This window comes from Bidens hawaiensis, unplaced genomic scaffold (genome assembly GCF_021521415.1).
Source record: "Bidens hawaiensis isolate Kalapana, Puna unplaced genomic scaffold, B.hawaiensis_p1.1 tig00030669_1, whole genome shotgun sequence".
In the NCBI taxonomy this organism is placed as follows: domain Eukaryota; kingdom Viridiplantae; phylum Streptophyta; class Magnoliopsida; order Asterales; family Asteraceae; genus Bidens; species Bidens hawaiensis.
Window position 1 is genome coordinate 13,936 of NW_027495122.1, and position 72,089 is coordinate 86,024.

General features: G+C 39.3%; 1 protein-coding gene across 1 annotated transcript; it reads left to right on the plus strand.

Annotated features, from left to right (window-relative positions):
• Positions 1-9,739: 9,739 nt before the first annotated feature.
• Positions 9,740-14,033, plus strand: LOC143580824 (protein IQ-DOMAIN 32-like). Its single transcript, XM_077063758.1, has 6 exons — positions 9,740-9,977; positions 11,129-11,641; positions 11,710-11,853; positions 11,965-12,045; positions 12,146-13,808; positions 13,884-14,033. The coding sequence occupies exons 1-6, from the start codon at positions 9,882-9,884 to the stop codon at positions 13,901-13,903; spliced, it is 2,517 nt and encodes an 838-aa protein (XP_076919873.1). The 5' UTR covers positions 9,740-9,881; the 3' UTR covers positions 13,904-14,033.
• Positions 14,034-72,089: the final 58,056 nt, after the last annotated feature.

Below are 72,089 nucleotides of genomic sequence, written 5' to 3' on the forward strand. Positions count from 1 at the left end.
GGATATAGACTATACTCTCTTTGATCATCGGTCAATAGCAGAAAATTCGCCTCAACTCATGAGCCCTTGTAAGCAGCTTACATAATTTTCACTTTGAAATAATAAAAAACCGATAATGAACAATAAAGTAACTTCATCATTCGCTTCAACTAAATGATTTTTAGGTGTATTTATATAAATTTCAACGTTTTTATTGTTTAATTTCAACTTAGGTTGGCGGAGGCAAACACGAGTACACGGAGGCGGATTCCGATGCGGTTCGAGAAGAATGGTCGGCGTATACGACACCGTTTATATTTCTTTAGTGATATGTATGATATTAAATATTAACCGATAATTTTGTTAACTTGGAGATTATATGTATTATGTAATGTTTTAATTCTGGATGTTTAATTTAGAAATGGAATGTAAAGTTTTACTGCTATATATTGAGTAATTAATGTAAAAATTATTAATTAATTATTCAAAACAATATATATATATATATATAAGTTATACGAAGACATGCATAAATGCATGTCGTTAATTGGTGTCGTAAATACTAGTATTGAAAACGCGTCATAAATGCATGTAAAAAAGGTGTGTCACAAGTGGGTGTCATTAAAGTGTGTCATTAAATATGACTCGTTGAAAGCATGTCATGTTCAATTTATGACGGGGGCTTCCTTGACACACATTTGCGTGTCATAAGGGCCCTTTAATGACACGCAATGCGTGTCATTCAAGGCTTTTTTTCGAGTAGTGAACAAACATTTACAAACCGCCACATCAGCTCCACATCATATTTCAAACTTTTCAAAAAAACCTTAACTTTCTTTCAAAACAACAAACATCCACAAACCTTATTAAAAGTATTAAAACTATATATGTATATGAGTATGTGAAAGAAATGACTTTTGGGACCCACCCTTAAAGGTTTGAACTAAGTTTGGCTATACAAACTTTAACTTACAAACTTTACTCTACAATGGGTGAAGTCCTTAAGCATTAAGTTTGCCTCATGGCATATCATTCAAACTTTGAAAAATGCATCTTGTTGTAGATGTTCTTAATAAAGTAACATATAAGTTTCCTTATAACTCTTGATATAGCTATATATAGTTGTCCGTATGACAACAAAGGTTCTTCAAGTACATACAAACTCTAGATAAATGATAATGTATATCCATGATACTAATAAAAAATATATTCATACATATAAAATATCATAGCTTTTAATCAATTAATATGATGTCATTTGAGAACATCTCCTCATGTTTATAAAAAAAACATGATTATCCCAAAAACCATATACCTGAACTTTGATAATATAATTATCCTAAGAATCTTTACAATTTGAAATTGATTGATCATGATAAATTTGTTGTCATTAATATTATGTGTATGACAAATTTTTGATTGACTTTATATTTTACAAATAAAAATTGTATAATCAAGCAACATACAAACCGAAAATTTAAATATAACAAAATGATTTGTTATTTCATTTGAATGTAATTGCCAGGAAAATGAAAAATACATACTAACATCAAAACCATGTTCAAATAATAGTGATTATTCTGAGTTAAAAGAATATTAGAAGATTTAAAGTCGCATAAAATGAATGTAGTGATTCTTATTTGTAATCGCTGAAAGTAGGGCTGCCACTTTTACCATGAAACCCAACACAAGAAAACCCGTACCTGAACCCAAACTAACATGACCCGAGAAACTCGAACCCAAGAAAATACTAACTCGAACCTGAACCGAAATCATTCGGGTTGGTTCTTGGGTCCGAATTCTAGGTTTCGGGTCAACCCGAACACTTTTAGTTTTTTTTTCATATGTATTTTTAGGTATTAAAGGCTAAGCCTTAGCCGCTGACGTTATCAGAATTTAGGCTAAGTCGATTGTTCTCATTCCATATATTATAAATCAAATGTTTGTTGTTTATTATTTTGAATATAAACAATAATGAACACTTTAATTAACACTTTAAAATTCACTAATAGTCTCTTGTCAATTCATATGAAGAATACTTATTATATGTAGTAATGGATTTAGTTGGAATAAACCTATAATTTTAATGTAATATATTAAAATGACTTAAAAGATAAGGACTATATATGAAAATTGATTGAAAAAAAGGTGATGAGGGCTGTGGTATTGACAAGTGACAAATGTGGTAGGCTTTTATTAGAATAGATAGATATTTTAGTTTTCTTTAGAGTATTAGTAAAAACACAAAATAACCCTTCTGGTTTTTTTATATTTTCTGAATTTTAATAAATATTATACTTTATATAGCTATTTAGCTAAAAACCCTAAAATTTATACGTTTATTTAACTATTATTATTATTACTACTACTACTTATTACTTTATAAATTTATTTTACTAAAACTCTATAATTATAAACTTATATAACTATTTTTAGTAAATACTAAATTAATTCAAACGGACTTATATTATTGGTCCAATTTTGAAAGTACAAGTATTTATATGTTCAAGATTTCAATGCATGTTTTATATTTGGATGTCACACTTCAAACTATATTTTTGTTTTAATTTAATTGTAGAACTAACTATAATATAAGAATATTGGTCCCCTGCTATTTACCTAGGCAAACAATTACGGATCCAAAGCAACACGTATGTTCTTATACTCGTTTTGAGTTTAAAACGAAATGTTTACTTTTTCTGGTTTTGACAATCATTTGGAACCACCATCAAAGCTTCCATTTGAAGTCTCGACAGTTAAACTGCAATTTAACAGATAGCCAGATATTGTCTCACCTCATCATGTTAAAAAGCCTCTTTCATTGATCATGATATTCTGCTCTCAATGCTTTACCTTTTCTCATAATTAATTTTCAATCCAAACTCACATATTATTTTGGTATGACTAATTTCGAATAATTTATTATATATATATATACAACATCATTATACATCATGCATTCATTCGCGAATGACTTGTTAGTGCGAGAAATTTCTAGATCTTAATCACTAGATTATTTCATCAATCGTCAAAATAAACAATGGCATGTTTGTAGCTAAATAGAATATTTAATGTATGAATTAGTTAACTAAAGTTGGTACTTGGTAGTAGAACTTATTTTTTTTTTCCTATTTTTGGTATTTTTATATTAATTAATTATATGGTTCAGCATGACATATAGTTTTATCCATTTTCAATTATTGTATATTACGTAATTTACTTATTCATTTACAATTATTGTATTTTACATAAGATTCGTTCTAAATATATGGCATCTTGCATTTGATCCAACTACAACATGGTGTTTACACAAGTTTTCGTTCCTTTCATCAACCATCAAGAAGCATGGCGTCTCATGTCACCAAAAATGAATAGTTGAAGTTTTTGTTTTTTTTTGTAATGACTAAATGCTACACACTACAAGGATTGAACCGTTGTTCTTATATTTTACACCATAATCACCTTACCATCTCACAAAGGTAGGAATGACAATTATATATATAATCTAAAACAAATCTATGAGTATATTTACACTTTAAGACAGCTTCGCACAAATTGTCACATAAAATTCTTCGTCCTATAAGCTAAAGTATCAAAGAAATTATTTCTTCGTGGTATAAACCAAAAACGGGCTCTGTCATGAAAGAAAATATTTTTTGTTTAGAATTCTACAAAAGTGCATACAGAGTTACAGACACACGTTAAAGTTAGGGTGAATATTAGTAGAAAAGATAAACCCCCCGTATGCTAATTATTTTCTCTTCTTGTCAAAACTTAAAATTTAAACAAAATTAAACACTCAATTACTGGGGACGGACCCATCAACTAGATTTTTCATATTTTTAGTATTATTTGTATGTGTAAATTCTGGATTTCCCATTTTATAAAATCATTAGCCCCTATACACGAAAGTCACAACTTAGTGTATTACATGTAAAAAACCAAATAATATCTTCTTTGTTTTTATCTTGATTTGTTTTCATTTCAAATAAAATGATCCAATTACAATAAAGAGGCAGGTAAGCGGGCAACAAGCTGTGCCGCCATCCATTTTTAAATGGCAAAACCGATCCTACTGAAAACAAAATTATCGTTTTTCGGTGTTGATGAGTTACTATGAACGGCATCGATGAATAATATCTATCCATGTAAAACTGATAGTTTGATTCATTTTACACAAACATGAGCCCATAAAAGATGGTTGTAGGTTTTTTCTAATAAAATATACACATGTTACTTGATGACAAAACAGTTGTCAAATAAGATTACTTTTTCGTTATTCACATGCTTCTTACTGAACTTCATGTCGCCTGAAACGTTCAAATACGATCCATGTGTTATGCTTTAGTGCCAAATTAACCCTTTGTATATTATAAAAATTCACATAATCAACCCTCCAAGTTATCAACTAGCCAATGTTGTAAAAGTACTAAAAATTCACATAACCAACCCTCCAAGGTATGGTACAAGGTTAAATACACCTAGAGTAATCGCTACAATGTATGATATGGATAACCTACCGGTATGGTATCGATCTCATCCCTAATGTATGACACCAGGACAACTTTCTTTAAGTCCGCCCAGTTACTAAAAATCGATCAAAGGTGGTGAACCATAGACATATCAGATCTAGTAGTTTTCTATAATATTACTAAACTTATGATATCTCACACAAACACACACACACACACACACACACACATATATATATACATTGTGAGGTTAAAATAAGAAGTAGAGTGTATCTAAAAGTGTAAGAAGTAATCTGGTGCGTTAGATATGTTGATCTGATTGTGAATATGAAAAGTGTGTTTATTGTGATGTGTGTTTTATATTAGTTGCGATGTGTTTATTGTGCAGTGTGTTTTTTAGATCTAATGGTGAAAATACACTTTATACACTTCTTAGAAAAATTTACTTCTTATTTTAACCTTGCTATATATATATATATATATATTAGTTTTACATAATATTTAAAAAAATGATTATCATTTTATTAATAAATGATAGCAATCTTAGAATAATTTAGTATTTAAAATGCATTTTAGTATTTATATTAGTATTCACATACTTTGTTATAAATATTAGTAAACTTATGATATTTATCCACGAATTAGTTTTCTTTATATCTCCTATGTCTGAGTACCCGGAATTAGTTTTCTAGTATGTATACGATCAAGTTGTACGAAGTTACATTAATCCGTAATTTTTTCTTCTTTTTACTAATAACAAAATTTTTAGCACCTGACATTTCATTTTACTTTATACCTGTAAGGATTTAAAGTCACTATATTCTAGGGCTGTAAACGAGCCGAGCCATAGTGTGCTCGAGCTCGAGCTCGAACTTAATCAAGCTGGCTCGAGCTCGGCTCGTTTTCTTTATCGAGCTGAAAAATCGAGCTCGAGCTCGGCTCGTTTAAAGCTCGAGCCGAGCTCGAGCTCATCGAACCAGTCTCCTTTAATTTTTTTGAATTTTTTTATTTTTTTATGTTTTAATTTCCTATTTTACAAATTTTGATTTATAAAAGATAAAAAATATAATTTTAACATACATATTATAAAAAATTAATAATTAGAACTTTATATGTTTTATTTTCGTTATTCTTTTATAAGGTTTAGGTATCAAGTGACATAATATATGTATAAGTATGATATTATTATATATAGATATTAAAATTTAAGGTTTAATCTAAACGAGCCGAGCTAACAAGTCGAGCCAAAACCGAGCCACGAGCCGACCCTGGCTCGAGCTCGGCTCGTTTAGAATTCGAGCCGAGTCGAGCCGAGCTCATTTAGAATCAAGCTTTTTCGAGCCGAGCTTTTTTCGAGCTATTTTCGAGCGAGCCACGAGTTTTTTTAACACCCCTACTATATTCACTAACATATTGATAGGGCAAGCACCAGATCACTAGACCAAGAGCTCATGTGTAATAATCACAAACTCTTTTCTTTAATTTACTTGTGCAGCTTAAACAATGAGATCAAAGCTCATACTAAAATGAAACGACAGAAATTTCGTAGAATAGCACATGACAATTGTGAAACTAATAAAAGAAAAAAATGTTAAGTTAATCTGTTAAATAAGGATTTATTGTGTTGAATGAAATGACTTTGTATACTTATGCAATTACAAGTAATAGCGTTTAAAATGAGTTAGTTGAAGCATGTTAGGCTAAACGTACTGGGCGAATAAATGGGACAATTTCGGGCGATATGGAGCGCAAACACCGCCCCCCTGACGATTTGTGGGGCGAAGGGGGGGGGGGGGGGGGGTTGTCGCCTGATTGTGTTTGGGATTTGTTATTATAATATGGTGTGAGTGTGATATATATATGTGTGTGTATATATAGGGTTACAACACCATTACATCCCAAAAACAAAAATCTACACTTGCTGACTGGACGTCACATGACGTAAATCGCCCCATTTTGTAATCTCTCTGCTACACATAGCCTTAGAGTAGATTTAAGTATTACTATTATCTAAGAAGTGGGAAGCACAATGAAAGAAAATAGTGAAGATGGGATTGAAAAGAAAGAAGATGGTGAAATATAGCTTTGGGTGTAATTTACGCCCATGCCGGGTAAATTAGGGTACCGGTACCGAATCGAGCATTTCCGGTACTATATCAGTACCGAATTGACAAGAAATCGAGATTGGAAAATTCTATATCAGTACCGGTATGGTACCGAGCTCATCCATATTACAAGGTAGCAAATTACGTGTTTTTAAATATATTTTTGATTGACCTTCGATACATCTAAAAATTCCTAAATCTTTATCATTATCATTATGATTTACTTTTCTCGCTTCTCTTTTTACACCTAACAAATAAGTTTGTTTTCCACTTCTCTTCATTAAACAAATAAATAAGTTTATTTTCCGCTTCTCATTTACTTTAATATCAATTTCTATCATTAACTATTTAATATTCAATTTGATATTTTCTTACTCAATTCACGTGATACACATATTTCTAGCCTAATTAAGTATTTAAGTAATGAAATCCTAGTATGCATTCTTGTGTTTACAAATTAAAAGTAAATAGAATAAAAACATAATAAAGCATAAGAACTTGGGATGTAAACGAGCACAGCCAAGTTTCAGTTTAGCTAAGCAAATTTAGGCTCATGTATTGTTTATTTATTATTACTTATCTTGATATTTTTTTAACTATAAACTTTATGTAAAGCACTCTGTATATTATTTAACTGTTTTTATATTGACACTGTATATAATACTACTTATCATGAATATATACATATATTATATTAAATACAAGTGTATAAACAGTAGACCCGTTTAAAAGAGCTCTAATATTAGCTCGAGCTTTTCTAAGGTTGTATCAATTCAAATTTAACAATTCGGATTTGATTAGGTCACTAATGTGCTCACTTCCAACCCAACACAAATGGCTAAGTCTTGAGTACGACTTATCTATTAGTTAAACATTGGAGTCTGGTCATAGATTCCTTGAATCCAGAGTTTCATTATGCAAGGCAAAATCTCTTTTTATAAGAGGTTGTATTGCATTCTTAAAATCGGTTTTAAATAGCCTTTTAATTTATTATATTCCCTTATAAAAGGTTTTGGATCAAGTAATTGAAAAATAGGATATAATAAGAACTTTTTATGGGATGCTACGAATAAATATCTAAAATTCACCATAAATCTAAATCTTGCTACTCAACCCCACCAAAGTCAATAGCTTGTGTACATGGCAAGTTGAGTTGTCTTTGACCCATTTAAACATGAGATGAAAGAGAGATACGGTTTTGGCATGATTGTTGAATCAGGTCGAACCCATTATGTAAGTATTTCCCTAATTTGTTTGCATTTGAAACTAGTTATCGTTGCAAGAAACCGTGTTGCAAGTTCCAACACTAGGTCCCAATGGTGCTAGAAAAATATAGAATTACCCTTGCAACAAGCAAGCAAGTCCAAGGAAACGAGGAAAAGAAGAAATTTGTATGAGACATGTTGGTGTATTTATCGTGCTCGGAATGATAAGGGGGTTAACAACAACAATATTTCCTTTCAAACATTGTTAAGAATGTATTAATTAAATAGATACAGTATGGATTGAAGCAATTGTGTGTTTTATTCAATCTGGTTAGTTTTGATTCTCATTGTGAGTCATTTCCATGTATTGTTTCCATTATGGATGTTATATTTAGCTTCCTAGCTTCTTGCTAGTGTCTTTTTGCTTTTTTATAAAATCCCGATCGTTATAAAAAAACGTATTAATTAAACCAAACCTATATCTTTTATCAAATAATAACATGAATCGAACAATAACTTATCTTTCGCTTTCGACCTATCCATGAACCTATCTAGAGTTGTAAGGTAGTTTTTTCAACTAATTATTTGTTGTCATGAGGCATAAAGTTATAATATGAATATTTGTTGTCGCGAGACATTAAGCTAAGTTGATTGCACTACCAAAACACATCGTTTGTGCTTTTTATCCATCTTTTGTGTAATTATATCGACATTTGACCAAAAACGAAAAAGACTGCTTTTTAAAAATGATTATTTAATTAATAATTGAACATTAAGTAATAATACGATTTAATAAATTTTGTAAAATAGAAAAGATATTACCTCATACTTTATAATAACAGAATCATGTAATATATTTTGAATATGACATTATGATGTCTATATGTTTTCTTTAAGTGCATTAGCAATGAAACTTGTTACGAAGGAAGCAACGTAATTTTGCATGACTCATTTGTCTTCATTTACTACTTTGTCGTCAGTAAAATAAAAAACATATTTCAGATGGTTATTGTTCTAAGTATATAATCCACAATACGAATTGGTGTGTTTGTTTGTTTGCCATTTCTATGGATTAAAGTAAGGTGTTTACGATTCAATTTTATAAGTTGCATCAGTAATTATAACTTTTAGAAAAAAAAAACCAAACTGGTCGGTTTGGTTGGGCCGGCCATACCGACCGACACAGTGCGGTTTTGACGGTTTGTTGGCGTGGGTTGTTTTTGTTTTTTTTAATCACACGATTATATTTTTAAAAATTCGGTAGATTGATAGGTTAAAAAGGGAGTGACCTTTTACATTTTGCGTACTAAAAACTTTTGTCAAAAAAAGTGAAGACAAAAAAGATAATTCTACAAAATCAGTTTTATTTGAAACACATAAATGCTATAGTTGAATATACGTATAAAAATACTTATAGTATGATAATTATAATCCCTATAGTGAAAAAAAAATTATTTCATTCATATTAACATTTTGTGTACAGTTCCAAATCGTAAAACCGAACTGTTTCTCTCTTAACCTTACTATTACTAGGTTGACCGATTAGCTCGTTTTTAATAAATCTGACTGTTTCATCGTTTTTAACAACCCTATTTTTTAAATGAAATAGGATCTCACGTGTAAACCTATCTTATTTGAGGTTATGTCCAAAGTTCACTCTTTAACCATCGTAAGACCATAACTCCCGTGATATGCGAGAAACTGATGACATCCGTAAACTCTCATACCCTGTTAGTGTTATAAATATTAATCAACAAATGCATGGTATCAGATCAATGCTACATTTACTAATTACTCCACTTAAGCTAATTAGATCACCTTTGATCTTGATTACTAAAACAAGTAAAAAGGGTACAAGTCTTAAAGCACAAGTTACAAGTTAATATTTCTATAAAACTGGTACCCTAGATTGGAGGAGCATGTTCAGGGTGTTGTGTTGTTCCATAAATACCCTTCCACCTGCACCCGCTTCAATTTCCAACATTAACGACGAAAAACACACCCAAATGTCACTGACTCACTGAGTCACTCACAAAACAAACAAACAACACGATCTTTATCTCTCTCTCTCTCTCTCTATGTTTGCTTCCGTTAATTGACAACGGTTATAATTATTAATCATGGGAAGATCCACTCCTTCTTGCTTCAAGATCATTGCTTGTGGCGGTGGTAGCAATGAATCTGTTGATCCTGATGAGATTGATGCGTCGTCTGAGGTATAAATGCGGTTCATTTGTGATGGGTTTTGTGGGTTTTATGTGAAATTGATTAGTTTCGTTTGTGGGTTTTGTGTGAGATCTAATTTCTGATGTGGGTTTTGTTTCTAATTTGAAATTGAGTGGAATTGGTGGTGTATTTGAGGCATAAATGTGGTTAATTTGTGATGGGTTTTGTGGGTTTGATGTGAAATTAATTAGTTTCGTTTGTGGGTTTTGTGTGAGATCTAATTTTTGATGTGGGTTTTTTTTTTTTGTGATTTGAAATTGAGTGAAATTGGTAGTGTATTTGATGGAAATTGATTATTTTGAGGTGTAAATGTGGTTAATTTGAGTTGGGTTTTGTGTGATTTGATGAAAAATCAATGCTTTTGTTTGTGGGTTTGTATAAGATCTAATTTCTGATGTGGGTTTGGTTTGTAATTTGAAATTGAGTGAAAATGGTTGTGTATTTGATGAAAAATGATTCTTTTGAGGTGTAAATGTGGTTAATTTGTGATGGGTTTTGTGAGTTTGATGTGAGATTGATTAGTTTTGTTTGTGGGTTTGGTATAAGATCTAATATCTGATGTGGGTTTTGTTTATAATTTGAAATTGGTGGTGTATTTGATTGAAATTGATTCGTCTGAGGTGTAAATGTGGTTAATTTGTGATGGGTTTTGTGTGATTTGATGAAATAATAATGGGTTTTTGAATTATTGAGTTCAGTGAATTTGACTGGTCCGGAGTGATTGTTTGTGTATGAGATCTAGTAACCGAGTTGGGTTTTGTTTGTAATTTGAAATCAAGTGAAATTGGTAGTGTATTTGATGGGAATTAGGTTAATTAGATTGTATTTGATTGGAATTTGAGTTTTAGATCTTTATGAAAGTGTTAATGAAATGGATCTAATTAGGAAATTTAAATGGAGTTAATTGGGTTGAAGTTAACTTAAATTAAGGAAATTTGATGTTTTTAATCTGAAAATTTTAATTTGATGATTCGGATAATCCCGGGAACACGAATCTATCGTTGAGGATTTGAGATCGCGAGTCATGTTTGTTGCTAAATCGGATCTTATATTCTGATTAGATTTTTATTTATTTATTTGGAAAGTGTTAATGAAATGGATCTAATTAGTTTGTGAACTAATTTGATTTAACATATGCCAGAATAAGGGTCCAGATAAGCGAGGATGGAGTTTCAGGAAACGATCAGCGAGGCATCGAGTGTTGAGTAACACAGTGGTTGCTGATAAACTAACTTCTTCGGAGGATAAACCGATCTCTGAACCAATTACTATCAGTTCTGATAAACTAACTTCTTCAGAGACTAAACCGATCTCTGAACCGATTACTATCAGTTCTGATAAACTAACTTCTTCAGAGAATAAACCGATCTCTGAACCGATTACTATCAGTTCTGATAATCTAACTACTTCAGAGAGTAAACCGATATCTATCAGTTCTGAACCACAAGTTTATAACAACATATCTGAAAAAACTTGTGACAATATATGGACAGAAGAAGAGATACCAGATTCAGTTACCAAAAATGCTGCGGTTTCGACCGTGGCTATCGAATCTGCTTGTGAAGAAGATGATGTTAAATCTGAACCTGTTCCCGATGGATCTGATTCCGAATCAGCTGTTCTTGTGATCCAAGCTGCTGTTAGAAGATTCTTGGTATGCATTTATTATTTTGTTCGTTTGTTTATGTATTTATTTTATTATTTAAGTGTTTTTAATTGCAGGCTGAGAAAGAGTTGGTCAAACATAAGAATGTGGTCAAACTGCAAGCTGCGGTTAGAGGCCATTTGGTCAGAAATCATGCTGTTGGAACCTTACGTTGTGTTCAAGCCATCGTTAAAATGCAAGCTCTTGTTCGTGCGCGTAAGGTATAAAAAAAACAAATCTTTCCTTTTTCGTATTATATGTTATGAAACATTGAACTAAGCCAAAACGGGTCGTTTTCAAAATTATTAGTTTACACGTTTATGTTGTTTCAGGGAGTGCAAAATGCGGGAGTTAATTCAAATCCAACGTATGTTTCCATTGAGAAGCTATTAAGTAACAGACTTGCTCGTCAGGTAAATACAAATGCAGTCATTTCTGATCATTTTTTCGGTACACGTTTTAATTTAGTAGATGGTAAATTACCGAATTAATTTTTATTTTTGTTGGTTATAGCTACTGGAATCTACACCAAAGGGGAAACAAATAAACATCAAATGCGAGCCATTAAAATCTGATTCAGCTTGGAATTGGTTAGAGAGGTGGATGTTTGTGTCGTCTCCTGACGTTTTGGAGTCACGTGTAGCGGAACATGATAATGGCAAAGTCGTAAATAATACTGAACATGAGGTCAAGACTGTAGTCACCACTGATGTCGCGGAGCTTATTCTGCCAGTTGAAGAAAACAAGAACTTGATTCATATTAACGAAAGTTCCAATGAAAAAACCCGTGAAGAGGAAAAACCTGTAACCGAATCGATGGAGTTGCATACCGCACCTCAGATTGAGGTAAATTCAGTTCCTGAACCGATTCTCGAGAATATTGTATCAGAAACGAAACCCGAACCGATTCCTGAAAATCCCGTATCAGAAACGAAACCCGAACCGGTTCATAAAAATCCCATATCGGAAACAAAACCCGAACCGGTTCATGAAAATCCCATATCGGAAACAAAACCCGAACCTCTTTTCGAGAATCCCGTTTCAGAAACCAAACCCAAACCGATTCCCGAGAATCTTGTATCAGAAACTGAACCGAAACGATCTGCAAAACGTGTAGCCACCGACCAACCAGATTCAGAGGGAAGAAAGTCGATTTTTGGGTCAAGAAAAGCAAGTAATCCTGCATTTATTGCAGCTCAGTCAAGATTTGAAGAGTTAACTTCTTTGACCAAACCGTTAAAACCAACCAATTCTTCTAATCAAGATGACGTCGCAGGCTCTTCTGGCCCTTTGAAATCACCCAATTCCGTTACACAAGATGACGTGGCGGGTTCGGTTGTAGATATCGTTTCTTCTGAGCCTGAAAAGTTAACCCCGGCTCCAGATGTTGAGCCGGATGAACACGTGGTTACCCATGGTTCGATAGCGGTTCAGAACGGTGGCTCGGAATGTGGAACCGAGTTGTCAATCACATCCACACTCGACTCACCCGATCATATTGAGGTTGAAAACAAGAAACCCGAGGAACCGAAAGCTTCAAATGAAGCAGTTGATGATTATAATAATAATATTAATAATAATAATAACAACATAGACATTGGTATGCCTGAAATACAAGTTGACCAAGAGGTCAACGACACTGACATCAAGCCTGAGGCCGAGCCCGAGTCGAGCCACCATGAACCAGGTCCACAAATATCTACAACGGGATCGCCAACGTCCCACATAACCATCCCCGAATCACAAGGAACGCCATCGAGCCAGGTGTCAACCAACACAAAGAAGTCAAAAACCGACAAAAAGTCAACAAGTCAAAAGCGAAAGTCTTGGTCAACTAGCAAGAAGTCAAGTGCTGACTCCGGTCCAAGAACTAGTCTTGAGCAGTTGCCTAAAGACCCAAAGCCCGGGAAACGAAGAAACTCTTTCGGGTCACCAAAACCCGAGAACAGTGATCAAGAAACGTCAGTCCCGAGTTACATGCAAGCAACCGAATCCGCAAGAGCAAAAGCGATTGCTAGTGCTTCACCGTCATTAAGCCCGGATGGGCATGATAAGGAAACTTATTTGAAAAAGAGGCACTCGTTACCAGGTGCGGTTAACGGTCGACAAGGGTCGCCGCGTATTCAAAGGTCAATGTCTCAAGCTTTACAAACAACAAAAGGAAATGTCAATCAAGGTAATATATAAACTTATGATATTATTTTTATTTCAGAATGTTATTTTAAGGATGTTTGTTTTTTGTTGTTACCAGAGAGGAAATGGCAGAGGTAAAAGATGTAAATAGGTGGAGGTAATATGTTATATGGTTATATCATATGAGTGTGTTTTCTTTAGTTATTATTATTTTTTTTATATTTGGATTGTTTGTTATCAAGTTCTTGAAACAATGGCCTGCTTGTGTGTATTTTGTTTGAAACAGGGTTTGGTAATATTTTTTTTCTTTTTTGGTTTAAACATTATATATATGAGATATTAAGGATTTCAGGGTTTTTTTCCCCTAAATATGCTCTAGATAAAATTAGGCCTTAATTATATAGGGGTGATTAAAAGTGAATATGAACAACTTATTTGCACCAATTTAGCACAACAAAAGTGAAATCTCTTATGATTTTGTTAATAAAAGAAACATTTTGAACTGTTGTGTCCACTATGTTGGTTGAATGAAGTGGAGAATGACCGTGTATTGCAATGTTTTAAAAACCTGTATGTAATGAACGTTTGAACTGGATTTCAGCAGACGACCGGTATTTAAAGCCCGGTGTTTTTAGGCGGTTTGATAAAATATTGTGCCGTCATTTTTTATTCAATTCTGGTTTTAAACACAAGAGATTTTTGATATTTTTCTGCGGCCCATTGTTTTTATAATGATCTTTAACCTAACGGATTAAATTGAAACAAGTAAACACAATAAATGACGATTCGTTAATCAACTAATTTTGAACTCGGCTAATACAAAGTTGGTTTATCTAAATCTTTTGTAATTGATTGATTACGTATATAAAGTACAAACTTTCTATTTGACTCGATCAATTTTTATGAAATTGTATTTTTTGAGTTAAAGTTGTATTTATATGAAATTACAGGATAAACTATTCAACGCGGTTGAATTTCCCAATACATCCCGAATCAACTGATATATCATTTTTAAATCAAATCCGATACAATTAAAAACTCGTGTTTTAAAACTAAGAAGACTAGGAGAATAATGTGTCATAGGTTGTGAATCTTAACTTTTGTGTTTGTCGTTTTAAGGACCAATCAGTTGTCACTTCTAATCAATCATTTCATCTTTTTATCCACAAAAGCACTGGTTCTGCACCATGTGCCTATCACGTCATAAAACATGTATCATGTCAGCAAAAAAATAAATATTTATGGGTGATTTTACTCGTATCATTTATACGAGTCATAGAATTGTCTAGTTGATAGTATCATGGATTCATTCGAGTTGTATAGGCATATACACGAGAGTAGAAGTGATATTGGTTTATATGAGTAGTATAGGACGAATATTATAAGTTTTTGCAATTCATATGTTTTAAATATTTTATAATTATCAAATTTAACAATTTTTTACATTTATCTATTTTAGTAAAACATGACAACCAAGCGAACACGAGTCGCGTGTAGTAGAATTCTCATATTTCACTAACATACATGAAGAGGTAGGTCCCAGCAGAGCCCAGTTGGACCCGCAGGACTCACCTTGAAGAGAGACGTCTGCGCAGAAACCAACTGGATCCGCAGGACCCACCATGCTCAGAGACGTGACGTCCTTACGCGCAGTACGCAAGCTGTTCCCGCAGGAAATGCCTCCCAATGGTGAAGTACTCCGCCTGTTCCCGCAGCTGCGGATACAAGCCATCAGGGAAGGCCACCCGCGCAGCAAGGCTACACGCACAAGGCACTTAGCTCTCAATAATTCAGTAGTCACCTGAAGGAATGAGCAAAGCCGGGAACAATCCCGCACAAAGGCGGGAGGGGGAATACTCCCGCCCAAATGAGCCAGTCCGTACGATACTGGAGGATCTTTTGTACTGTACCTGACGAGGTATGGGCAAAAGATCTGACCAGAGATACGACAGCTCATTGACAACAGTATGGCGAGCAGCATGCTCTTGTACCGTATGTCACTATTAGCCGCTGCCTACTCACCAACTCCTGTCATACCATGTGCATAGCCTGCAGTTGGTGGAAAAGGAATAGTACACAGCAGGTCTGGTCACTGTCAGCCGCTGCCTACCCATCAACTACCAGCATGGCACGTGCGTAGGCCACAGTTGGTAGAACAGGAATACTATTCAGCCGGCTACACCTTCTTGGAAACCTACCTTCGGCTATAAATACCCCAAATGCCGATAAACGAAGAATGCAGCGTACACCCCTATCTTGCCCTTGGGGGCATCGTACACCGTCTGGTGTGGCTCCGGAAACTCAGGCTCGAACGACTCGAGCATGAACTTCCGGACGACGTACCGATAGAGGTCGGCCGGAAGAGCACACTGGCATTCGCCAGCAGTGCTCTTATCGTCTTTATCAGACGTAGACGTCGGGATCTCGACGTGCACGTCAGATTCTTCGGCAGCAGCTTCAAAATCGTGAGTAGAAGACATGGTTTGGAGGTAAAGAAGTGTGATTTCAGGAGAATGCTTGGCAGAAAGTATTCGCCGGAAATCGTTTACAAGAAGAGAAGAGTGAAAGTGTGAATTACAAGAGACCCTCTCCCCCTTTATATACTCATCGCAATTAATGCGATGAATTTAATGCGGAAGAGAGAGAAATCGCAGGTGCAATGAAACTATGACACGTGGCAAAGTGCAAACTGGCAACAGCTGTTGAAAGAACGCGTGCCATTAATTTCGCGGCCACGCGCCCGAAAAATCGCGCCCACACGTCTGAAAAAGCGTCTGGAATGACCATGTACTGTCACGTCGCCATAACTTTCTGCACGTCCTGACATAGTCAGAAGAAACCGTCGGACGACGTTTCAACAGTTTGGACTGTTCTTATCCTTTCACCAACTCTTCGAATTTCAAAATTTCAAAAAGATTCAAAAGTAAGCGGGAAAATACCCCTTACCTTGGCAACCAAGTAACTATAAGACAGGTGCGAGTACAGTGTTAAGGCAAAGCCCTTCACATACTTAGCACCTGCAGCGAATTGAAGCCAAGAATACCTCGGCAACCAAGTAACCATAAGACGGGTGCGGGTACAGTGTCAAGGCAAAACCCTTCACATACTGAGCACCCGCAGGGAATTGACGCCAGGAAAACCTTGGAAGTAAAGTAACCGTAAGACGAGTGCAGGTACAGTGTCAAGGCAAAACCCTTCACATACCTAGCGCTCCGCAGGGAATTGAAACCAAGAAGGATCTTCTGGGCAATGACTTGCGGAAACGGGAATAACATCCCCGCATAGCGGGAACGTCGAGAACTACATTGTTTGAAGCTCCAAGATGGAATTGGTGGTTTTAACATAATTGATCACTATGTTCAAAACTACCAAAACCTCATGGAGAATCCACACAAGTGGGACTCAACGCTCCTGACTTGCGAGGAGGTTACAGACCTACCCGCTTCATACCCAAAGATCAAGCAGGAAAGTCGGGAATTTCTGCAAGTGACATTAGGACTTCCGCGGGAAGAATCCCCGTGGAAAACCTTAAAACTAAACCCTTTTCAAAAACCCTTTGCTTAAGTCCAAAAGTTCACCTCACTAAACATTCATGAGAAGAACATTGGACTGGGGGGACTTGAAAAGGTAGGTCCCAGCAGAGCCCAGTTGGACCCGCAGGACTCACCTTGAAGAGAGACGTCTGCGCAGAAACCAACTGGATCCGCAGGATCCACCATACTCAGAGACGTGACGTCCTTACGCGCAGTACGCAAGCTGTTCCCGCAGGAAATGCCTCCCAATGGTGAAGTACTCCGCCTGTTCCCGCAGCTGCGGATACAAGCCATCAGGGAAGACCACCCGCGCAGCAAGGCTACACGCACAAGGCACTTAGCTCTCAATAATTCAGTAGTCACCTGAAGGAATGAGCAAAGCCGGGAACAATCCCGCACAAAGGCGGGAGGGGGAATACTCCCGCCCAAATGAGCCAGTCCGTACGATACTGGAGGATCTTTTGTACTGTACCTGACGAGGTATGGGCAAAAGATCTGACCAGAGATACGACAGCTCATTGACAACAGTATGGCGAGCAGCATGCTCTTGTACGGTATGTCACTATTAGCCGCTGCCTACTCACCAACTCCTGTCATACCACGTGCATAGCCTGCAGCTGGTGGAAAAGGAATAGTACACAGCAGGTCTGGTCACTGTCAGCCGCTGCCTACCCACCAACTACCAGCATGGCACGTGCGTAGGCCACAGTTGGTAGAACAGGAATACTATTCAGCCGGCTACACCTTCTTGGAAACCTACCTTCGGCTATAAATACCCCAAATGGTATGATCATCTCATCTTATCTTGTATCTTACATCTTATACCTGATATCTGCTCTAGCAATCTCTTAATATACACTTATATTCAAGAGCAATCTAGTCTGATTCTCACGCCGGAGGGTGGTCACAAGGAGGTACCCCCCCCTTCTCAGTGACGAGCTCACGGTGTCTGTTTTGCAGGTTATCAGAAGAACCATCTTTGCCGGATCTAACCCCTCGTGGGAAACATCTATTTAACCCCCAGATTATCCGTAATCTGCCTGGGGTCAATTAGTGTTTCTTCATTGGCGCCATCCGTGCATAAAAGCTAGAACTTTATTTCTTTTCAGTTTTTTCAAACTTCTGGAAAGATGGTTAAAGAAACTCCGGTAACCACAACCCCAGCTACTGGGGGGAATACCGGCGACTACACAGTTTTTACGAACACTACCCCGGTTACCCAAGCCGGGGCAAGTGCAGTAAATTTTACGAAAACTACCCCAGTTACCCAAGCTGGGGCAAGTGCAGTAAATAATCGCTCACTGGGATTCACCGATACCCAGTTAGAGAGACAACGAACGAGGCTCCCCCGCCAAACACTCGATGAAGTTAAAGCGTGGGCGGAAGCACGTCAAAAAGAATTCCAAGCTGAGTTGGATGAACGCTTACGTTCACTCCAACAGCCTGAGGAATTCGGAGAGTACTGGGACAATGATCGGAGGAATCCGATAGTGACGCAAACCCTCGTCATAGGGCGAAAGGGAAGCGTAAGGAAACGGACTCCCAACCGAGAAGGCGTTTTGGAGAAACCTTCAAACCAAAAAACGCAGGTGGAAACTCACGTGACTTCTCCAAAACATTTACACCAACTGCTGCAAAGGCGGGAACGTCCAAATTTGCAAGGGACATTGCGGAAGCAATCGTCCCGAAAAGTGCCAAACAGATGTCCAACATCGGCACTTACGATGGTATATCTGATCCAGACGATCATTTGAACAGGTTCATAGCGGGGGCAACCGTCAGTAGTTGGACGGAACCTACGTGGTGTTACATGTTCCAAATGACGCTTGTTGGGGCAGCTAGAGCGTGGTTCGATCGTCTACCGGTCCACCACATCTACGATTGGGAAGACTTCCAGCAGAAATTTAGCCAACACTTCAGCCAACAAAGAAAGTATACCGAAGAGCAATGGACAATCCTCAAATGCATTCGAGAGGAAGATGAATCTTTGCCAGACTTCATCACTCGCTTCAACTCAAAGAAGCTAAGTCTGGGTAATATTAGCGAAGATCTTGTTCGCGCTGCTTTTATCCAGGGCGCGAACGACCCAGAGCTCATCCGCACCTTAATGGGTAAAGATGGCATGCCATCCACATGGGATGCCATCATGACAGCAGCTAAACGCTTTGCGGAAACGGAGAAGCAACTGGGTAGAGATCTCCCCCAAAGCACAAACCTTTACACCCAGAAAACAAGAGAAGACAACGTCCTTACCGCCCGATTAAACAAAAAGTGGAAGCTAGGCATTTGGCAGTCAAGGGTAAACTTTGACACCTCATCCGGCTTGCAACATCGGTTAGGCGGAAGGGATAACGAACAGTCAAACAGAAACTCCAGATGGATGCCACTCACCAAAAGCGTCACCGAGATATTCGCCACTGAGGAGCTCCCATGGCCAAAGGCTCCAATAATCCGACATCGTCACAATGCTGATCGGAGCAAATACTGTGACTTTCACAGGACAAAAGGCCACAACACTGAAGAATGCACAGACGTAAAGGACATCGTCGAAGCATTTGTCAGAGATGGGACGCTCGCACACCTCGTGGCGTAACGAACGCTGAGCAGGCTGATGCGTGTAGAACCCAAGCTGGGGAAAACACGAATAAAATTGCAGCTTCAATGCCGGAGACTACATACTGTGTAAACAACGAGATCCCGAACCAGGTGCATATCGGCTCGATGGCACTCCCATCCCAACAACATGGAAGGGAGATCTATTACACAGTTTGCATGTAGATCAATTCCAAATTTGTAAAGAAAAGGCCCAGAGCCACTTCTAATGGAAATGATTCTCCTTAGAACATTGATGCTGATGATCTTACATTTATACTTATGAACTTTCCACACGGATATGCCGGTCTTCACCGCATACATAAGTGTGAAAGAAAGTCGTTGCGTGGGGAAGGCGGCAAAATCCGCATAAACCCAAAAAATGGCAAACCTTCACGCATGTCAGTTAAAGGTAAAGTTCAGTCATCCCACTAAATGAAAGTGCCGGTCTATCCGCACGAATCATGATAGAGGAAACTGAACACTAACCTGTTAACAACCGCACGTCGAACGGTTAATTTATTCAACACTGATGCCGGTACTCACCGCATAATTACGTGGAAAGTCGTTGCGTGGGGAAGGCGGCAAAACCCGCATAAACCCAAAAAACGGCAAACCTCCACGCAGGTCAGATGTAGGTGAAGTTTAGCCATCCTACCAAGTGCAAGTGACGGTTTCACCCGCACAATCACAAGGGGGAAGCAAAACTTCAACCTATTATCTACCACGTTCAAAGGTTAACTTATTCTAAACACTTAGAAAATTTCTAATAGAAGGATGAGGAAAACCTCTACGCAGGTCAGATGTAGGCAAAGTTTAGCCATCCTACTAAGTGCAAGTGACGGTCTTACCCGCACAATCACGAACGAGGAAGCAAAACTTCAACCTATTATCTACCACGTTCAAAGGTTAACTTATTCTAAACACTTAGAAAATTTCAAAGGAAAAGATGAGGAAAACATCCACGCAGGTCAGATATAGGTAATGTTTAGCCATCCTACTAAGTGCAAGTGACGGTCTTATCCGCACAATCATGAAAGAGGACGCAAAACTTTAACTTATTATCTACCACGTTGAAAAGTTAACTTATCTAAGTACAAAAGAAATTGCTAAGTTAAATCAGAATATGCGTGAAATAAACAAGGCAAGGGATTGGCAAATAATCTTTATTCCATCGAAATTCATATATTACAAAGATTGCTGGGTACATACCCGCATACAAAAGAAGCTATACAAAAATAAAAATCTACTCTAATGGTGGAAAGGGATCTTCAGGATCAAGCTTCAGGACCACTTCCACTTGGACCAGCACCATCAGTAGAGCGTGGCGGTTCAAGGAAAGCTTTAAGGATAGCAAGCCCATCATCAGCAGCAGCAACTTCGTTCACCTTCTCCACCACCGGATGCGGGAAGGCGGCATATTGATTCACTGCTTGGTCATATACAGCTTCAGAATCCACATCATACATAGGGAAGTTGGAAGGCAGGATGCCTTTCTCAACGAACCCTAGACCAAGCAGGAAGCCGGCCTTTTCCCCATCCTCATGAGAAGCGTTGAGGGCTGCGCTCATGGCGTCGTCGTATGATGTGTCCGTGAAGACTCGATGCACAACCTACAAAAAAAATATACAAGTATCAAAACCTTTTCTATTTACAAAGAAAAGCGTGAAGACATTATGAAGCTAAGCTTACCTGCGACAACGCTTCTCGAAGAAGCCATTCCTTGGTAACCAGAGCTTCCTGGAGGGCAGCTTGAGCTTGGTTACGGGCCCGTTCGGCTTCACTTTTGTTGAGGTTGGCAAGCAACACTTCTTTAGCCGCAGCCTCTTCAACGCCCTTTAGCTTCCGCTCAGTGTGGTCAAGCACCCCCCTCTGGTCCAAGATCTCTTGGAGCTTCTTGGCGTCTTCCATCGCCAAGGCATCATGAGCCTGTTGGAGCGCCTATAGTTTGGCTTTAAGTTCCTCATTCTCGAGGCGTAGAGGCTCAGCAACAGCTTCAGCCTTGGTGGCCCTCTCAGTTGCGTTCCGTGCAGTTTCCTTAGTCAGCCGAAGCTGTTCGTTAACAGCTTGGGCAGCCTTGGAACGGGCCTCGAGACGGGCCTGAACTTCAACCTCGAGGGCCTTGAAGGCCTTCTCCTTTTCTGCAGCCACTACGGTAAGCCTCTTGTTCTCCTCCCGGACAGCCCGCGCCTGAGCTACTTCTTGGATGCGAGCTGCTTTTAACTTGTCGTTTTCACGACAAAGCAGCTCGACGCGCGGCTGCATCCGGGCCAGGAGAATCCGCAGCTCATTGGTTAGCCTACCCTCCTGGTAGCTAGCCATTGCTTCCCCCAACGCACCACTGGGAGCTGCGTGACGAGCCCACTCCACGCACTCCACAGGCGTGCGAAGGGTTGTTCCTCAGCGGATGTTCCAGCGTGGAACATACACTTCATTGGAATCCGAGACTGCAAAACTCAAAAAGCAGTTAGGAAAAGATGATATATATAAAAAAAAAGGCCAAAAGAACCCTACGCACCTGTAGGGTCGACAACAGGCCGATAGCCTCCAAACCCATCACCTGAACCCAAGGGAAATCCATCCAAGAGGTTAGGCAGATGGGAAGGAGGCAGAGGTTGGCGAGAAGCCCCAAGCATACCTGAAGGATCGGCTGTAGCTGCCGACGTCGGAGGCATGGAGGCCGCCGCGGTAGAAACCAACGGAGGTGAACTCACCGGAGGTGAACTCACAACCGTGGTCGCCGCTGCGGAAGTACCCGCAGAAATAGTCACCGCCGGCTCAGTGAAAGATTCAGTAAATATGGCACTAACAGCCGGCGGAGATGTCATCACAATTGGAACAGTTGGCTCAACTGGGTGAGCAACTAAACCAACAACTGAAGCAGGCGCAGCCGCCTGGGTCATCGCCTCAGGTAGGTTGACCAAGCCTACCGTCATGGGTCCGGAGGTGCTCCTCCCCGCTCCACCCTGGAATGCGGTAGCATCCACGCCTGCACAAAGAAGATATAAGTATAATGGCGGAAAGATATGAAGTTAAAAAGTAAAGTTTGTACTTACGGGTTTTCTTGAGCCTAAAAGTGCGAACAGGCGGGGACGAACCCGATGGAGCCGGCCTCTTCACGCCGCTCACCGTCGTTGTCCTGGGCTGCTCGGAGGTGACAGTCGTCTCAGCCTCCGGAGCAGTGGTCTTATCACCACCAGGGTTCCCCGCCACCTCCTCGCTCTCGGTCTCTGAATCAGACCGAGGCACCGGATCGGCAGTGGAGGCAACCTTCGCCTTCCCCTTCCCGCCGGCAGCCTTCTTCTTCCGCACCAACGGAGGACCATCTGCGGATTCCTCATCAGAACACAAGATTAGAGGAATTCCAGCAGAGGTTTCAGCATTGAGGGGTCGAGGGTTGAATAACTCCTTACCTGGCCGCCTGGCGCTCAGGATCTCGTGGCCTGGCGGGTAGACCTCCACGAACCGATCCGCCGTCTGTTCAAGGATGTGCAACTCATTCTCATCTAGAGCACGAGTACCCACCCGAGCGGGACTATCAGCCTCCCGCGGATGCAGGAGCGACTGCAAGTCGTTCCCCTCTGAAATAAAAGAAACAAACAGTTAGAAGACAAACCTATATAAACAAAGAAGACAGAGCATACCGTAAGGGACAGAGTTCAAACCGTATTCGAGGACGATGGGAACCTGTGACGCCTCCTTCCACACCCGGCTCATCCCAAGCATCACCATCCCAGACTCCGCAAAGCGGTATACCGGAGTCTGGACCCGGGAGATCTTGGCGAACCACTCCGCCTCCTGGTAGTTGAGGGCGTGAAGGGCGGGGAGTGCTCTCCCATTCTTAAAGGTCATCGCAAGGGGGATGACGCGAGCGGAGATATAAAAAAACTCACGCTTCCACGACCGAAGACTGCGCTCGGTAGCGCAGATCTTCAACCCCTTGATCCGATTGACCAAGGTGTACCACCCCTGGATGCACCTCCAAGAATAGAAGGTCATCAACCGGTCAACATGGGGCTCCACGCCCAGAATGAGGCACACCCACTCAAAGTGGCGGATCTTGGCGATCGCCATCGGGTGTACCTCCGTCAGATGCACGTCGTGCCTCTCCAAGACACGGTATACAAACTTCGTCAATGGGAACCTGAGATTCCTATAAACGAAGAATGCAGCGTACACCCCTATCTTGCCCTTGGGGGCATCGTACACCGTCTGGTGTGGCTCCGGAAACTCAGGCTCGAACGACTCGAGCATGAACTTCCGGACGACGTACCGATAGAGGTCGGCCGGAAGAGCACACTGGCATTCGCCAGCAGTGCTCTTATCGTCTTTATCAGACGTAGACGTCGGGATCTCGACGTGCACGTCAGATTCTTCGGCATCAGCTTCAAAATCGTGAGTAGAAGACATGGTTTGGAGGTAAAGAAGAGTGATTTCAGGAGAATGCTTGGTAGAAAGTATTCGCCGGAAATCGTTTACAAGAAGAGAAGAGTGAAAGTGTGAATTACAAGAGACCCTCTCCCCCTTTATATACTCATCGCAATTAATGCGATGAATTTAATGCGGAAGAGAGAGAAATCGCAGGTGCAATGAAACTATGACACGTGGCAAAGTGCAAACTGGCAACAGCTGTTGAAAGGACGCGTGCCATTAATTTCGCGGCCACGCGCCCGAAAAATCGCGCCCACACGTCTGAAAAAGCGTCTGGAATGACCATGTACTGTCACGTCGCCATAACTTCCTGCACGTCCTGACACAGTCAGAAGAAACCGTCGGACGACGTTTCAACAGTTTGGACTGTTCTTATCCTTTCACCAACTCTTCGAATTTCAAAATTTCAAAAAGATTCAAAAGTAAGCGGGAAAATACCCCTTACCTTGGCAACCAAGTAACTATAAGACAGGTGCGAGTACAGTGTTAAGGCAAAACCCTTCACATACTTAGCACCTGCAGGGAATTGAAGCCAAGAATACCTCGGCAACCAAGTAACCATAAGACGGGTGCGGGTACAGTGTCAAGGCAAAACCCTTCACATACTGAGCACCCGCAGGGAATTGACGCCAGGAATACCTTGGAAGTAAAGTAACCGTAAGACGAGTGCGGGTACAGTGTCAAGGCAAAACCCTTCACATACCTAGCGCTCCGCAGGGAAATGAAACCAAGAACGATCTTCTGGGCAATGACTTGCGGAAACGGGAATAACATCCCCGCATAGCGGGAACGTCGAGAACTACATTGTTTGAAGCTCCAAGATGGAATTGGTGGTTTTAACATAATTGATCACTATGTTCAAAACTACCAAAACCTCAAGGAGAATCCACACAAGTGGGACTCAACGCTCCTGACTTGCGAGGAGGTTACAGACCTACCCGCATCATACCCAAAGATCAAGCAGGAAATTCGGGAATTTCTGCAATTGACATTAGGACTTCCGCGGGAAGAATCCCCGTGGAAAACCTTAAAACTAAACCCTTTCAAAAACCCTTTGCTTAAGTCCAAAAGTTCACCTCACTAAACATTCATGAGAAGAACATTGGACTGGGGGGACTTGAAGAGGTAGGTCCCAGCAGAGCCCAGTTGGACCCGCAGGACTCACCTTGAAGAGAGACGTCTGCGCAGAAACCAACTGGATCCGCATGACCCACCATGCTCAGAGACGTGACGTCGTTACGCGCAGTACGCAAGCTGTTCCCGCAGGAAATGCCTCCCAATGGTGAAGTACTCCGCCTGTTCCCGCAGCTGCGGATACAAGCCATCAGGGAAGGCCACCCGCGCAGCAAGGCTACACGCACAAGGCACTTAGCTCTCAATAATTCAGTAGTCACCTGAAGGAATGAGCAAAGCCGGGAACAATCCCGCACAAAGGCGGGAGGGGGAATACTCCCGCCCAAATGAGCCAGTCCGTACGATACTGGAGGATCTTTTGTACTGTACCTGACGAGGTATGGGCAAAAGATCTGACCAGAGATACGACAGCTCATTGACAACAGTATGGCGAGCAGCATGCTCTTGTACTGTATGTCACTATTAGCCGCTGCCTACTCACCAACTCCTGTCATACCACGTGCATAGCCTGCAGCTGGTGGAAAAGGAATAGTACACAGCAGGTCTGGTCACTGTCAGCCGCTGCCTACCCACCAACTACCAGCATGGCACGTGCGTAGGCCACAGTTGGTAGAACAGGAATACTATTCAGCCGGCTACACCTTCTTGGAAACCTACCTTCGGCTATAAATACCCCAAATGGTATGATCATCTCATCTTATCTTGTATCTTACATCTTATACCTGATATCTGCTCTAGCAATCTCTTAATATACACTTATATTCAAGAGCAATCTAGTCTGATTCTCACGCCGGAGGGTGGTCACAAGGAGGTACCCCCCCCCCCTTCTCAGTGACGAGCTCACGGTGTCTGTTTTGCAGGTTATCAGAAGAACCATCTTTGCCGGATCTAACCTCTCGTGAGAAACATCTATTTAACCCCCAGATTATCCGTAATCTGCCTGGGGTCAATTAGTGTTTCTTCAATACATATAGGTCAAGATTAAATCTCATGTTATCAAAACCAAAGAAAACAACATTATAATTGACCAACCACTTAAAACCTTATCAACTCTTTGTTCACGATTTGGCAGCCAGAAAGCTTAATACGACATCAAAATCAACTGAATTAAAAGAAAATTGTTTGCTATAAACTTACGCTAGTATCTATTAGTCTTACATAAAACATATAATGAAAAATGTCGGTATTCGCTCGGTTGTTTAATTTGATTTAAAAACAATTACAAAAAATTTCAAAATATAACAGCATTGAAAAATACATTAATAATACAAATAATACAGATGTATACTACTCGTAAATGGCTATACTAATGATATACATGCCAAATAGTGCTTAGAAAACACAGTCTGCTCTCTTTACATGGGTGCCCATATTTGCACCTACCTCATAATTTCAAACTTTATGTGTAGTAATAAAGTGGATGTCACCTCATGATAATAATAATAATAATAATAATAATAATAATAATAATAATAATAATAATAATAATAATAAACAACTATATTATAGAAACAAGTTGTCTAACCCAAAAGGTCATTATTCATAAACCAAACTAAGATAGTGATCGTATCTTCACTTCTTGTTAATCAAAGTTATAATGACATTTGCTTTTTACGTTAATAATAGTAATGATTATCACTTTATCTGTTCAATAATTAAATAATGATTAGCTTTATAGATCTTCCTAACACAGATAAGAAAAACACCGGTCACAAATACAACATGAGTGTGTAAATATGGATTTAGGATGAGCCCACAAACACTTTTCTCTTGATTATACTTGATCTCTCTTTTAATATGAGTGTCGAGTGAGTAAGGGATCACTTAGAAAAATGACTTAAAATTGTAGATTTTTAGTGTGTTGGTTTCAAACATGGGAATAATTGTTGCTTATATAGATAAAATAAAAATAAAAATAAAAAAAAGGTTCCAATTTTTGACTAAGCAATGTTATTTTAGGAAGCATAAAAGTTAATTGTTTGTATTATCATTTATCATACATTTTGAGTATGTTGTTAAGTTGTAAATTGGTTCCAATTTTTGTCGGTGCTTAGATGAGACATAAAGCTCCAATTATAGAGTTTACAACGTACCAAACTGATTTTGTTTGGTGAACCAGCTATTAAACCAACTTTTACTTTTGCAATCCAAATAATACACTTCATTGATTGGTCTGTATCTCTAACGTTCTGTCACACCTCGATCAAAAATGGCGAAACATGCCGGGGTTCAACGGATTGCCCAAAAACACAAGACAATATTAAAGTGACAATATTTAATCAACTCATTAATTTCATTCAATCATCAAAGTAACACATATTGTTCATACAAATAAACACCAAAATATAAGAAATAGATATTGTTCATTCTTCTAATAACCTAGCGGTATCAAAATAAAATGACGTCTTTGAACTCCAACTCAAATAATAATCAAACCTGTAACAATGCATAAGATAATATTGGTCAACACGTATGTTGGTGAGTAATTTCATAGTTTTGAGTATATATAATATGAGCGAAATCCACAAACGTATATGATACTATAAATAAAAGCATCAATCGTGGTATATAAAACATATTTAAATGAGGATCCTTTCTAATCGGTAACAACCGACATACTTGGATAATAAGGCCCTATTCTACTAGCACAAGGCTAAGTAGTTAGGGGAGCGTATGATCATACTTAATGAGGCTCAACAACAACATAAAAATAAACACTCGTGCACGTAAAGCATATGAGACATATAACACACATGGAGCAAGTATTCTAAGTATCATACACACTAAAGTTTGTGGTTTGAGAAATGAGTATAATAAATCATTCTTGTTTTGAATAAGTATGTATGTTACCCCCAAAATATAAAAGTGAAAACGGGGGATGAAATGTACTCACGTTAACTAAGTAACTTGAAAGATTGATTCGTGATTAATCGGAGATCGGGTTAACGAGCAAGACCTAGATTAAACGGGTCTTAAGTTAGTAGGTAGTCTTGGAAGTGTTTAAAGTAAAATATGACAAGTAAAGTAAATAAATGAAGTTTATGGTTTAAATGTAAATATTTGGGAAATTAAAGACATGTTCTAAAAAGTAAGTTTACTCGAAACCGGGTCTTGGTATTTCATTAATAAATATTACTCAACCTATGTTAAGTAACTTATGTGGGTTATAATGCACTATTGCAAGACCCTTGGGTATATGAATACCAAAACAAGGTTTTAATCGAGTGTTCGGATTTGTCAATTTGGGTCTAGATAATTAACTAAACTCAAAGTCAACTTTACAAAATGTTTTGAGATAACTCAATAAAATCAAAAAAACTTAACCAAGTCTATAGTTCTATTATGAAGAACCTTAACGTTCGTGAAGCGAGTATTTGGTTCACCGGTCCAAACTTGTTATTCAAAATAACTTAAAATTAAAATTAGTTTAAAATACATTCTTGAAGAAAAGATGAGTTTCGGTTGCCAAAAACACACTTGTGTGTCTTAAGCAAGTGAACTCGGTTTAGTTCGATTTTGGTTCGCTCCTTGACTCGGAATGATACCGAGGATGGTTACCACATACCCAAATAACATAGAACTATAAAAATGATTTTAGAAGTTATAATATTCAAATATTAAATAAACATGGTTATTAAACTATTTTAAACAAATCTAGTAAACAAAACTATTTAAAACAAAACTAGTAAACAAAACCATTTAAAACAAAACTAGTAAACAAGAGTCTGGTCTTGATTCAGTTCTAATCTCGGGATAAACTGAGACTAGCGACTTCATACCCAATACCATGGAACTCTTTAAACATGAATTAGAAAACTAAACTACTTACAATATAAACAAGACTAGTAAAGCATTAAAGGAAAATAGTATAATCAAGAACTACAATGAGTCCTCCATGAAGCCTTGCCTTGTAGCATATCACCTCAACCGACCATGGCCGGAAAAGATGAAAGCCGGAGGAAACAAGGGGCGCATATTATATATATGTTGTACCACAAGATTCAATTAGTAAGTAACAAAACAAAAATTAAAGAAGGTTGTTGCTTGATTATTATGAACCTTGAAGGTTTGAGATGGTGTTCTTAGTTTGAGAGAAGAAGAAGATGAATGCGCACGAGAAAAATGAAGAGGATAAGCTTGTATATATAGGGTAGTAGTCAAAGTTGTTTTCCATGGTTTATATCAATACTTGCATGTGTTTAAAAAAAGGTTTAAACAAGTCAAATAATACAAACAAGTAGCAAAATTCAAAAAGTAAGAGATGATTATAAAACATAAAAACTCATTATTTTATATTATTGAAAGATTCGGTTTACAAATCGGGTCGGGTTCTGATACAAATACAAATACAAATACAAAAAGAACCGAAAATGACGAATGTTACACGTTCCCCTCTGAAGAATGATAGAGAATATCAATGCGGATCGAAAAAAAATACAATATGTGTTGATGATAACCCTTTAGTAAGGATGTTGGCAAGCTGATGTGTGGTAGGAACATAACGAATCTTAGAAGATCGAGAAAAAAGTATGTTATGATAAAATGTATATCGATCTTGAGATATGTATGTTCTTTGGTTAGGGTTTTGGTTTATTCGGTTTTGGATTTTATTTGGACATAAGTCATAACCAAAATGAATAAGATAAGTGTGTAGTCAGATAATCGAATAAAAATTTTGTCTGGTTTTTGTTAGATGTCGAATAAATGTACCAACTCAACCGTATATAATTGAATTAATTTATTTTCAGCCAAAAATATAATTTTTAAAGTTATTTACTTCTTTTACTTTTATTATAATTCACTAGTAATATATAAAGATAAGTAATATTGGTGTATTTTGTGTTTATAAACTGTTTAAGGTATTGTACAAAGACGACATGTACCTTCCTTTGGGACCGAAGGGCATGTGTTAATTACTTAAGCTTATTTATTTAGTTAATCATGTTGAAGTAGTCGTAGGTTTATTTTCATTTACTAGTCACATGCTTTATTTGATTTAAGTAAGGATGGGAGTGGGTACGTAGGTTATTATCCCACGTGCAAGTAATTGTTTGTAAAAGAGATGGAGTTATGTGGAGGTGATAGAGGGTAAAGAAGTTCTTGGTGTCTTGGTGATGAATGAATTTGTAAGTGAGTATGACTAGGCGACTAGCAAAGAAAAGAAAGAAGAGAAAAATGATATTTTGATGTATTGTTTGTAGGAAAAAAGAGAGAAAACATATGACTGGTGGGTGGACAAGTGACAAATAAAATTCAAAAACATCTCTTAAAAACCACTCTATTGGTGATGCTCGGGACATCTCTAAAACTCCTCCTAGATGGAAGAGAGAGAGAGAGAGAGAGAGAGAGAGAGAGAGAGAGAAGAGTTTGTAGTTACAAACCAATATCATGAGGGAGAATGGAAAGAGAAGAAGGAAAAAGAGGAGAGAGAATGAGGTTGGTAGGGTAATATGAAGTTTTTTTTATCATACCAAGTAGTCTATGTTCCATCTAATTTCTGGATTCTTTCTATTTTGTTTGATGAATTAATCAAGTACCATAAAAAAGATTAATTATGTAAGCATGTAAAATTCGGAATTAGGATTTTCAAAACACGGTTGAGAAAAAACTTGTTAAATATTTGATATAGATATGTGACATTTTCTGGAAAAATATGGATAACTGAATTCAGAATTTGCATAATTTAAAGCTAAACCAAAAGAAATTTGGTTGTTCGGTTTAGGTTTCAAACCAAACCAAATAAGAATTCATTTTCAGTCCAGTTCAATGTATTGAGGTTCAAACCGATCAATGCAAACCTTTTTGCTGTTCTTATTTATCATTGCAATGGAAGGTTTAAATACCCTTATACACGAGGCATTAGGAAAAAAAACATTTTTAATGGTATTTCTTTATCAAAAAAATGGCTTGATAATATCACGCATGGTGTATGCTGATGATGTGATGTTTGTAGGAGAGTGCTCTCAAGAGAATCTAAAAAACCTATCGAGGGTGTTAAAATGCTTCCATGTGGCGTCAAGCTTGAAAGTTATAAGTTGTATGATTGAAGAAACACGGATCCGATCCCCTGGTATGGGTCCTGGATCCGATCCCCTGGTATGGGTCCTGGATCCGATGAGTCCACAAGGTAAAATATGATAACTACTGACACAGTATGAGCACAACTTCCCAAAGTCCAGTGACCGAAACCTGCAAAATAGACACTGTGAGTCTCGTTACAGGAAGGACAAGTTGGGGGGTCTTCCTGTAACCACCCCCCGGCGTGAGAATCGGTAACGTTCGTAATGAAGAAAGTACTGAAGTAAGCAGACTAAGTATAGTCAGAGTATAAGTGAGTCAGAATGCAAGTGAGTGAATGAATACCTCATGCAGGTTGACGGGGTATTTATAGCCGAAGGATGTAGGAAGGTGATTGGGCCAGCTGTCTTCTTCTAGAAGATCTTGCTAACTGCCTTGACGCGTGTTATCTTGTGATAGGTTGAGCTATACGTCCCATGTGCATGGGTATAACAACCTGGACACGCGTCCCCTAATGATAGGACGAATTGCACCCTGGCCATGTGCACGGTTATAACAAACTGGCCAGGTGTCCTTCATTCATTGGTGGGCAATCACGTATTCTTCAAGTAACAAACGTGGACATTCTTCTAGAGTGCAGTTAGTTATTGGCAGCTGTCCAGTTGGCATTGCTATCCGGTCATATTGGCGGACAGATGTCTTGTCTTGCGGATGACTTCTGAGGGTGCCAGGATGCTTCCGCTTGTGGTACGAGGACGTTCTGCCTCTCCCGTGATATGCGGGTGATCCGTATGTCCCGCGGGTGGTATATGAGAGGTTCCTCGATGATCCGCGGGTAGTAATTAGGGTATTTGGGACTTTTTGGTACCCTACCTCTATAAGTCCCTCCAGTCCAGTGTTTCTTTCGTGTGAAGTTTTTATGCGGGTGAAATTCTGGACTTAATGTATTTTGGGGGTTTTTGAATTTTGAAGTTAGGTAGAAAATATCTTCTGTTAGTATAGATAATCATGAAAAAGGACAAGTTGACCACTCGCAGGCGCATGAACAGATGATGGAACGTTTTTACCGGCTGTCACTGTACCCGACTGCGCTGCTTTTTCTCTTTTTCGAATTTCCCGCGTGACGTGGCGGTTGGTAATTAGGCGATGACTTTCTCTCTCCATTGTTCATATCCCACCGCATTAATTGCGATGGGTATAAATAAGGAGAGAAATCTTCTAGTCGAAGTTTTATCGCCTTTATTTGCTGATTATCTTCTTTTGTTTTCTTTCTGATAAAACACTGATCTTTTCTCATATATCCTTTCACCAAACCTTCTGTAATGTCGAACGTCCAAACTAAAGTTACCGAGATAGAAGTTTCGTGGGACTATTCAGAATACGAGAAGTTGTTAGAGACGTATGGCATTCCACCGGAGTGGGAGCCGGAGTTTCCTTCTCCGGGCTCTATAGCCAGTTTATCACCACCTGGTAAAATGGCTGTTTATGCTGATTATTTCGTCTGTGGGAACTTTCGTCTTCCCTTAACGAAATTCTTTATGAAGGTGCTAACTGCTTATGGGATTCATTTATCCCAGTTGCATCCACGTACTGTAATGCGAATTCGCCATTACGAATTCGTAAGTATAGCACATGATATGGTGCCACACCTTGACCGATTCCCCGTCTTCTACCGTCTTACCAACCGTGATGGTTGGTATACATGTCAAGGATTCTTCGACCGAAGCATTGGGCACGAGGTTGAGAAGGTGTCCGCCGATTGGCGTAATAAGTTTTTCTGGATTTCTGAGGACGTGGTGCCTGTTGCCATGGTCCGTCGTCCGGTTAATTCTCCTCTTCCGGACGTTGTTACAGCTGCTCATGAGGGGCGCGATTGGTTCCGCACCCTGATGGCAGAACCAACACCGATTCGGGCACTACCTGAGGAGGCCCTGGTGTGGGCAGGCATGAGCCGCTTATGGTCGTCGGAGTTTATGGAGCCCGTCTTCATTGGCTTACACGAACGTAAGTTACCCTTATTGTTTTTCTTCTTCCTTGAAGTTTTTTATGATTAAGTTTTTATCTTTTCAGGTCGAGTATCTATGCTCAATGCCCTTTTCGAGGACAAGGGTTGTGTCCGACATAGCATCCGGGATGCGGGCGACCAACCTATCCTTGAGAAAACCAAGTCCCGATTCCTTTTTCCCAAGAAGGTGTGAGCTGAGCCCATTGTTTCAGACTCAACCTTTGAAACAGGTGCGTATGTTCTAAACCCTCATCCGCTTAACGCTTGTACCTCTGACGGGACGATTGCCATTCTATTGTCGAGTGATGATGATGGTGATTCGTCTGAGTTACATACCTCTCAATAGGAGAAGGATTCCGATGACGATGCCCCTGAATCTTCTTCTGTCTCCCATTTATTGACAGAGTTGGAGAAGAAGAGAGCTTTTTCAGCTTTTCAGAAGAGCCATGCGGGTACAAAGGCTGCGGATGCTGAGGCGGGACCTTCAAAGAAGAAACGAAAATCCCAACGTCACAGGAAGCCTCAATACAGTCTTGTTGAGCGCATTGACACGGTAGACGGTACGTATTTCTCTTTAAGTACTTTACTACTTTGGGTTGTTAGCTAAGTGTAGCTTTTTGTGCAGATCCGTTGATTTTTTCAGAGGATGTGTCTGAAAGGTTGCCCACTCCAACTCCTCAATCTGAGGAACAACCGTCTCCTCCTCCAGAGAGGAGGGTGGAGGATAAGCCTCCTACCCCTCCTACTGAGATTGTTACGGAGGATCAGCCAACGTCTCCTCTGATTGAGATGACTACAGGAGAAAGGCCGTCGACTCCCCTGGTTGATATTGCAACAAAGGAGCCTAATGTCCAGTCTGGAACTGAAAATCGTTATGACTATCTTTTTCAGGCTGGAAGTTGTTTGATCCCGTTTTACTCGTTCTAATCAATATCTAATGCTTAGATCTAATCTAGATCTATATGTTAATAAAAATATATTGATCTAACTCTCTAATACCTTAGTTCGATTGCTATTAGTATGTAGTATATATTATCAGTATGTATGTATGTAATTATAATGTTAATTGAAGCTTGAGGGAGAGTAAATACTTTAAACTTTTCCTAATAATATTATTTCTCTCCAAACTTCTCTCTCAAAACTTCAACTCTCTTGTTTACAAGTGAACAGTGGTTCACTATATATAGAAGGTGACCTGGTTCGCTAACATCCCCTAGCGAACCAGCTTCCACATCGTTACATAACTTAGCTTAACGAACCACCCCCTGATTCGTTAACATCCCCTAACGAATCAAGAGGGAATACATTATAATGTCCTAGTTCGCTAACATCCTTAGCGAACTAGACTCAATCTTCACGAACTAGTCTTAGTTCGCTAACATTCCTAGCGAACTAGACATAACTTTAACGAATTAGATAAATATAAACATTAAATATTACATTTAAATATCAAATAAACATTAATGATAAATACAAAGACTCTAGACGCAAAACCGTGCACTAATAGACACCCCCTCGTCTTGAGCTCTTTGTCTTTAACTTATTTGAAACGCTTTGTCTGCCAATCTCTGCAACTATGAATCCCATGTTCATGGCATACACGAACGACACGTTGGAATTGCATAGCCAGGTCATAATCTTCTTGGCGTTCAAACAAAATCTGCTTCCTGTGTAGCACGTCATTGTCTGTCTCTGATAAATTAACCAACCACATCGGATCGATTATCTTGATGAGCTCAGTCTGTAGTCTTTGACCACGAACAATAACGGCCTCGCCAGTACGATTGTCATAGTACCAACGGTTGAAAGACAGATAAATATCTTGAGGCATTGTCTTCACAGGAACCCTTTTCATTGTCTTTGGTGGCTTCACTTTCAAGACAAGTTTCTTCCAGCCGGTCCTTGGATCAATCTCATCAGTACATTTACGTCTTGGGACCTGGGGCTTGAAGAATTTGAAGCCATGATTGACCTCGAACAGTAAGTGTTGATGAAACCACTCAGCAGTTCGGGTACCCCCACGATTGATAAATGGACGTCTCGCGAGGGTGCGTACATCCCAACGCGGTAGTGTTAAAACATCCATTATCCTCTCGTAATATTGGACACCTTTTTCCCATTTAACAATACATACCTTAAGGTCTGAATCATAGATCCAGGAGACAATATCACCATGTACCTTAGAAACAGTCTTGAAGGTAGTCATCTGATTTGCCTCAATCCAAGCAGCAGCGGTATCCTTTCTTTCTTTATCTACATACCGAAAAGCACTGATGATCTTACCCACTTTCTGGCGTTTGAACCATCTTTCAATGTCATCATCAGTCACTTCTTTGAGTGAAGGAACAGTCCGTTGTACAATCTTCTCCAGATCATCCTCAGTCTCTTTAATTACGTCTTCATGAAATACCGGAGCACCTTGATCAGCATTTGCGTGTTGATACAAGTCCGGGTACTCTTCAGCTGTAACATCCTCCATCTCAATCTCCTCGTTCTCATAAATAAAATCTGTATTCATAAATAATGGATCAACATCCATTTCTTCCTCATTGATCACTTCGACATCGGGCTCAGTCTCTAATGCAGTCAGCTGATCGTCATTTAGCCCAAGCAGAATCGAAATCTGCTCCCGTGTCAAAGATCTAACCACAAACTCACCGATCTGTATCTCATCTTTGTTCACCATACTTCTAACCATCCCCAATTCATCAATAAATATCACCGTGTTAGCCTCAATCATTTCTATTGGCTTGGCAGCTGTTGGATCTTGATATGAAATTATCTGCTTGTTTGAATCATCAGCACCACTAACACCAGCACCAGAGGATGAACCGTGCGATTATTTAGGCTCACCTCCTGCATCAGACTCGTCAGGATCATCATCATCATTTTTGAGTTTCTTGAGGGCATCTTCTTTACAAGTTAATTGTAAAATTAACTCATCTTGTTCTTTTAATTTCACCCCCTGAGACTCAACAATCGTACGTAACGCCTTGGTCTCCTTCTGACAGAAAGAAATATAACTCATCATCTTTCGTTGATTCTCCATGAGTCGTTCTTGAGTTTTTCGGTCAGCTGCCATTTGATTTTCATATAAATGTAACAGATTAAGCAGCATTTCCGTTGTATACAGATGGATGAACAGGTTGAACAGGTCCTTGAGGCCTAGTGATTCTCATGAATGAGACATCACTAGGCGGAGGTGGAGGAAGAGTAGTTGTTGGCAGAGGAGGAGGAGGTCTCATTGAAATGGTGGAAGATACTGTAGACAACACAGCAGGAGGCCTCGGTATCTCGGTCAACGCCATTTGAGGAATTAAGACGAGCCTCTCATGTGACACCATCGTCGTGGTCAAAGTAAGCATCGGAGTGCTAGTAGTTAGCGGCACTACCGAGCTTTGAGTAGTTGTTTGACGTGGTGGTGGTGTTCCAACAATCACTCCAGCCCCAGCAGACACACGGGGCTTCTTTGGTGGCTCATTAGTAGCTACAGCTTTACCCTTTCGTTTTCTTTCTTGCTGAGCTTTCATGGTGGCAGCGAGAGCAGCATCGACTGCATCTTGTTGTTCTTTCAGAGCTCGCTCACTAGCTCCATCATCACCATCACCATTGTTACCATTATCATCTCCATCATCATTGTTCCCACCTACTCCCCCTTCACGCTCGGAATCCGAATCATCATGGATCCAGCGCTCATTAGGAGGACATACATAATCCGGATTGATTACATGACCAATCAGCCGTTTGTCTTGTAGCTAGTCTTTTCTATATATTAACATACAATGCACCATTTCAGCTTTCATATGTTCCATATCAAGAACATCGTTCACCAATGATCGATCAATCACCAAATTCGGTATCAAATCCTGAATGATTAGTTGTAAAAAGCGAGGATACATTAAGAACTTCTTTGACGGTAGAGTTTGTTGAACTTGCTCTTTCAGATGATCAAAGATGAGTTCTGAATAGTTGAAGGGCTTGTTCAGGATTAAAGCTACAAATGCCGATTGCAAGCTTAGTCTGCATTCATCGAAACCACCGCGACGTCCACTTATACAGTGAAGCAAGACATGCAGCAAATACTTGTAAGGTGGACACAAACCATTCTTGTTCAACATAGACCGACGAATATCACCCCCATAATTTAATCTTGTGAATAGACCCCTAACCAACGTCCTGTCAAATTCACTCGGGTAATCATCACTATCGTCAAATTGAAGTACCCGACGAATGACCTCAACATCAATCGTGATAGGAATCTGATTAATTGTAGCTTGAACCCAATTATTTTCCTCAACATATATCGCCGTGTTCCAAAACTGCCTGATTATACTAAGATACACCTTAGGTTTAGCAGTGATTGCATAATATATCTTCGAACGGCGTAAGAAAGTCAACATTGCTCCGAACGTCCTTAAATCAGTCACGTCGTGATCAACATAAGCACAGATGTTGTGCTTCTTATCAGACGGTAATAAAATCATGTCAGCTTGTTGATCTTGTTGTTGTGGTTGTTCTTAACGAGGTTGTTCCTGTTGTGGTTGATTTTGTTGTTCTTGATCAGCCATGTTTAACTATATAAATAAAAAACGAATATGAGAATAGATATCACTATATATAATCAAAGGATATGTGTATTTGATTTTTTTTTTAATGTCATTCGTGAAGAATCACACTGATTCGTTATACAAAGATAACGAATCAGGCGATTCGCTATCAAGTAAATATCTTAACGAACTGGACCTAGCGAATCACTAATTAATTTTAACGAACTAAACTCTAGTTCGTCATATTTTAAACGAATCAAACTCTGATTCATGTGACATCTTATTCGCTAAGCTAGTTTGTGTAAAATCTTAATGAATTGGACACGAAACAGTTCCAATTCGCTAAGACTAACGAATGGTCATAATTAAGACTTATTCTTTGACTTCTGATAGTCAAAGTCAAAATTAAGATGAACAACAATAGTCAATCATCATAAATCAAGAAACAATTAGGCCATGACCAACGTCGAATCATCACACTAAACAGCTCATTGAGCTCGGAATCACACTGGTAAGCATAGGTGGATGAGATTGAGACTCAATACCTATATGCACTGAGGGTAAAACGAACCAATAGTACACAACAATAACACAAACAATAATTAATCCGGCAAACAACAATCAAACGTGATTGAAGTCCACCAAGGGTATCGGAATGTGAATCCGATCATAATGACATTAAAATCATCCAGTTATGAGCATAAATTATACATCAATGGTTTTCAAAAGTTCAAAACCCATTAACCCCAAAAATTACATAATTCAACAGTTAATTCATTGTCATTTTTGACGAAAATGATATCGCCAAGAACATTTATACCTTAGAAACTCAAATTGATCTTTGAAATGTTCAAACTTAAAGATCGAAAATATCAGAGAGAATTTGAATAGTTTCTTAAAGATGAAGAAAGAAGACGAACAGTGGAATACTATTCGTTTTCTTGTCTTATATAGCAGTGCACGAAACCCTAGGCACAACTTGTACGAATCAGACGATTCGTTTAACTTAAAGTTAGCGAATTAGCCCATTCGCTAACTCAATTCGTTACTTTATGTTAGCGAATCACAATGTGATTCGTTAAATTAAAGATAGCGAATCAAGACATGATTCGTGTCATGATTCGTTAAATATGTATAACGAAGGGATGATTCGTTACAGAGTGCGGAAGCGAATTAGGTTAGCGAACCAGAAGCTAGTTCGCTAAAGAATCACCTAGTTCGTTATCCATAAATAACGAATGGGAGTTTAGCGAATTAAACTCATTTATTTAATTTTAAATTAAATAAATTAAATGAATAAATTAAATTATTAAATGAATAAATTAAGGAATCAAATAATAAAAATTAAATAAATGAATTAAGTAAATTATCGAGAAACCCTTTTATCCCGACAACCAAATACATTAAACTTGTTTCAGATTTCCGAAACTTAACTTAAATCTTTATTTAAATATTTTGTATAAAGAAGACGAAAATATTTTTGGTATTTTGTAAAAATTTAGAGAATTAAAGAATGTTTTTACAGAAGAATATCCGAACTATTAAAAAATAGACAATCTTTTTGTATTTTTCAATGATTTTATCAAAAGCAGTACATATTTTTGTAATTTTGTTAAGTTTGAGCAGAGAATCATATTGATCAAATTGCCCTTCCATCACAGTTTTATATTTCAGCGATATTATGACTGGCGATAAGTCGGTCATTGGTATTGTTGTCCACATAAGTCTAATAACACACATTCAAGTATGTTTGTGATATGATTAAATAGTTCAATTAGAGCACAGAATATCAGAAATTATCAGCCTCTAATCTCGGTTCAAGCTTAATTTGATTTTTGCCAAATCACCCCAACTTGACTTAAACCATTATATTGTTGATCAAAATTTTGATACCAATTGTAGAAATTTTGAGCAATGCATCAAGTTTCCTTTACTGTGAGTGAGTATGCACGAGTCCATCTGTCGGCTTACATACATTGTATCCTCTGGGGTCCGTTTCTTAATGGTATTAAGACGCACGCAAAGGAGGAACAATTGTATGACTAACAGCGGATTTTGATCAAGTCAGTAATTTAAATTGTACGAAGTACAGCAGTGATCAAGTTTAATGACTTTGGGTTTGCTCTAGAAAGCGAGTGAAATATTCATGCATATGAATACCCAGATGGTTAAGCCGCATAAAGACTCACAGTGTCCAAAATCCTAACGCTTGTTATTTGCTTTATTGTAGTTTTGGGTGATCAACAAATATAAGGCTTGAGTATGAATGGTTATTACATTTCTGCCATCCTCACCAAGACTTTTGCTAGAGACTAACACCCCTTTCAATTAGGCATTTCTTTATGTTTATATCACACACTTTACTCTACTGGGTTGTTTTATGACCTACCAATGCACCAATGCAATTAAGTACGCAGTCTTTTAAGCTTACTTTTTACTGGATTTGGGGTCAAGATAATCAATGTACTATCATGTTCCCTTTTTGCTTCAAAAACTCAAAATTTTGAGGAGCATAAAAAAAATAAAGAAAAGATAAATTTAATCGCCCCAGTTAACTTAAGAGTTTAAATAAATGGCTAACCAACAATTCACGAGTGAATCATAGGACCAAGACATGCAAGCATGCTTCATAAACTTAAATAACCGACTTAATTTTCAGTGAGAAAATAATCTAAAATCTTTTTGGTTTTTCGAATACAAACTTTAAAACACAATATTTTTGTCGTTTTCAAAATTTTTCTGTACAAAATATAAATCACATTCTTTTTTGTTTTTCAAAATTTTAAAGGAAAAACATTAAAGAACAGAAATCACAATATTTTTGAATTTTGAAATTTTTTAATGTTTTTGGATTTTATCTATACAAGCTAAAAACACATTCTTTTTGTATTTTCTAGAATTTTCACCCCCTAAAACCTAAAACATAAAAAATAAGACTAAATCTATAAAGCCATTAAAAGATAATTATCCTAATTTTAGGATCTCAGTAAGGGTCTTCAATCCATTTAAACCAAGCAAAAAAGTAAACCGTGTTTTATCAAACGCTTTGGTAAATAGATCGGCTTTTTGAAAATCTGTGTGTACTTTCTCAAGATCAATTAATTTCTTTTCATAGCAATCCCGTATAAAATGATATCGAATCTCGATATGTTTCGTTTTAGAATGTTGTACGGGATTTTTGGTGATACTAATAGCAGCAGAATTATCAATCAAGATGGGAGTAGTTAGAAACTTCAAACCGTAGTCGCGAAGATGTTGTTGTATCCACAGAACCTGGGAACAGCAACTCGAGGCTGCAACATATTCAGCTTCGGCGGTTGAAGTAGAGACCGTTGTCTGCTTCTTACACTGCCAGGAAACAAGCCGGTTTCCTAAGAATTGACATCCTGCAGTCGTTGATTTGAAGTTGATCTTGCATCCTCCATAATCTGAGTCTGAGTAGGCGGTAAAATCGAAAGTATTATCTTTGGGGTACCATAACCCGATGTCAGGATTTCCCCGTAGATATTGCAAAATACGCTTGACCGCTGCCAGGTGAGTCACTCGGGGACTAGCTTGGTACCTAGCACACACACACAAACAGCAAACATTATGTCGAGTCGAGAAGCAGTTAAATACATTAGAGAACCAATCATAGCACGATAAAGGGTCGGATCAACGGTATCCTCCAATTCATCCGGTGATAAATTGTGACCCACTGGAAGAGGAGTTGAGGGGATTTTTCCGGCAGTTATCTTGAATCGGCTCAAGACGTCGTTCACATATTTAGTCTGATGAATGAAGATTCCCTTATCAGACTGATGAACCTGCAGCCCTAAAAGAAAATTCATCTCTCCCATCGAGCTCATTTCGAACTTGGTTTGCATGGACTTCTCGAACTCCTTACATAAAGTGTCGTTTGTAGACCCAAAAATAATATCGTCAATATAAATCTGGACTAGAAGAAGATCATCACCAACAGTTTTATGAAATAAAGTGCAGTCAACAGTTCCTCGTTTGAATCCATTATCAGTCAGATGGTCGGCGAGCGTGCCATACCAAGCTCTCGGGGCTTGATGTAGACCATACAGGGCCTTGTTTAAACGGTAAACACGGTCTGGATAATCAGGATCTTCAAAACCAGGTGGTTGTTGAACAAACACTTCCTCATGTAGTTCACAATTGAGAAAAGCACTTTTAACATACATTTGATAGACCTTGATATTCTTGTAAGCAGCATAAGCCAGGAAGATTCGAATCGACTCTAATCTTGCAACTGGAGCATATACCTCAGTATAATCAATACCCTCTTGCTGATGAAAACCTTGCACCACTAGACGTGCTTTGTTTCTGACAATCACTCCTCGATCGTCCTTTTTACATTTGAATACCCACTTAGTCGGAATAGCTTTCTTGACTCTAGCAGGCTTGTCTATTAAATCCCAAACACCCAATCGTGCAAATTGCTGTAATTCCCCTTGCATAGCTTCTACCCAAGAAGGATCATCAAGTGCCTTACGAGCTGTCGTTGGCTCAACTTGAGATAGAAAGCAATTGAATTTAGCAATATTCACAATTCTCGAAGAGTGTAAATTAGTGTAAGCACACAATACATTATTGTCGCTTGACGAAGCAACTTGATGACGTGTACGAACGCCCACATCAAGTTCTCCAATGATATTGTCCTGTGGATGATATCCATGAATCCGAAGAGTAGGATTTTCAGGAACAACAACATTATCAAATAAATTAGTGTAATGTTCACCCAATTCGGGAGATGAAGCATTATCACTATCAAGATCAATAACTTGAATCACAGCTTGATCATCATCGGAAGAAGTAGAAGCACTGTCAATAACAACTGGAGGAACAACTTGAGATTCTTCAGTTGGAGCATCTGGTTGAACTTCAACTGCATTAGAACTTGAAGAGCTTGGAATGTTCAAATGTTCTTCAAAGTATGCTCTAACCAGATCTTCATCGATGTGTTCAGCTGAAGGAGTAAAAGAATTAAATAAACTATTGTAGTCAAACATCCAGTCTGGACCTTTCCCTTGAGGAGGATTTTTGTACTTTTGACAGTCCACATGGTACCATTCTTCAACACAGCCAGATGTAAAATTAAATACTCTTTTCTTTGGAGACGCATATCCCAAGAAATATCCTTCGATAGCCTTTTCATCAAATTTACCCGATTCCTTCTTCAACATTGTACACGGACACCCAAATGGTTCCAGGTACTTTAAATTAGGTTTTCTGTTATTTAATAATTCATAGCTTGTCTTCTTGAGTCGTTTTACTGTTAGAACCCGATTAAGTGTATAACAAGCTGTGTTCACTGCTTCATTCCAAAATTGAATAGGAAGCTTTGAATCAGCAAGCATTGTACGTGCAGCTTCAATCAAAGTTCTATTTTTCCTTTCAGCAACACCGTTTTTTTGTGGTACATAAGGTGCACTATATTCTCGGTGAATTCCCTTTTTAATACAAAAGAAATCCAAAATAGTGTTTTTGAATTCAGTACCATTATCACTTCGGATTCTCCTCACCTTTTGTTTGTACAGTGATTCTATCTTAGTAATAAGGTTTTGTACCAAAACAGGTGTGTGATCTTTTGAACTCATAAATAACAACCATGAATATCTTGAATAATCATCTGTCACTACCAGACAATACCAGTCTCCAGAAATACTCGCACGATTCACTGGACCAAACAAATCCATATGAAGTCGTTCAAGAGGAGTATTAATGGAATTCAATAACTTAGAAGGATGTGTCTTCTTCTTCTGCTTGCCCTTTTTGCATGCAACACAGTGATCAGATAACTTAAAGTTCTTTAACGAAACACCCTCAACTAAATTATTTGCCATTAAATAATTCATCTTTCTAACATGAATGTGACCCATTCTTCGATGCCATAGAATCGAGTCTTTCTCAGTTGCTTTCGAGACAAAACATGTTTCAATCGATGTTGATATCTTTGAACTCATGTTTAAGACATAAATATCATTTGATCGTGAAGATCGCATGACAACCATGTCCTCGGGAATAATAAAACCTGGTTTCAAGATAAGACACTCTTTGTCAGTAAATATTGTAGTGTACTTTTTATCACAAATCTGCGATACACTCAATAAGTTATGATCAACCTTGTCACAATAATTTACCTTTTCAAATGTAATATGACCATTTGAAAAATCACCCTCTTGTGTGATCATGCCCCCAGAATTCCCAGCAAACGCTACATAACCCCCTTGAATATTTCTTACGTTGGTTAATAGGTCTAGATTTCCAGTGATATGACGAGAACATCCGCTATCCATGATCCAGTTTTCACCAGAAATAGTCTTGGATGGACCCTACACATAAACAAAAGTGATTAGTTCAAAAAGGCAGCCCAGGCCTCAGTCTTGGGCACCTTTTGGTTTTCTCTTTGATCATTAACTTTAACAGTTTTCAATTGTTGTTCAACCACTTGTGAATAATTTACAGACTTCTTAGACTTTCGTCTTAAGTATGCTTCCTAAACAATGTTTGAATTCCTGTTTTGACATATAGGTTCAGTTGGAATGAATTTTGGTTTCACTTGACCGTGTGTCTCTTTGATATGAAACACCTTCCGAGGATTCACATCAGAGAATAAAATATGAGTATCATCAGCATACGACACAGGTCGTTTCAGAATCTCCTTAACCACTGGAATTGGCTTAGATTTGTCCTTGATAAAAGGATGAAGATTTTGAAAGTTTTGCTGATTACAATTTCTCACAACATGACCTTGTTGACCGCATAAAAAACACGTTCGCATGTCCACATGATGATGTTTAGAAGAAATTGGAATAGATGATTGATGATGACTCACATTTTTAGTCATGCAGTTAGCAAACTCATCAGTCAATTCAGCTTTCTTCTTTAAATAGAAATCTAAATTAGAATGGTTTGAAAAGCTTTTTAGTGTATCTGTTCCAGTTGACTTCACAAAATTAATCTTCTTTTCTTGTGTTAAAAATTGTTTTGCCATAGTCAATGGATCAGATGAGACTGATGTTTTCTCTTGAGCATACACACGTTCAAGTTCACGAACCATGGAAGTTTCATTGTAAAACACACTCTCAATTAGCTCAGGCTTAATGATACTAATTGGAATATCTTTTTCAGTGAACATTGTGTCCATTCCCTTTAACTTAAAAACTCTAGCAGCAGATGGCTTAGAACTAGAAGGATTAATGAAACGCATTAAATCCTCATCAGAAATTTTCGGTTTAACTGACTTCTTTGCCTTCATAGAGTTCACTTTCTTTGAATTTTCCTTTTTCTCTTGAGGTTTGTGTGAACCATACACTGCTTCCTCAAATTCGTGAGGTTCGCACAGAATATGATTAGAACTGGGAATGTTCTTATTCTTGTGTATAATCTCTGGTTCAAACACATCCTCGATAATGACCTCGTCATTGTGTTCAACAAACACCTTTTTGCTTTGGACATGAGATTTTTGAGGAACATATTGGGTTTTAACATCTTTAGATTTAACAGATTCAACATTTTTTTGAAATTACAGATTCTTTCAAAATTACCTCTTCTTCCTTTCTAGCAAAAGGATTCATTTTATAGTCGTTGTGAAATGGTGGAGGAATTTCTACAAAACCTATACCCTTTTTAGAGTCCTTTTGTTTTCCAGAAACTTCAATAATTTCATTCAACAAAAATGAAGAATTTCGAAATTTACCCAACTTGTTCTTCAACTCAAGAACCTCATTCTCAAGTTCAGTTATCTTAGAGCGATGTTTCAAGATTTCTTGAAACTTTTGATCATTAATGGTCATTTTCACAGATAACTCGGCTTTGAGATCGTGGTTACTTATCGACAATGCTTCAATCTTTTCTCGAGATTTCATTTGAGATTCCAGAGATTGTCGATAAGTGTCCTTAAGAGAAGCAATTTCTCTTATAAGATTATCATTTTGATTTTTCAAAGCTTCTACTTAGAGTTGTTAGATTCACAGTCAACACATGATGCTTTACCAAATGAAGTAGAAGAAATAGAATTACTAACCTCATTGATCTTAGCCATGCAAGCAAACATTGATTCAGAAGACTTGTCGAAAGAGTCGTCAGAATCAGATCCAGAATCATTATCTGAAGACATCACACTACCAGTAGCATCTTGACAATCTTCATGTAACCCAAACATAGCTAAATTTGCTTGAACATCATTGCATAGTAGCCGTTGTGACCAATCAGTTCCGTCTGCTAACATTGCTTGTGTTGTAAAAGAAGATGGTTTCTTTTCAGCATCACTTCCTTGTGGTGAAGAAGCATTTTGACTTTGACTACAAGGTCCAGTGTATTCTTTTCTTGGTTTGTCACATTCCTTCGCGAAATGCCCAAATTCTTGACAATTATAACACTTCACCTTTAATTTGTCAAAACCCAACTTCTTGTTTAATGCTGGAAGATCTTTTCCAGTTCTGTGCATGAATATTTTAACTTTACGAACGATCATGGCCATATTCCATTTCAAATCCATGATCTCTAGATCATTCGGATCTATCTGATCATAATCCTCATTAGTTAACTAACTTGTGGCAATTTTACTACTCACCAAGTTTTCATATGAAGACATAAATGCCGTCAGAAAAGCAAAGTTTTGCTCAACTTCCTTCATATTCACACTAGGTGGTGTAGCAAATGGATTTATACTAGTAGAACTTCCAGAACCACCTGAATTACTAGCAGAATAGAAACAAACTTTTGGATCATTAAATATAGCAGATTCTTTTTCACTTGCGGCATGAGTAAGAAAAGCAGTGATTGGTGAGATTGTTGAACTGAGAGGCATACTTCCACAATAGAAAGCTGGATCTTGATTTTCTTTGGAAGATTTTTGACACTTAAGATCATATTCTCTAGCTTCGATCTTTTGTAGAAATTCAAGTGCTGTCAAATCTTCATTCAGAAAATAATCATTCTCTTTCATAACCATGAGAAATGTTGAGTAGGAACTTGGAAGCACACTCTTGATAGTGTCAATTTTATCTCTTTCAGAAATTTCCATTTTCATTTTGTTCATTTCAGCAATTAAATGACTAAATCTTGTAGTCATCTCTTCAACTGTTTCTCCTTTCAATAAATTAAAATTTCGAAATTGAAAATTTTCTTACTCTCAGCTGTGTTTCCCATGCTTCTCATACGCAGATGTTGAAACAAAGATGCACATCTCTTGATACTTCCAACTTGATGAAAGATATTCTCTGGTAAAGCCATAGTCAAAGTAGAATATGCTTTTATCTCAATTTCTAAAGCTTTCTTCTCTTCTTGTGAATATTGAGAGACAGCTTTAGGAGTATATCCAATAGTATCATCACCAATCATTGGTGCAACATAAACCTCATCAAGACAATATGAGCAGTCAGGATGAACCGAACCAATGTGCACGAAACCGAGGTTCCCATTTGGCGAAATCACTGAACTTCATCAATCTTGGACATTTAGAATGTGAACCTATCTCGGTATCAAGTTGAAACATTTGTTGCATCAACATATTTTGAGACGCCAATGCATACATACCAGCCATCTTTGAAAACGAATCAAATAATGAAATATCTTAACGAATCAGTGAACAGCAATAGCGAACTGTGAACAGTTGTAGCGAACTGTGAACAGTTGTAACGAATTGAGTCTTAACGAATCAAGTCTTAACGAATGAGGTGAGTGTGTTAGCGAATCAAAAGTCAACCTAGCGAGTCAACTTAACGAATTACAAATAAGGTTAACGAATCACCCAAATGGCGAAACAGATAACGAATGAAATGTAGGTTTAACGAATCACAAGTCAACTTAACGAATTGACCAAATGAATTTACCAAGTCAACTTAGCGAATTGACCAAATGAATTGCCAAGTCAACTTAACGAATTGATCAAACGAATTGACCAAGTCAACTTAACGAATTGACCAAGTCAACTTAACGAATTGATCAAACGAATTATAACGAATCAGTTCAACGAATTAGATAAATTTAGCGAATTAAGCTTAACAAATCAGCTACAGTTGATAACGAATCAACACTATAGCGAATCAGGTTGTTACAACCGTTTGTAACAAACTCTGACACCTTATGCCACGTGGCAAAGGTTGTTATGACACAAATTCCAAGACAAACACGTGTCAAACGAATCAGTTATCTAGTTTAACGAACTAGATGACACGAATTGATTAACTCACACGAATCAGTTAGCGAACTGATTAGCGAATGGCAAGAACTGATAGCGAATCAAATTAAATGACATAGCGAATCGCCTGGAACTTTATAGCGAATTGCATGCATCTTCATATCTTCAAACATTCAACGTGTTTTTCCAGATTTATGAAGATCAAACCCAGAAACTTAGTAATGCCAGATCCGTAATACACACTCAATTGTCAACCAAATCTTACAAATAATATACCAAAATCTTCGTAATCACAACGCGAATCCTGCTCAACACATTTCGTAACCGATTATCACAATACACTAACCAATTTCGACAAAAACTAATCCCCTGTTTATGGACTCAAACCGAAAACACAATAAACATCACAAATCCAATCCACAATCCAATTCCACTTACCTAAACACCAATAATACCTTAACCAAAACAGATTCACTCTAATCCATCCAGATTCAATCCAAATCAGCTCAAATTGATTCAAAATCAATCCAAACAGAAAATAAACACGAAAACTATAACAATAACAATCAAACCAAGCGAATTGAGCCCCGAAAGCTCTTATACCACTTGTTTGATCCCGTTTTACTCGTTCTAATCAATATCTAATGCTTAGATCTAATCTAGATCTATATGTTAATATTAATTATCTGGATCTAACTCTCTAATACCTTAGTTCGATTGCTATTAGTATGTAGTATATATTATCAGTATGTATGTATGTAATTATAATGTTAATTGAAGCTTGAGGGAGAGTAAATACTTTAAACTTTTCCTAATAATATTATTTCTCTCCAAACTTCTCTCTCAAAACTTCAACTCTCTTGTTTACAAGTGAACAGTGGTTCACTATATATAGAAGGTGACCTGGTTCGCAAACATCCCCTAGCGAACCAGCTTCCCCTTCGTTACATAACTTAACTTAACGAACCACCCCCTGATTCGTTAACATCCCCTAACGAATCAGGAGGGAATACATTATAATGTCCTAGTTCGCTAACATCCTTAGCGAACTAGACTCAATCTTCACGAACTAGTCTTAGTTCGCTAACATTCCTAGCGAACTAGACATAACTTTAACGAATTAGATAAATATAAACATTAAATATTACATTTAAATATCAAATAAACATTAATGATAAATACAAAGACTCTAGACGCAAAACCGTGTACTAACAGAAGTGCTACTGGTGATTAGGGGGACAACCCTGCTGTGAATGCCGAGGGTTACAGGATTAACGAATCTCCTCCTCGTCCTCCTCCACAACAATCATCTTCGATCCCCGTTCGTCTTGAACCTTCAGGTTCCCGCTACTATGGGGACGCGAACTTGGGTGATAAGCATGATTTGTTCGTCCCTCCATGGGACATTACTAATGGATCTCGGTTCACTGATCCCGGGGTCTGCATGAGTTTTGTTAAGAACTGCGTGCCACCGGCTGAAATGGTGCACCAGCGTGACCTTTCCCGCCATGACCTTCACACAGACGTAGCTTATCATCTGGCTAATGCTTTAGCCGGGAGTCAGGAAGTCTTACATGAATGGCGTACCATGGGTGGGAAGCTGGGGGAGGCTCGTCGGGACGCTGAAGTCGTGAAGAAAGAGGCCGGGGCACATCGGGTAGTGGCTAATACTGCAAAGTGGAAGCAAACCGATGCTGAAATGCCCTCAGGGGCGAGCAGGACCGGAATGCTACCGCTGCCCGCCAATGGAAGGAGGCCTGTGAAAAACAGAACTCTCTTCTTGAGGCTGCCCGGGCTAAACTCAGAGAGAAAGAGATGATTTGGCCCGGGCTCAAGAGGCAAATTCAGCTTTGGAAAATCAAGTAACCCTCCAAGGCACTCAAATCCAAGAGCTTGAAGCGGAGCTGAAATTGTAGAGGTAGCAGGTTGAGCTCAGAGACAAAAGTGCTGCAGAGATGCAAGCTGCCTATGACTCCCTCTTGCACGCTCGAGAAGAAACAACTACAAAATCCCAAGCGTTTCGGATGCGAGCTGAGCGCGCGGAACAGGATCGTCAATGGTTCCTTGCTCGGGGAGTTGATGCTGTAAGCTTTTCCCCCTTTGATATTCATTCCTTATTTCTCATTTTTGATACTGAAAACTTATGTATTTACTCTGACAGGTCATCCGCCACGTCAAGGGAAGTGCGGAGCTTACTGATAGCTTTGTCAATCTGATGGCTGCCTCTTCTTCACTTGGACGTGTGAGGGGATTCAATGAAGGAATGGCCTATGCTCAGAGCAATCGTACGTTCAAGGATCATCCGCTTCATGGCCTTGACATCAAGCAAGAACGTGCCATTCGGGTTAAGGAAAATGATGACCTGGTCTTTCCACTACAAAATATTCTTCCAGAGTTTGCTTCCGCCGACGATGGCGTGCAGCAGTTGAGGAACTACTTAGGTGATGAGTCTGAAGATGACTCTTCGAAAGACACATAACCGAAGGCTCCGGAAGACAAAACGATCTCAAACACTTAGAATAGGTTTAGATGTTTTGTATCTTGTAATTTTTCTTTCCACTTTTGTAATCTTTTGAGTATTGAATGGAAATGAACTGTTTTATCTTTTATGAGTATCCAACTGTTTTAAGGAAAATATCCTTAGGAGATATTTTTGAAATTTGAATTTTTTTTTGAGAGTTGAGTAATCGTGATGAAGTGGCAGAGAGAGACTTCTTAAAGGCAACTGACAAGACGTGTATGACGCCTTTGACAGTCTGTTTACAATTTCTTGAATCTTCCGCCTGACGTGTCAGTCATCTGGCGGTCCGCGGTTTCTCTCTCTTCTGGCACTCCATCAGTCGCATTAATTGCGATGAGTATAAATAAGTCACTCGTGGCTTCCATTTACCTCTTATCACTTTCGAACTCTCTTTCATTCAAAAATTCAAAGCATAAAACTTTCTGAGATTTCCTCCTTCTTCTTATTAGATGGCCGAAGAGAAAAAAGGTACCCCTACCATTCGTGACGTCGTTGTGGCTATGAAGGAAAAAGACTTTGACAACATCGTTAATGTATATGGATTAGCGACAGAATGGGAGCCGGAACGTCCGACTAAGGGTTCCGTTGCCACCCGACTGTCGCCGAAGAAGATGGCTTTGTACATGGACCATTTTACGACCGGAAACTTCCGTATTTCGGTGATGAAATTCGTCCAATCTATCTTGACAACCTATGTGATTCATATATCCCAGATCCATCCTTTTGGGATGTTACGGGTTCGACACCTCGAATTCTGTAGTCAGGTTCGAAATTTTGAACCGTTTGTCGGCATGTTTGCCGTATTCTATAAAATGACCTTCCGCGATGGATGTTATAGCTTTGCTTACACCGGGAAGAATATTATAGGTACGGAATGGATTCGTAGCCTATATGGCTAGAAGCCAAAGTTCTTCTGGATCAGGGAGGAAGTTCACCCGTTCCCGATGATCCGTCGGAAGGTGGAAGAGACCATGCTAGTGGTTCCGGCTGCTGCTCACGAAGGTCTTCCCTGGTTTATAGCCCTGACTGCCACTCCGACTCCCATGCGCCCAATCCATTAGGGGGCGATGGTGAGTGATAAGATGAGCCGACTGTGGCCGTTCCCCAAATTAGAGCCTTACTATGAGAAAACCAACAAGAGTAAGTCCGATAACACTCTTATTCTTCCTTTAATCAGATGTTTAATCTCTAACTTTTATCATTATTTGTGTAGGTGAAGGTTCCGCCTTCGATACTCTGTTGGATCGGGAAGAGGGAATGATGGTGCGGCGCCCAATTGATCCAAGGGATGCGCCCTTTTTAGAGCGCACCAGTTCTAACTTCCTGTTTCCCACCGCGTTTCGCTCGGAACCAATAGTTTCCGAGGCGATATACGCCAAAGGTGAGGAATATGTTAAGGAATGCATCCAGAAAGGTGAGGGCATTCTACAACCCCGACCTGTGACTGCTATTACTTCCAGCGGAGTGATTGTACTCTTTTTATCCAGCGAAGAGTCGTCACTCTGCGGAGGAAGTTTTCCAGCTGATGCTAACAACGTTGTGGACTCAACTGCAGGTCTCACCCGCCAGAGAGCCACTACCAACCAGGCAGCGGGTCAAGACGATGCAGACACTGCTGCGGAAGGCAAACGTCCAGCCCCTGATGATGTCATCACTGAAGATGAGCCTCAGATTGCTGAAACGGACATTTCAAAGGTGGCAAGCAAGCGCAAGGTGAACCCTGCCAATGCCGCCCCTAAGAAGAAATCCAAGAAGGCAAAGCCTGCTGCTTTGGAGGCGCGTCTGGATCAAATCGACGCAGAAGACGCTTCCTTGGGTAAGTTAACTACTTCTTACACTTGTTAACTGTTATGAGTTGAATATATTTCTGACCAACTGCTAATGTTATTCAGTAGACCTGGATGACCTTACTGAAGGTGCTTCAGGTTTGAAGAGCTCAACTCCTCTTCCACCACCACCGGTTAATATTGCCAAGGAGCCAATTGAGGTGGCAGATGATTCTCCTTTGAAGGATAAAGAGGTTGACAATACTGATCATGTCAGTATGTCCCCTTCTTATAATTTTCATCATTTTAGAGATCAGGGAGGTGTGAGCATGTTTCCTCATGCTCCTCAGACCTCTCCAGCTCCTCAAGAGTAAGATCCTACCCTACATCATCCACGCTGGTCTCTACGTCGAGATTCGACATTTCGCAACGTGGACTTATGCTTTGAATATCTGCGGGAGAGCCTTCCTCCCACTGAGAGGGAGCGACGTCGCCGTAGTATTCGCCAAGAATTATTGAACTCCAATTCTTATCATTTGGCGAATACTATTTCCTCCAATCAGGAGATAACCCACGACTGGTTGGCGATGAATGAGGAATGGGATGAGCCGGCGGCCTCCGCATCCGATGCCAATGAGGAGGCTCTTAAAGCTATAAACGAGGCCCGAGAAAACCGCCAGGCTCTAGAAGCGGAGAAGGTTGCTCGCGCCAATGTTGAGGAAGCCAAAGCTGCTCTCCAGAAACAACTGGATGAACAAGCTGAATTGAACAAAAATTTGCAGGCTAAATCAGCGGCTATGGAAAAGCGCCTGACTGATCTTGCTGCTAAGAACCGAGAGCAAGCCTTGGAGTGCGCCTGCCATAAGATGGAGCTTGTCCGGTCCAAGGCGGACCAGAAATGGCTGCTAGCGGAGGCAATCCCCAAGGTATGTACCTCATTTTTGTTATAAATAATCTAAGTGTTTAGAGTTACTTATGTATAATTGTTCCGACAGGTCATCGCCGATGTTCGGGCGAGTGATGATGTCACACCCCCATCTTAGGCCTAGGAGTACGACTCGATAGTTGGTACCACATTTTTAAATAAATCAAAGTTACGTTTAATTAGCGGAAGTCTTTATAAAACATAAGGATCAAAGTTATAAAATATTTACATTACAAAAGATGGAACAAAGTTCCATTTGTGTTTACTTGTTTTAAGTTTACAAACCACCATTTAGTTATATTAACATTTAACAAAAATTATCCGAGCCATCGGATTCTTGAGCCTTCGTCCTTCAAGCTCTATTCTTGGTTACCTGCAAAATGTTATAAAAATAAGTCAGCAAAGATTTGCTGGTGAATATGCTGACGCTAAACCATTTTATTTTACTTTGTTACCCCTTGAGGGTTACGCATGCCTCGGCCCATCTTGGCTTAGAAATAACAAAGTTAAAACAATTTCATTATAAACTCGAGTCTCTACGCTAGGTCACCTCAGCAAGACACCGCAGCGTCTCGACGTACTTTGGTACCATAAATATACACAAGGTCATTCTCACTCGAACATACTTTGGTTCGGCCCATCGTGGCTGGAGGTCGTGACCAGGCGTGGTGCGATGTGCCCACCGCATTTAACCACATATGTAAGGATCCAGACAAACGTATACTACAGCCTGATGGCTAGGATTTTACTCTTATTCATAATTTTTTTAGAGACACTTGGTCTCATGTAAAGTTTTACACATAACACATTTATTTGTTTGAAAACAAGTTTGTAAAAGTGGGGCGTATTCACCTTTGATCGGGATCGGTTTCCAACACCGTCCTTGAGTCTCTTTCTCGCTATCTCGCACCTATAGTATGAGCATAACTATTCGTTAGTCGGATATAAATCCGGCTTAAGACCTTTAGTCTTTACTTTACCTCGATGAACCTTTAGTTCAATTCTCTTTTACTTGAAAACCTTTAGTTTAAAAGTAATGTTTATAAACCTTTAGTTTATTATAAAAACCCTACGTTTCTTCTTATTTAAGAAACGTATCCTTTTCTTTATTATTTAAAAATACTCATTATACTTAAATAATAATATTTATAACAAAGAAATATATAACACACACTTATATGTATATATTTCCTTTCTTTATTTTATTTTCTTTGTTATATCATTTATTCTCGAGGTATTGTGTATAATTTCGACTTAGGGTATTAAGCCTTTAATATTCCTTTCGTCAACGAAATCACTCGTCGGCACGCTTCTCGAGGCACCAATACTTCACGGCACGCACTCCAAAAATGATCATCGGGACGTCGGTACGGGATAACCTTCTTGGTATACACGTCGTCGGAAAATGGCACGATTATCGAGGTATGGCACGGAAAACGAGGTATCGGGTACGGTTTTCTAGGTGGATCGAGGGCACGAACTTCGAGGTATAGAGAGATGCTAGAGAGAGAGTGAGATACTGAATTTTGGTGTGAGGAAATGAAATCCCGGAGGTCGCTATTTATAGACAAAATTTTGGACCCCTTCGTGATACGCGATGGGTCCCAGGGCTGGCCTATCGCATATCGCGATACAGGCCATCTGTGTCACCACGTAAACCTGCCACGTAGCGACACGTGGCAGGCGTTGTGCCTTGTGGCGACACGTGGCGGAAGTGTTGCCACGTGGCGACACGTGGCGGCAGATGGTGCCACCGTGTGCCACGTGGCACACGTGTCACAACCTGTCAGATCACGTCATCGCGATACGCGATGACGTAGGTATTACAAATATAGCGTATCGCCATTGACTTCTTCCAGAAGCTTTGACCAAGCCCCATTGCGATACGCGATAGGACAAGAAAACAGATTTTTCATTTTCAACCTTGGAGTTTAAAATTTTGCAGAATTGATCCCTATACTTTGAAAAGTTGACATTTTTGGCTCGATATTTCCGTGATGTTACATCCTCCCCACCTTGAAATAAATCTCGTCCTCGTGATTGCTTCACGAGAATAAGTGGGGGTATTTTTTTCTCATTTCCGACTCGAGTTCCCAAGTATACTCGGGTCCTCTTCGCGAATCCCATTTCACTTTTACTATTTTCAATGTTCGTCTTTTAAGTTTCTTTAGTTTTGAATCTTCGATTTGAATTGGTTTTTCAATGAATTTCAAGTTCTCGTTTATTTCCACATCTTTTAAAGGCATCGAAAGAGATTCATCGGGTAAACATTTACGCAGATTTGAGATATGAAATACGTCGTGTATCCCTTGCATTTCCTCGGGTAGTCGCAATCGGTATGCGATGGCACCAATTCGTTCAAGTACCTTAAAGGGTCCAACGAATCGAAGACTTAACTTTTCTTTCTTGCCAAAGCAAACTACGCCTTTCCATGGCGAAACTTTCAAAAGAACTTTATCACCAACACTAAACTCTAACGGCTTACGACGGACATCGGCGTAACTCTTTTGGCGATCACGTGCCGTTTTAAGTCGTTCACGTATTTGAATAACTTTGTCGGTATTTTCTTGGACTATCTCGGGTCCAGATAATTGATTATCTCCTATTTCAGACCAACACACGAGCGTTCTACACTTTCGACCATATAACGCCTCGAATGGTGCGGCTTGAATGCTCGTGTGTTAACTATTGTTATACGAAAATTCCATTAGGGGTAAGTGGTCATCCCAACTTCCACCTAAGTCTATCACACAAGCTCGGAGCATATCTTCCAACGTTTGAATTGTCCTTTCGCTTTGCCCATCGGTTTGTGGGTGATAGGCGGTGCTAAGTTTTAACTTTGTACCAAGCGCTTGTTGGAAGCTATTCCAAAAATGAGACGTGAAACGGCTGTCTCGATCAGAAATTATGGACAGTGGCACTCCATGTAAAGCCACAATGTTGTTAACATAGATACGAGCTAATTTGTCCATTGGGTACGACTCATTGATGGGTATGAAGTGTGTGGACTTTGTCAATCGATCCACAATTACCCAGATTGCATTATGTTGTCGAGTCATTTTAGGGAGTTTAGTAATGAAATCCATAGTAATCAACTCCCACTTCCATACGGGAAGTTCGGGTTGCTGAAGCAATCTCGAAGGATTTTGGTGTTCAGCCTTGACTTTCAAACATGTCAAACGTTTCGCCACATGCGAAGCGACATCCCTTTTCATCCCATTCCACCAATAGTTTGCTTTTAAGTTATGGTACATTTTGTCACTCCCGGGATGCATCATATACTTGGATTTGTGTGTCTCGTTCAAAATTTTCTCACGCAAACCTCCAATGATTGGTACCCAAATCCTACTACCGAGTCTAAGGATATCATCTCACCTTTGACTAGCGAGTCAATGGAGCCGTTACTTTTTTCATCGGAAATTTGGTTTTCATTAATTGCTTGAGTTTGCACGGATTTTATTTGCTCGAAAAGATCGACTTGAATTTCTAGACGCAACGCTCGGACTCTTCTAGGCTTTTCGTGTTCTTTACGACTTAAGGCATCAGCCACAACGTTGGCTTTACCTTCGTGATAGACTATTTTGCAGTCATAGTCATTGAGAGTCTCCATCCAGCGTCGTTGGCACATGTTGAGCTCTTTTTGATCAAAAATATGCTTTAAGCTCTTATGATCAGTGTACACGGTAAATCTTACTCCATAGAGATAGTGCCTTCATATCTTAAGTGCAAAGATTATGGTGCCTAACTCTAGATCGTGAGTCGTGTAGTTCTTTTCGTGTACTTTCAATTGACGAGAGGCGTAAGCGATTACTTTATTTTGTTGCATTAGTCACTAAAGACAACAAAGTCTTCAGTACCTTCTAGCAAGGCCAGTATAGGCACTTGGGTAAGCTTTTGTTTAAGTTTATCGAATGCCTCTTGTTGCTTTGTTCCCCATTCATATTTGATGTTCTTTCGAGTTAAGGAGGTTAGGGGAACAGCGATTCGGGAAAAGTTTTCGATGAACCTTCGATAATAGCCGGCCAATCCAAAGAAGCTTCGAATATTGGTTGGCGACTTTGGGATCTCCCACTTAGAGATAGCTTCAATTTTAGCTGGGGCTACTTGAATACCATTGACGTTGATAATATGACCAAGAAATTGCACCTCGTGCAACCAGAACTCGCATTTTGAGAACTTAGCGTACAATTTCTCGTTCCTAAATATTTCAAGTAACGTTCGAAGGTGATGTTCGTGATCGGCCTTAGACTTAGAATAAAATAATATGTCGTCGATGAATACGATCACGAATTTATCCAAGTAAGGCTTACAGATACGATTCATCATATCCATGAACGCAGCAGGCGCATTAATAAGTCCAAATGGCATAACGGTGAACTCATAATGGCCGTACCTTGTTCGAAACGCGGTTTTCGGAATATCTTCGGATTGAACCTTGAGTTGGTGATAGCCGGAAAGAAGATCGATTTTGGAAAAGAAGCTAGCACCTTGAAGTTGGTCTAAAAGATCATCGATTCGAGGAAGTGGATATTGATTCTTGATTGTAACTTTGTTGCGAGCTCGGTAGTCGATGCACATTCGCATGGATCCATCCTTCTTCTTGACAAAAAGTATCGGCGCTCCCCATGGTGATGAACTTGGTCGTATAAATCCTTTCTCGAGAAGCTCGTCAAGTGGTTTCTTTAGTTCTTTCATCTTGGTTGGTGCGAGGTGATATGGAGCTTTGGCGATCGGAGCAGTACCAGGAATGAGATCGATTCTAAATTCTACTTCATGATCGGGAGGAATTCCGGGAAGTTCATTGGGAAAGACATCGGCATATTCGGAAACAACAGGAACGTTTTTGATTTTCTTGGGTTTAGATTCTTCGGTGACGTAGGCCATGAATGCTAAGCATCCTTGATTTAAACATTTGTTAGCCCTTATCATAGAGATTAGGCTAACTTGGCCAGCGTCTTTATCCCCTTCAATTCAAATAGTTCGTTTATCCGTGGATTGGTGTTCAACAGTCTTACTAAAATATTGCAAAGGATACGGGCATGATTGTCGGATAACCAATCCATACCCAATACAACATCAAAACCAGCAAGAGTCATAGGTAGCAAATGAATAGGCAAAGTATAACCAGCTAATAAGATTTTTCCGTTTTCTAGTGCTTCGGAGATTTTAATGATTTCGCCATTTGCGGTTTCGACGCTTGGAGTTTTATTAAGTTTGGTTAAAGGTTCGTTTAATAGACTACAAAATTTATAATCTATAAAACATAAATTGGCTACTGAATCAAACAAGACTCTAGCATAGGCATTGTTAACAAGGAAGGTACCGGTAATGGTTTCCGGCAAGTCGGCCGCTTTCTTCGTATCCAGGTTGAAAACTCTTGCATTGCCCTTCTTGGGCTCATTCTTTTGACTGCTTCCACCCGCACCACCAGTCGCGGGCTTATTCTTGGGACATTCGAAGCTAAGATGTCCCATCTCCTTACAGTTGTAGCAAGTCATCTTCTACTTCCAACAATCGGTCGTGGAGTGGCCGGGTTTTTGACATGACTCACAAAGTCGTGGAGTTAAGTGGCATCGACCCCTATGATATTTCTTGCAGACTTTGCATTGTGGGATGCCGGGGTTGAAGCCAGACCTTCGTTGGTCAACTCCCTTACCCTTGAAATGGGTATTTCCCTCCTTCTTCGGGTCTTGCGTCGTCACGACCCTCTTGTCCTTTTCTTTATTGCGGATCATTTTGCCCATCAAGTACTCAGCCAACTCCATCGCGGAGTTAGCGGTTTGAGGCAAGTGTGACCTCACCATGTTACGAATCTCTCGTGGCAGTCCCCATATGTAACGTGTAACTTTGCTGGATTCCGGGGTAACCAACTGGGGAACTAAGCGACAATATTCGTGGAATTTTGTATTATACTCACGAAGGTTCGTTCCGACAACCTTGTGAGACAAGAACTTGGTTTGAATTTGATTCGTTTCATGCATCGGACAGAATTTCGACATCAACAACTCCTTGAACACGTTCCAAGACATGTTATACATAACCTCCCTTCCTCTACTCAAGATTAACGTGTTCCACCATTCTAAAGCCTCGCCTTTAAACATCAGAGCGGAATATTGAATCTTTTCTTCTTCCGAACACTTGCTCGTAATCACGATTGTTTCCAATTCTTCAAGCCACCTTACGGTCGTGATGGCTCCCTTATCTCCAATGAATTCTTTCGGTCCATAGTATTTAAAGTCTTTGAACGAACATCCGCCTATTTTAAGTTTCTTGAATTCTTGACGCACCCCACCATCAGCATTTGATTCATGTACACTTTCTTCCATGCGTGAAGGTCTAGAGCGGGGTTTAGAAACGGATTTTCGGGAAGGATGAACAGATTGTGAATGTTTCGATTATCTAGATTGAGATCTAGCCATGGATTCTTCCCTAACTGCATCTTTTATCATCTTTTGAATTCGATCCATAAACTTTTCGGGAATTTGATCTTCTTGGTTATTTATGGGGTCTTTCCCTTTTTCTTTTCTTATTTCCTTTTCTTTTTGGGCGTTATTGTTGTTATTACTTTGTTGAGACATTTTATATTTTTCTTTTTATTCTTTATATCTGAAATTTAACGAATGTTCTTTATTATACACACATTTTATTTCTACATTTATATATACCATACTAGGTATATACAAAGATTATTACAACACACACATATATATATACATTAATACTCGATGTATATATATATTCTTATCCATACATTACTTAACATATTACACACAACTAGATTACACATATATACTTCATCTCTTAAAACACGTCATCACCACCATCTTTTTAGTCCTTCATAAATTTCTTAACAACTCTAGTCAATTTGTTGCATTTGTGAAGAAGCTTTTCTCCCATCTTCTTCGTTTTCTTCCCTTCCTCGACCACCTTCTTCCTCCAGTCATCAGTCTCGTGCAGAGCGTGATCCAGGTGTTCTTCATATGACTGCGGGACAATGTTGGGGTGTTATATATTGTGGAGGTGGGTCGAGGTAACCCAATGTCACCATCTCGTAGTGATTCCTCGGTTCAGGATACGGGACCTCAGTCATGTCGGATGCGAGGTGAAGAAAGTCTTTGCAGCTTGGTTTTGCTCACGAATCTCATTAGCTTGTTCTTCTTTAGTTGGAATTGCACCTTGGTATGGTGGGAAGCTTGACGAAGCTTGGTTCTTGATCTTCTCCAGATACTGAATATATGGATCGACGGAACCGTAGCTTGGGTTGTGGAAGTGAGTGATCCATCCATGGATGTTGATATCTCGTTAGGGTTGTCAGGATGCTCTTCTTCCGGTTCGGATTCTTCCACAGGATCCTTCTCTTCTTCGGGGTCTTCCTCTTCTTCTTCCATAGGCTCTTCCTCTTCTTCCATATACTGGGTGGTCTCGTTGTTCATTGCGGGCATTTTAAAACTCTCGTAAGGCATCATCACCCTCATTCTTGGTTTGCGGGATGATCCTTCACCATTGTTGGGTCGCGAGTTGACTTCAAGAGTGGTAGAACTTCCAGTATGCCACCTTCGTTGATCGGAGTGGCATTGCATCCAGTCGGAGGATGGGGATTTCGGTTCTTCCTTGATTGGTCGGTTTGAAAGGAAGGCATATGATGGGTGTGGGTTTGGTAAGTATCCAGTGGGGAAGTATTGCGGTATCTCCGATGGTTGGTAAGTGGGAATCTCTGATGGGTGATACGTCGGTATTTCGGAGGGATGGTATATGGGCATTGTTGGTGGATGATAGCTCGAGTGTCTTGATGGTTCGATTATTTGTTTGGGTGGGCTATCGGGTAATTTAATTGGACATTGTTCAGTCCCGGGGAAGTATATTGGTTTGGGACGTTCGATGTATTGGTCTCGGCTAAAGAAAGCCTCAAAGTAATCTTCATCCATGACGTCTTTTGGGAATTTGTAGTATTTTCTTGCTCTTCTTCCTTCACGATCATAATACTCCATTAATTTCTCATAAGACATCTTGATGGGTGGCTTAGAATGTAGAGAGGGGAAGAAAGGGTTACCAACCAATCTTATCCCTATTCAGATAAACAAGTAAATTATTTTCCTATGCTTTGGATCGAAGCTTGGGTATTGTTTTTTGATACCCAATTCGCTAAGATCGATGGCTCTGATACCAACCTGTCACACCCCCATCTTAGGCCTAGGAGTACGACTCTATAGTTGGTACCACATTTGTAAATAAATCAGAGTTACGTTTAATTAGCAGAAGTCTTTATAAAACATAAGGATCAAAGTTATAAAATATTTACATTACAAAAGATGGAACAAAGTTCCATTTGTGTTTACTTGTTTTAAGTTTACAAACCACCATTTAGTTATATTAACATTTAACAAAAATTATCCGAGCCATCGGATTCTTGAGCCTTCGTCCTTCAAGCTCTATTCTTGGTTACCTGCAAAATGTTATAAAAATAAGTCAGCAAAGATTTGCTGGTGAATATGCTGACGCTAAACCATTTTATTTTACTTTGTTACCCCTTGAGGGTTACGCATGCCTCGGCCCATCTTGGCTTAGAAATAACAAAGTTAAAACAATTTCATTATAAACTCGAGTCTCTACGCTAAGTCACCTCAGCAAGACACCGCAGCGTCTCGACGTACTTTGGTACCATAAATATACACAAGGTCATTCTCACTCGAACATACTTTGGTTCGGCCCATCGTGGCTGGAGGTCGTGACCAGGCGTGGTGCGATGTGCCCACCGCATTTAACCACATATGTAAGGATCCAGACAAACGTATACTACAGCCTGATGGCTAGGATTTTACTCTTATTCATAATTTTTTTAGAGACACTTGGTCTCATGTAAAGTTTTACACATAACACATTTATTTGTTTGAAAACAAGTTTGTAAAAGTGGGGCGTATTCACCTTTGATCGGGATCGGTTTCCAACACCGTCCTTGAGTCTCTTTCTCGCTATCTCGCACCTATAGTATGAGCATAACTATTCGTTAGTCGGATATAAATCCGGCTTAAGACCTTTAGTCTTTACTTTACCTCGATGAACCTTTAGTTCAATTCTCTTTTACTTGAAAACCTTTAGTTTAAAAGTAATGTTTATAAACCTTTAGTTTATTATAAAAACCCTACGTTTCTTCTTCTTTAAGAAACGTATCCTTTTCTTTATTATTTAAGAATACTCACTATTCTTAAATAATAATATTTGTAACAAAGAAATATATAACACACATTTATATATATATTTCCTTTCTTTATTTTATTTTCTTTGTTATATCATTTATTCCCGAGGTATTGTGTATAATTTCGACTTAGGGTATTATGCCTTTAATATTATATTAATTTGATATTACGCCTAACCTTGTTGGCGTTTTTGGAAATCATAAGGATTCGAGCAGCACTCCCACGCCACTTGATCAACCCTTCCTTTCGTCAACGAAATCACTCGTCGGTACGCTTCACGAGGCACCAACACTTCACGGAACGCACTCCAAAAATGATCGTTGGGACGTCGGTACGGGATCACCTTCTTGATATACACGTCGTCGGAAAATGTCACGATTATCGAGGTATGGCACGGAAAACGAGGTATCGGGTACGGTTTTCGAGGTGGATCGAGGGCACGAACTTTGAGGTATAGAGAGAAGCTAGAGAGAGAGTGAGATACTGAATTTTGGTGTGAGGAAATGAAATCCCGGAGGTTGCTATTTATAGACAAAATTTTGGACCCCTTAGCGATACGCGATGGGTCCCAGGGCTGGCCTATCGCGTATCACAATATAGGCCGTCTGTGTCACCACGTAGACCTGCCACGTGGCGACACGTGGCAGGCGTTGTGCCGCGTGGCGATACGTGGCGGAAGTGTTGCCATGTGGCGGCAGACGGTGCCACCGTGTGCCACGTGGCACACGTGTCACAACTTGTCAGAGCACGTCATCGCGATACGCGATGACGTAGATGTTGCGCATATAGCGTATCGCATTGACTTCTTCCAGAAGCTTTGACCAAGCCCCATCGCGATACGCGATGGGCTTGTCTTTTGTCCCCATCGCGTAGCGCGATAGGACAAGAAAACAGATTTTTCATTTTCAACCTTGGAGTTTAAAATTTGGCAGAATTGATCCCTATACTTTGAAAAGTTGACATTTTTGGCTCGATATTTCCGTGATGTTACAGATGAACTTGGGAACTGTGTTACTTTCCTTCTGAATGCGTCCAAGCAAGCCGGTCTCCAGCTGGGTTTTCAGGAAGGTTACCAGTTTGGTTCAACCTCCAGGATTCCCGAAGAATATATTCTGGCTGGCCAAGATACTGCTGCCGTCCTTAAACAAAAAACAAAGGACTTTGATTCTTTGAAGTTTTCTTTGGCGGAGCACATATCCGAAATTGCGGACAAGGAGGACAACATCGAGCAATTAAAATTTCTTCTTGACCTTGATGAAGAAGATGAAGAAGATGCCGATGATGCAGGACATGATAATGTCGCGTCGTAGATAGATTTTTTCTTTTTCTTTGTAATTGATCCTTGTTGTAATCTCTTTTGCATGAATAAAGAAGTTTCTTTGTTGCATCCGGTACACTTTGTTTTATTTTCATATAAAAGATTACATAACAAAACAAGTCGTAAATTGCTTAAACGATAATTTCCATAAACAAGGCATAAGCCGAATTATACAAAATGAAAGTGCATAGCTTGCAACTATCTAGTTAGGCACGCAGGCCAAAAAAGAAAAGCATACTACATATAACATTTCTTTAGTTGGGCCCCGTTCCAAGTTCTAGGGATCTTAGGCCCATCCAATTTTTCTAACTTATAAGCACCTTTAGATGAAACTTTCTGAATTCTATAAGGTCCTTCCCAAGTTGGGGCCAACTTGCCCGGAGGCTTCATTGTTGCGGAAGACAAAGTCTCCCGCATCGAACTCACATCTTTGGACCCGCGAGTTATAATACTTTTGCAACTGACGTTTGTAATTGTGCTCGCGGATCGATGCTAGTTCAGACCTCTCCTCGAGGAGGTCAAGGTTCATCCGGAGTTCATGATCATTGTCATCAATTAGTAAAACTCTGGCGGATGGAATTCCAATCTCAGCCGGAATCATGGCCTCTGTGCCATAGGTTAGACTAAAGGGGGTTTCAGAATTGCTGGAATTCTTTTGGGTGCGGAAGGACCATAGTACATGGGGCAATTCGTCAACCCAGCTCGTCCGTTTAGTCCCTAATCTTGCTTTGATTCCTTCCTTGATCGTCCGGTTGGTTATCTCAACCTGACCATTTGCTTGCGGGTGGGCTACAGAGGTGAAGATTTGAGAAATGTGCAACTCTTTTAACCATTCTTATAGCCCACTGTCCGCGAACTGAGTTCCGTTATCGCTAACCAGTTCCAGAGGAAGACCAAACCAGCAGATTATGAATTCCCACAGGAATTTCTTAACACTCGCTGCTGTTATGGAAGCAACCGGTTTGGCTTCCACCCACTTCGTGAAGTAATCGATGGCTTCTATCAAGAATTTGACGTGTCCAGGGGCTTCAGAGAAAGGTCCCATTATATCAATAGCCCATTTCTGGAACGGCCAAGCCGAAGTGACTGGAACGATCTCGTTCTTTGGTCGTAACGTGTTAGGAGCATGACGCTGGCAAGAATCACACTTTCTGATTTCGTGCACAGCATCCAAATGCATTCCTGGCCAATAATATTTGGCGTTTATTAACTTTGTTGCGACTATGCGCGGGCCAGCGTGAAGACCACATATGCCTTCATGAACTTCTCTAATTAGATAGTTCGCGTCCTCGGCATCCACACATCGAAGTAGTGGTCCGAGGAAGGAACATCGGTATACAACACCGTCGTGTAACTGATAGTTCAAGGCTTTGTGCTTTATCTTCCGGGCCGCTGCTTTTCCTTCTGGGAGGGCTCCGGATGACAAGTATGCTATAATGGGTGTCATCCAGGATTCCATTCCCGTTTGGATCACTAAAACTTGGTGCTGCGGAACAGACGGGCAGTCCAACATTTCGATGCGGATGTCTTTGGCAAAATGTTCGAAGTTTGTTGAAGCCAATTTGCTAAGAGCATCTGTTGATTTGTTCTCGCTTCTCTTTATGTGGATTACCTTGCATGAGGAGAACTGAAACATCAAATCTTTCGCCTGTGACACATATGAAGCCATGATGTCATTTTTTGCTTCATATGTGCCGTTGATCTGTCCCGCAATCAACATGGAATCCACACGGGCTTCCAAATGTTTAACCCCAAGCTTTTTGGCTATCCGTAATCCTTCCAAGAAAGCTTCATACTCTGCCTCATTGTTGGTACTCTTGAAGTCCAACTTTATGGCGTATGTAAACTCATGGCCTTCGGGATTGACTAGCCTGAGGCCTGCGCCAGATCCCTCACTGCTTGAAGCTCCGTCCGTGAACAACGACCAAATTTGTCCTTGTTCCGGAGGTGTTTGGGGTTATTGCTCGATCAAGCATTCTTTTTCTTTGTGTTGCGGGACTTCTGTGACGAAGTCCGCCAACACCTGCCCCTTGATTGCTGGCCTAGGTTTGTATTATATCGCGTGTTCACCAAGCTCGATGGCCCATTTGGCCAATCGCCCAGACAATTCTAGCTTACTGAGGACGTTCTTAAGCTTGTATCCGGTCAAAACGTTGATGGGATGCCCTTGAATATACCCGTGGAGGCGTCATTGATGTGCGAAAATATATATATAAATAAAACACAAGTCGCAACTAAACTTTAAAAACCAAACAATCTATCCTAGTTCACACAAACGGCAAGTGTACCGATCGTGTATAGCACAGATAAGGAAAGTCCGGATATCGAACTCGAAGACACGTGAAAGCGTTTATAATTACGAAACTCTAACTAAGACTCACCAAAATAATATTTAAATGATTTTTAATGTTTAGAATTAATTAAACTACTTAACTTAATTAAACGAAAACTTTTAACAAAACTTTAAAAACTTTGACTGCAGTGATAAAAACGTCTACCTAGGAATAAATCATGTTGACAGAAATAACAAGACAATGGATTGAAAATATTCACGACACCGGTTATAAAAGATGACACAACTAAAACTTGTTTAAGAAAGTCAAATTACCTCTCAATCTCTCTAACAAACTCTAACTTATTTTAGTTGATTTTAAAGAATAAACCGGAAAAACAATTATTAACGTGTTCAAATACCGACTCACCTCTCGGTCTCACCGACACACTAGCCTAATGGAAACGAATACTACGCAACCAAGGATAGAGGAACAATTTAACTTAACCCAAATTAAACCAACTAATTGCACATAAACACTCAAACTTGACAAGACAAACACCCGCTCTCGCGCGGTCTTAATTCTAACAAGTAAAAGCAATGAGACAATATTACTTCTTATCACCTCTCGGTCTCAAAGAAGGTGTATTTTAACTGATTTTAGATGATATATTACCCACTTATCCCTACGGTTGTACACCCCGCAAATAAACCCTAAACACCAAGTCAAGAGTTTAACAAGCAATCAATTAATCAAAACCAATTCAATTAACTAATGCAAGAGGATTATAAGTAATAAAAAATAAAACACAGCCATCACACACAATCTAATTTATGGTTTAGTTAAACTTTACATCAATAATTTAAGTCTTGAACATTAACAATCCATTAAACAAGTTTAAACTATTCAACAATCATCTATCCTAGGTAAAACAAACAAGTTTAGCTACTTATTGATTTTGGACAGCCATGTATACTTAAGTAAAACATCATAAATATCATCATAAACATGATTAAATTCATTCAAGATCCAAACAATATCAATCACAAGACAAACAATCAATCAATTGCAAAACAATTCAAAATAAAAGACCAAATCAACAAAGTTAGGGTTCTTGAACAATAATTAAAGTTTAAGAGTGTTTTACTATCAAGTATGGCTGAGATTTATGATTGTTAATGACCCCTAGCTGCTGCCCCGATGTTCCTCTTTCCTTTCCAGCCGCCAACAGCCTCAGCCGCCACATTCTTTCTTTTTTTCTTTCTTCTTTTTCCGGCAGGCTGCAATAGTTCCGATCGGAACTAGGGTTAGGTTTTAGGTTTTTTTGTGATTTCCGGTTTCTTGAATGATTAATGGCTGGAAAATTTATTAATCAACTTAATATAATATTATATAAGGCCTTTAAGATGTGGGCTTGGGTCGGGCCTTGACTTATAAGTTTGAAAGTTGAACAATTAAGCCCCTAAACTCTTCAATTTAACTCTTTTTTCCACCAAACTTCATAACCTACAAGAAAACAATCATCTTTATAATATTAAGCATAAACAAACCATAAAACTTAGTAATTAAACTAAAAAGCAATTAAAACATGATAAAAATGATACGGAAAGTAAGTGTGTTTCACTACACATCAAACATCCCCACACTTAAACCTTTTTCGTCCCTGAAAAAGTCTAATGCAGTTGGATCAGAATCGGAAAATCAAAGTTAAATCAAACATATAGGTTAAATTTTAAAGCTCAGAAAAAAAAACCGCGATCATCGATATTGTTGTCCACCTAAACCCATGCCTTAATCATTACCGAGACAAATAAGATCCGACAATAATATTACTCAGTGGTTTACACAATTAAGACCCGCTTATTTTCTGCATTTACCGGACCAGACCACCCCCCCCCCCCCAACTTGACTTAAACCTCAAAATTAGCAGAATTAAAACTTTGATGCTCAATATTTATGAATAGTTAAGACGATCAAGGGTATTGTTTATCCACCTAAGCTTAAGCATCAAAGTCTACCAAGCAGCCATTAGATACAATTAAGGTTCAATTTATTTATAGCCAGTGCTCCCCACAACATGACATACCCCCGTTATCAAGCAATACCCCAAATCCATAACCATAGGTGAGTATGCAAAATTTTATCTGTAGGGCTTACATGTAGCGTGTCCCTTGTAGTCTGTTTCTTAATGGTAATGAGACGCGAGCAAAGGGACCCCACATGGCTAACAGCGTGGATGATCAAGTCTGTAGTGTATTTGTACTTTTGTACTTTTTGTGATCATGTTTATAGACTTATAGGGGTTTGCTCTTTGGCTTTATTTTAAATATCCACAACCCCACTTAGGAATTGTGAATACCCAGCTAAATAGATTGCATACAGACCCATGGTCTCCGGACCCGAAGCATCCCATCAATACAGGATTTAAGGTTATAAAACCATACGCCGATGAGGTGTAAAACACTAACTAGCAATTTAAGATTTATATCACAGGCTACACGGCATACTCTAACGTTAAACCTACCAAAGCATCATATGGTAACGTATTCAGATTTTTCAACCTCATGATATTTCCACTTTTTCATACCAAAATTTGAGGCTTGAGTATGGCCCGACCTTTCATTGCTTATTTTCCACGGACAAAACGCTTTACCCACAAAAGATTTCCATTTAACCGTTTTATCAAATTTGCCCTTTCATTTTCAAGGCTGAGCCTACCGACACATCCCAAGTTAAGTGCGTTTTCTTTTATTTATCTCATATTATTAGTAGTTTGAAAAAATCGATTTCCGATAAATATCATCATCTCCCACTTTAATGCAAAAGAAACTAAAAACAAGGGACAAATTTTTTTTTTTTATTTTTTTTTTTATTTTTTTTAACATGAACAACGTACGAAAACGAAAAACAAGTAAAAACTTTTTATTTTTTAAAATTTTTTTTTAATTTTCTACAACTAAGTAAAATAAATTCCCATCCCCACACTTAGAACGAAATCGTCCTCGATGAGAACAAGGAAAAGAAATAAAATAAAAATAAAACGTAAAGCATAAAATTAAAACTTTAAAGAGCAGAAATTAAAATAGAGAACGGGTTACTCCCCTGGTTTAGATGCAGATTCTTTATCAGCTGTGTATGACTCAAACGAACGACCGTATAGCATTTCATTCGCGGCCGCAACCTCGGCTGAACCAGTTCTAAAACGCCATCAAAGCTACCATGCGCATAATAATACCTGTAACAACTCAAACTCGCTCGCATGTAGCGGCGTACAAAACAGAAAACAAAAACATAAGAAATAAACATATTTTTGTGTTTTTGAATTTTTTTTAATTTTTTTTTTGATTTTTATTAAATATTTTTTTATGTTTTTATAAATATAAATAAAAATAAAACAAATAAAAATAGATAGTAAAGAGAATCATAATACAAACTCTACAACTCGGGCTGTTTCCCGAGTGATGCATCCATCACGACTATTCCTCGGTGAATGAGTCAAGGTAGAACACCTCGACTGTCTGATCAGTTATCGGCTCTCCAATGTAGTGCTTCAATCTATTGCCGTTCACCTTAAACTTCCCGCTTCGGTCTTGTATCTCAATCGTGCCATACGGGAAAACCTCAGTGACCGTGAACGGTCCCGACCATCGGGATTTCAACTTTCCCGGGAATAACCTCAATCGTGAATTATACAGTAAAACCTTATCCCCACACTTGAACTGCTTATTACCCTTCAATTTCCTGTCATGCAGTTCCTTCGTATGCTCCTTATACCGAAATGATTGTGCATATGCGTGATCCCGGAGCTCCTCTAATTCATGTAATTGATGGAAACGATTACCCTCTGCGGCGGGTAAATCAAGATTAACCCTTTGAAGGGCTCATGAAGCGCGGTGTTCCAATTCAACAGGAAGATGACAGGCCTTCCCATAAATCATCCAAAATGGTGTGGAACCAGTCGGAGTCTTGTAGGCTGTACGGAAGGCCCACAGAGCGTCATCTAATTTGTCAGATCAATCCCGACGATTTGAACCAACCGTTTTCTCGAGAATACGTTTGATTCCCCTATTACTCACTTCTACTTGCCCACTAGTGTGTGGATGGTAGGCGGTCGCAAGCCGATGGGTGACCCCATAACGCTTCAACGCCTTATCCATCTGCGAGCTGCAAAAGTGAGTACCTCGATCACTGATCAAGGCTTTCGGGACTCAAAAACGAGCAAATAGACTTTTCAGAAAACGAACTACCACTCGGGCATCATTGGTGGGTAGAGCTTTGGCCTCAACCCACTTAGACACGTAATCGACGGCCACGAGTATGTATTTGTTTCCACGCGAAGATGGAAACGGTCCCATGAAATCAATACCCCAAATATCAAAAACCTCACAAACTTGAATGGCATTCTGGGGCATTTCATTTCGCGAAGAAATGTTGCCGACACGCTGGCAACGATCGCAACTCTTAACGAACAGATGAGCATCCTTAAAGATAGACGGCCAGTAAAAACCAGAATCAAAGACTTTCTTTGCCGTAGAATTCACACCGTGGTGACCTCCAGTCGGTCCCACATGACAATAGCTCAAAATTTGCCATCCTTCCTTGACATCCACACACCTTCTAATAAGCTGATCAGCACCAATGCGGAAAAGATATGGATCGTCCCAAAGGTAAAATTTGATGTCAGCAAAGAATTTCTTCTTTTGCTGGTAGGGCATCTTTGGGAGGTATCCGTCAGCGAGATAGTTCGCGAAATCAGCAAACCATGGAAAACCTTCCTCTTGTGCAGTAACGAACATCAGACTCTCCGTCGGAAAACGATCGTCGATCCTAACTCCTGAATCTCCTGAATCAACTCCCTCTAGTCGTGAAAAATGATCAGCCGCCACATTCTCGGCCCCCTTTTTATCACGGATCTCTATATCGAACTCTTGAAGCAACAGGATCCATCGGATAAGACGAGGCTTAGCATCCTGCTTGCTGAAAAGATATCTAATAGCGGCATGATCCGCATAAACAATAGTTTTGGACAAAACCAGATAGGACCTAAATTTGTCGAAAGCGAACACCACAGCTAAAAGCTCTTTTTCGGTGGTGGTATAGCTTTCCTGTGCGCCATTTAAGGTCCGGCTCGCATAATAGATCGGATGGAAATGTTTATCCTTCCGTTGTCCAAGAACCGCTCCGACTGCGAAGTCGCTCGCGTCACACATCAACTCGAATGGTAACGACCAGTCGGGAGCAACCATGATTGGGGCGTTAACTAGTTTGTCTTTTAGAAGATCAAACGCCTCGATACACTGCTCAGAAAAAATAAATGGAGCATCCTTCTCCAAAAGTTTGGTCATGGGTCTCGCGATTTTAGAAAAATCTTTGATGAACCGGCGGTAGAACCCAGCATGACCTAGAAAACTACGAATTGACCACACAGAAGTAGGCGGGGGAAATTAGAAATGGTCTCGACCTTTGCCCGTCAACCTCTATCCCCGCACTTGAGATTCGATGACCTAGAACAATGCCCTCGCGAACCATGAAATGACATTTCTCCCAATTAAGGACTAGGTTGGTGTCAACGCAGCGGGACATCATCCTCTCGAGATTTGATAAACAATGATCGAAGGAACTCCCAAATACGGAAAAATCGTCCATGAACACCTCCATGGAGTCCTCGATCAAATCATGGAAAATGGCCACCATACACCTCTGGAATGTGGCCGGAGCGTTACAAAGTCCGAACGGCATACGTTTGTAAGCAAACGTTCCATAAGGGCAGGTGAAAGTGGTTTTCTCCTGGTCGTCGGGAGCTATCGGAACCTGGAAGTACCCGGAGAAACCATCTAGGAAGCAGTAGTACTGATGACCTGCTAAACGCTCTAACATCTGATCAATGAATGAGAGAGGAAAGTGGACTTTCCTGGTG

What these genes read in the sequence shown, in the direction of transcription:
- LOC143580824 (XM_077063758.1), top strand. Translation starts at nt 9,882, where the DNA reads ATGGGAAGATCCACTCCTTCTTGCTTCAAGATCATTGCTTGTGGCGGT. An exon ending in GTAACAGACTTGCTCGTCAG is followed by an intron (nt 12,046 to 12,145) that starts GTAAATACAAAT and finishes TGTTGGTTATAG; the next exon opens with CTACTGGAATCTACACCAAA. An exon ending in AAAAGGAAATGTCAATCAAG is followed by an intron (nt 13,809 to 13,883) that starts GTAATATATAAA and finishes TGTTGTTACCAG; the next exon opens with AGAGGAAATGGCAGAGGTAA.